This window comes from Papaver somniferum, chromosome 2, assembly GCF_003573695.1.
Source record: "Papaver somniferum cultivar HN1 chromosome 2, ASM357369v1, whole genome shotgun sequence".
Classification (NCBI taxonomy): Eukaryota; Viridiplantae; Streptophyta; class Magnoliopsida; order Ranunculales; family Papaveraceae; genus Papaver; species Papaver somniferum.
In genome coordinates this window covers 137,245,082-137,317,170 of record NC_039359.1, presented here as the reverse complement: position 1 = coordinate 137,317,170, position 72,089 = coordinate 137,245,082, and the positions used below count along the sequence as shown (strand labels likewise).

The 72,089-nt window shown below is 35.8% G+C and overlaps 2 protein-coding genes across 2 annotated transcripts; one reads left to right on the top strand and one right to left on the bottom strand.

Moving 5' to 3' along the window:
* The first annotated feature begins 30,485 nt into the window (after positions 1–30,485).
* On the top strand, positions 30,486–36,920 carry LOC113349232. Its single transcript, XM_026593163.1, has 14 exons — positions 30,486–30,812; positions 32,188–32,243; positions 32,370–32,544; positions 32,989–33,090; positions 33,509–33,580; positions 33,931–34,047; positions 34,203–34,280; positions 34,728–34,790; positions 34,870–34,966; positions 35,285–35,363; positions 35,465–35,667; positions 35,873–36,018; positions 36,121–36,243; positions 36,469–36,920. The coding sequence occupies exons 1-14, from the start codon at positions 30,726–30,728 to the stop codon at positions 36,631–36,633; spliced, it is 1,563 nt and encodes a 520-aa protein (XP_026448948.1). The 5' UTR covers positions 30,486–30,725; the 3' UTR covers positions 36,634–36,920.
* Positions 36,921–39,540: 2,620 nt separating this feature from the next.
* Positions 39,541–42,902, bottom strand: LOC113349231 (auxin-responsive protein IAA2-like). The gene is made up of 6 exons (XM_026593162.1): positions 42,188–42,902; positions 41,513–42,074; positions 41,141–41,424; positions 40,633–40,780; positions 40,047–40,111; positions 39,541–39,951 (listed from the first exon to the last, which is right to left on the bottom strand). The coding sequence occupies exons 2-6, from the start codon at positions 42,064–42,066 to the stop codon at positions 39,899–39,901; spliced, it is 1,104 nt and encodes a 367-aa protein (XP_026448947.1). The 5' UTR covers positions 42,067–42,074; positions 42,188–42,902; the 3' UTR covers positions 39,541–39,898.
* Positions 42,903–72,089: the final 29,187 nt, after the last annotated feature.

Genomic DNA, 72,089 nt, shown 5'->3' with positions numbered 1-72,089 from the left:
AAGGGGGAGATTGTTAGAGCACTGCTCGGTCGAACTCGCATGCATTGCTATCTCAATCATTTTTGTCAATGTTAGTGATCAAAACTATAAGTCATGGTTTCTGGCCTATTTATAGATGTCTCGGACTAAGACATAGATTGTGTAGTTGAGCTTAGACTTCACGGCGTTCATAATATGAAAGTGAAAAACTACTAAGGGGAGCTTGTGGAACTTCATCGACAAAAGGTATGTGGAGACTTAAACTTATCTATCACTAGGAAAGTCTATTTCTACTCTATCTCCTATATTGAGACATAAGTCGTATTACGATATAGTTTTCTATATACACATTTGAGATTTCGAGCTGAATTTATCTCGCTTACATATTTATCAAAATATGTGTTGCCAAGCTTTCGATTCGACCAAGTTCATATTATATCATGTGAAAATTGTCGAGTAACATCTTACATGGTTTGTGTGATACAATCATTTGGTGTCGTCTTGGAATGTTTCGTTATGATTGTTTCAATAATTTAAAAATTGCTTTGATGCTAATAGTGTGTGAAAACGGTTATTGTCATCCTCTAAGAAAGTTTCAATGATTTAAATAAGAGTTTAGAACACTTAACCGTTATTGGATATGTCATGTTGTACACTCTTGCACATATGTAATCCATGTCCGGGAACAATAGTATGCATACCCGTTTGCGTACTGGTTGGTTTGAGAAATCCGGGAACCTAAGTATGCGTACCCGTTTGCGTATTGGCGTACAAGTTCATGCCCGAGAATTTCTGCTGGGATTTGAAGTTCGCGTACCTGTTTGCGTACTGGCGTAACTCAATCATGGTCCGAGTACGCGTACTTGAAGGTTAAGGTTCTAAAATCGGTTGTGAACATGAAAATAAACAATTATATATTAAGGAATGCAATCTTTGCAAACCGTGGAAATAATGTTCATGATTGATTCGAGTGAATCAAACCGATTTTGCTTCAATTATGTTCTTGTATAAATCTATGAGAATATAGCAATTGAACAACTCTTTAAGTAGTTTCATTTGAGTCATTTGACCTAGTTATTGTTAAGATGAATAAGGTTGATATGAGAGTAATCATATGGCTAACCTCGGTTAACTATTTGTGAACCAACATGGTGTACACGTTTAGGTACGATTACATAAACCTAAATGAGGGTACATTTCATTTCTGTGTAACAAGCTAAGTTCGATCTAACGGTTGAAAGATATTAGCTTGGTTGAATCAGGTTTTCATATAACGGTGAATATTGAATGCTTTGTTACCAAGGTAACTTGGATTGCAAACCCTGAATTAAAAACTATATAAAGGAGAAATCTAGCAACTGGGAAAACTAATCCCCACACCTCCTATGTGTTACTAGTTGCATAACTAGAGTCGATTCTCCTTTAACCTTAGGTTTCTATCGAGACCCTGTAGGTTAACGACTTTAAAGACTTCATTGGGATTGTGAAGCCAGACCCAACTATTTTCTTTGTAGTTGCGTGTTCTGATCTTGCACGATTATATCGTATTGAGTTCAATTGAAATAATTGACTCGAGATTAATTTCTGTGATAGGAAAGATAAAAGTAATCACAAACATCTTCGTCTCATCGTTTGTGATTCCACAATATCTTGTTTCGCTAGTCGATTAAGATTATTGTGAGGTGATTGATAATACTAGGATGTTCTTCGGGAATATAAGTCTGGTTTATCAATTGGTTCCTGTTCACCTTGATTTATCAAAAGACGGAACAAAAACTCTTGGGTATTTCTGTGGGAGACAGAATTATTCAATCTATAGACTTTTCTGTGTGAGACCGATTTGTTTATCAAGTCTTCGACTTTGGGTCGTAGCAACTCTTGGTTGTGGATAAGATCAACTAAGGGAATCAAGTGCGTAGTATCCTGGTGGGATCAGAGATGTAAGGAACGCAACTGTACCTTGAATCAGTGTGATATTGATCAGGGTTCAACTACAGTCCAGTCTTAAGTTAATTGGTAGTAGGCTAGAGTCTATAGCTGCTTAATACAGTGTGGTGTTCAATCTGGACTAGGTCCCGGGGTTTTTCTGCATTTGCGGTTTCCTCGTTAACAAAACTTCTGGTGTCTGTGTTATTTCTTTTCCGCATTATATTTTGTTATATAATTGAAATATCACAGGTTGTCCGTTTAGATCAATCAATTAGAATATCCAACCTTTGGTTGTTAATTTAAATTGATTAACACTTGAACATTGGTCTTTGGTACCGTTCAAGTTGTTTCACATAATAATCAAGCTCGTGGATTTCTATCTATTTGATTTGATGATTACATTGTGAAACAGAGATATTGAACTCTTTGACATACTTTACTCTAGATTGAGTCTGACTGTCTAGTTGATTCTCTAGAAAGTGTATTGGAGTGAGTCCTCTCAGATTGCCAAACGAATTGTTGGGTGTGGTTTTTAGGCCCCTGCATTTTCAAGTACCGAAAGAGAAAGATTTTTAGTTCACAACAAACATGGAAATTGTTGCAAAGTTGTGCTTAACAGTAGCAACATCTGGTAAATCCTTTCTGCGCCCGGCAGGAAGAACTCTATCAGGGCTACGATGCGGTCGGGCCACATCTAAGAAGTATGTGACCCCTCTTTATTTATTTACACGTAATAGAAAAGTTGGTTTTAACTAAAAGTTTCCTACTTTTTCTCTTAGAAAAACATAAAACTTCTTTTCCCTAAAAACTAGCCCCCTCTAAAACTTCCTGAAAAGCAAATTTCTAGATAGTTTCCAAGACGTGGCAAAAAAATAAGATGGGCCACATACTTGTATGATGTGGTCCGACCACATCGTAGCTACCCTGGGAGGAATTACAGGTCAAAGCTACGGAATAAGTCTTCTCTCAGGGTTCAATCAATACCTTTTTTCTCATGGGAAATCATCTTTTGGTATGTTCCCCTCCACTAATGTTTGTTTCAATCAAATCCTCAGGAAATCTGAACCGTGAGATTTGAAAAGCAACCAGAGAAACAACCAGAAAGAGAACAACAACATCTCCATCATCTTGGGTGTTTTAAAAGTGGATACCCCCAATTATAACTTAAAATCAGATCCCAGTAAACTCATCAATCCTAACAACAATAAACTATCCAAAGAAAATTGCGAAAAGGAAGATCCGAAGGAAAATACAATAGGCGACTCAGTGAGTTGGCTGAATCCGGTTCAATAATGTTTTGTGATCATCAATCACTGGACGACAACCTTATGAACGCATAACTATGGTTTTGGGCTCTTCGATGTCTATGGAGAAGCTCTTAACGGCAGAACATCGTTGCATAAGTTCTACTGCATCAACCCGATTTCATACGGCTTCTAGTCATGGTTCCTAACAGATGGAAATCGAAGAAATATTGGAAATTAAGTCGAAAGAGTCCAAGGGTACAAAGGTAAAAACAAGTGCCGCAATGATGAGTGTGACAGAATCTGTTTATTGTCAGTTGGATAAAGCGGAAAGGGGAACTAATGACATTCTACACAAAAGCTATCAAGTTAGGGACTCTTGTCTCTTATATTTAATAAATAAATGTACTAAAGTTCTTGGTTTAGGTCTAGTTTTGGGAAGTTTAACTGCTCTAATTTTTTTGTGTCTGTTTTATTTGCTACATCCGTAAACATGCCTTCAACTATGTATACTAATTGTTATGATAATCTAGTTTTAGGTGATGATATCAAACATGGTCAGATAGTGATTCATTTTGCAGGTGTAAGATCCATTCGACTCCAAAAATGATTCTACATCATCTTGCTTCCGTACTATCAATAACTTGTACATATGCCATCATCAGCTTCAGTACCAAATGAACCTTTCTTTCTTGGCGACTTTCTCCGACGGGTGCTTAGTTTACCAATTAGGGATGATGACTGTGAGGAAATTGAGATTGGTTATCTTTGGAGGGTATTTCTTTTACCAACTAGGGATGACAAACTCTCAGAACTGTTGCGCTCAGAAAAATTCGGCTTCTCTTGTGGGAAGTCTTTAAAGAAGTGATAAAATCCCTCGCCTTCTACCACTCTCGAAGTAGAAACCTACACTGCATCTTCAACAGGCAGCTGACACCATAATCAAGAAGAAGCCGGGTGAGTCACATAACCAGGCGATCATATATCACCAACAGGCTAGAGAAGCTCACAATCATGTTGTCCAACATGTTTTTATGTAAGTTATGTAAGCTAAATGTGGAATATCTAACAAAGGCTTCTAATCACGAAGCAAATATCACCATGTTGCAGTCTTTACCTCTTAGGAGATAAGACCCACTCTGATATCCCAAAATATGTAAGTTATTTTTTTTAATGAATAAATTCCAACCTTCAAAAAAAAATCTCTTTGTAGACCAAAACTAGAGTTAATTCGTTGGACACATCCAGATTTTCACTGGATTAAGACCAACACATATGGATTTGTCCACGATCATTCGGGATGGAGGATTTATCTATAGAGATTCAACAATGACCATTATAGTAACAATGGATCAACCTCTAGAAATCACAACAACACTGGTAATAAGAACTTGGGCCATACTCATGGCACTCAGAATTGTATCGACACATCAAATAATAAAATATGCATAGAGTCAGATTCACAGACCCTAGTCAAGTTTTATCAATAACCGGTCAAAACCACCATGGTACTTGGGAGAAATGATTGATAAAATTAAAACAAGATTATGTGCAATCCCTCAATGCAACTACAGGAAGGCCAACTATACAGTGGAAACACTTGCAAATCATGCGGCAGACAAAAGCCAACAAAGAGTATTTCAAACCAGCATCTGGAAATATATTATTCCGATTTTTTGAACCAGTCTGTATCAAGCGAATTTAGGGGAAGACGTTCGTCCGTGTAATTCAATTCCACTTATAATATATTATGCTTCAAAATAAAAAAGTAAAGTTACTATAGAAAACGCCATATTTGCAACGTGCATAATCTGATACTATGACAAAGGAGATATAAGGAATATAATACAAATGACTTTTTATTCTGATCTGTCATATCAGAGAAGTGACTTGATACAAGAATGAGAGAACCGATTAAATAGGAGAAGTAATGAAACTGATAGGACGATTCAACCATTTGGTAAATTATCATCCTCATTGAGATGTGTTTTATTGATAAAAGAGTAGCTTGTTCAACTTCTTAATGCAAAGCACTATGGTGTGTTATTTTTTTTTCTTTGGTTATTTAATATCCAAGTCAAGACCCAGAGAAAAACCATTTACTATGGCAATTTGTAATCTATTGGATTATGGTGACAATAAATTTCGTCCGAATAACACATTACGGAAACTAAGTTTCCATTAAATTGATTTACAGATCCGATACGTCGGATTTTCCGTGTATAATACGCTGGTCAAAGGAAAGTGAACCAAGGTCTCTTAGAGATGTTGTAAGGCTTGCAAGCCTTCCTAATCTCTCAAACATGTCTCAAATGACTACGGTGTGACTACTCGTTTTCTCGTAGTCTACGTAATGTGTACAGCTCTGAGGATCTTATACTAAGCAGTATTGATACCTCCGTTGAACTGATAATGCTAAGTAATAAATGATAACTAAGATCGCAATAATAACGAAGAACACAAATATAATGTAAAAGCTTCTAAGTTATCATGAGACACAAGAGATTACGTGGTTCGACATTTGTCTACGTCCACGGGGTAATGAGTGATTGTTTTGTATTAAGTTTGAGGTGGTTACAAAGATCTTAAATGCTTCCCAAAGTAATAGAGAGAACTCAAGTGGAAGTAAATACTTAAGTTCTAAACATTAAAGAGGTATAAGCTTAAGACTAGATCTTCTCTAATAGATATTGAATGCCCTTAGTTTGTTGGTGAGGCTTGGTATTTATAGCCCCTCTTGCTCCAGGTATATCTTTGCTTCCTCTGGGTCCATCGTCTGCTGATATACCTTTCGTACCAATGGTACCTTCGTCCACCGCGTACCTTCTCCAGTGGTATTTCGCCACCTCATCTGGCCCACATTCCTTCGGGAACTACCCAACCTTAGTACAGGTTGTACCTTCGTTCACCGCCAGCTTCCGCCAATCGGGTTCTGCCACGCTTTCTCTTTCCACGTGCCTTGATTCATGCGTGTATATAAGAGATTTGAGAATTTAATGCTGATTAGATGCGGTATCTACCTCTGTCCTCTCTCCAGCTGCCTTTTTTTTTAGACTAGGATTTTACCATTCTTATCTTGACCGTTTAGGCCTTCTTTCTTGGGATGAGATAAAGTAGATCTACGGAGGTATCCTTTGCTACTTAGTCTTCTCAGTTCAGAGAAGGCTACACAGTTGAATATATGTGCGGCCATTAAGATCGTGACATGTGCTCCACAGAATATTGGTGTTCACAGTTTGCCCCTTTTCTTTCATATTCTACGTTTGGTAGAAGTGGAAGAAAACTTCCGTTACGCCGCCATTTTTGCACCTACCGATTGGATGGTCCCCACATGTCCTTTCATGCAATAACTTCCCCTTGAATTTCGGGACATCCAAATTTTTGGATTCTCCAGCCGCCTATAAGGAGTGAACAAAGAGAAGGAGTTTTTATTAATTCCCTTTCTCCTTCTTCTTCGAGCTGTCATCCTCCATCTATTTCATTGAGATTCTTCCGCTACCAACTGCTCTTTCTCTCCTTCGATCTTTCGAGTGCTTTGGCTTCACAGTTGATTGTGCAAGTAAGTGATGCTCGTCTCTTTAGTGTTAATTCTCTTCGTATTGTACCCTGTGTCTTCTTCTTTGAGTAGGGTATTACTGATGTTGCGATTATTATCTGCATGTGAGAGTTTTTGATCTCTTTTAATTTCTTGCGCTGTAATGGAATTCACTCCATTTTGATTTTTGAAGATAATTCTTCCATGATCGTTCCTTGCCTGCAATTTTGCTTTTCGTGATGTATGATATTCATTGCTTGCCCTATGGTGTGTTCAAACCGTTCCTTTGGTTGGTTTACTGAAACCCATGCCCAAAGCATGTCGGTTTTTGCCCCTTTATGCTTTTGGAATGAAATGTGATTTTCCTCCGCCATTGTTGATGGAGATGTTCTTCCTGATGGTGTTAGGTATCATGAGGCTTCCAAAGAAACCTACGTGTAAGGGTCTGAAGATATCTTCGTCGATTGATCCCCCTCCGAGAATGAATCATCCTGATGCTACGCGATCTCCTCCTCCTGAGGACTCTGAGATGCCTGCTGGTACTGAGGGGGTTGCGGACCCTGATGTTGAAGAAATTGTTGTTGAAGACCTTCCGCCTCCTCCTCCTCTCTATGAGCTTCAGAGGCTCCAACTGCGTGACAAGGACAGCTTTGCTCATCTGTATATTGCTGAGATTACCAAGTCTTTTCGCCTCCATAAATTCGAGATTTCCTTCGTCAATGGCCCTGATGTTCTCATTGAGTCTCTCATCCGGGATTTTCCTTATGATGAGAATAACCTCCTCATTAGAGTTGGCCAATTGGCCGCAGGTATGCTCCTCCCTTTGTTTAGTAGAAAGGATCCCTTCTACTATGATGTTTTGTCTTCGAGGGATGACCCAGAAAACAAGACTCAGGTTAGAGGAGTTATGCAATATACTGGTAATTACTGGCGTGCCCTTCGCGAAAGCTGGTACCGTAGCAAGGGAAAAACAACCCTGGAGTCTTATGACCCCTTTGCTGAGGGGAGATCTAAGCGGGAGGATTATACCCTTGCCAACTTCAATGCTACGTATGCTGATGCTATTCAGAAGAGTAATCTTCTTCCTTGGAGTGTTGGTCCTCGTCGTATCCATGTTACTGCTAGGAAGATTAGGGAAGGTAATAGCCTTCGCTTGCTGGAGTAGATTGATAAGACTTGTTTGACTACCATCCCTTATTCTGCTAGGCTGCCTTTGACAAAGTCTGATCGCATTCGTCTTGATCATGATGATCGTTGGGCTCGTACTCCTCTTCGTGTAGTTGGTCCTTGGGCTTATGGTTTTACCACCGCGGATCCCTCAGTTCCTCGTGACGAACAAAATTGCACTAAGTTGTCACATAGGGACTCTATTCGATCGTCCAACAAGGTTTAGAAATTCTAAGGAATTTTAGTGAAATCAGCTCCATTTGTCCCTTGTCATTGGCATGTTGGAGCTTCTAATTTAGTTCTATATGTTTTGTAGTATAATTATCAAGTTAAAAGATAGTCTTTGTGCCTTGTATATTTCGTGCGAGAAATATCCATAGGACCATAGCTCCAGTGAATTGGCTTCTTTTAGTTTGATATGATAGCAAGAAGAAATGATTTTATCAGTTGTTAATGATCTTTAATTTTTTTTCTGATGTCTAGTAACTTAAAAATTGGTCGGGATTATTCTTTCAACACTGATGAACTCTTACATGTGGGGACAATGCGTTCGGAGGCATAAATTCTCTATTTCTTTCTATCCATAAGGACCATAAAAATGCATGAATATATGCATATATGTTTTTGAAGAAATGTCCAAGCAAGTTATTTGTTGAACAATTGAGGCCATAACAAGAAACAAATAGAAATATTACACTTCTCTGCTTCACTTACCCCTTGCAAATTTTACTTCCAAAAAGCTCTTATTCCTTTATATCATTCGGGGATTCAGAATTTCAGGGTTCTCAGTGACCTTCTGATTTCTTTTTGGCTGATTAATTTGAGTTCACTTCAAAATTTGGTACATAAAGATGGTATGACAGTCTTCCGCTATAACTAGGATGACGTTAAAAATTGTTTTTCTTTATTCCTGTTGGCAACAGTTAAGGAAAGAAACACACATGTTTGTAAAATCGCATTCCAAAAGCGATGAGGATATCACAGTAAGTTTTAGCATTCAGAAACTAGTTCATAAATTTTTTTTTCCTGCAAAATATATTTGCAGTTCTATGGAACTCTTTGAATATTTTACCAGTTCTAAAGTAAAAGATAATTGCCTTCGATTTTTGAATATGTGTTTCCCATTTTATAATTGGTTTAAATCCCTGTGGTTTTCTTAGGACAACAAAAACTAGTTTTGGAAGAAATAAATTGTTCCTTTGTTGGCTGTAACAGATGAACCTTGCAAGTATCTCTCATGCTCAATATATGTTCAATGCAGAGACTGAAACTGGATTTGCAATTATTATCCGAAGTTCTTGCAACAGATATGAAACGCATTCAGGAGCTGCAAACTGATTAACTGCTCCAAAGAAATAGCCACTTATTCTCGCATACAATTTTGTTCTATTTGCAGTGATTGTTTATAGAAATCCGAGGACCTGCACAAGTAGTTGTTGGAATAAACTTATTGGGGTGTGGCATCAATTGCGTAAATACCTACTCTAATATATTATCCAATGAAATAAGTGAACTCCAAAAATATCTTAGAGAAAATCATGATACCATTGATGGCTTTACTCATGTAATAGACAATTTCAAAATTATAGAGCAAACTCTACATAATAAGAAAATATTTTAACGTTGTCAAAATATCTGTGGGTTAGATAGAGCATTGATAAGATAAACGGATAGAGAGATCACGCGCAAAACATAAGAAATAACTTACCAGTTACTTGCCCCACCCCAAGCTATATACATGATGGGGTGATTCCAGTTTCTTGTTACCAAGAAGTTGTGTAAGCAAGAAGATGCTCACGAATAGTCTCAGAAAACGATAGTTGTCATCTTTTGTACTTGGGGCAGATTCAAAAGAGTTAGAGTTCTTGATCACACTGGTATTTTTCTGTTCAGTTCCCTTGAAGTGATCAACCAGTTTAGTTTCTTGACAAGTAGAAGATTTCACTGATAGACGCATTTATGTGTCTAATTTGTCCTCAATGTTTCGTATTGTTAGTACTCGATTTCGTACTTATTATGGTGTTTTTTGTGTTTGTAGGCATGTTTGCGAAATAAACATTTTTGGAAAATTCGGCTCGAAAAGTTTCCCGGGGCACCCTTGGAGGACACGTGTTATTCGGACTCTCATCGTTGGTTAAGGGGCACCCCAATTACTAAGGGGCACAATAGCTGCTATTTACACCCCACTGGTGGGCAGCTGCTAAAGGGACACCGTATCCAGATAGGGGGACTCCCCTTTCTTCTTCGTTTGAATCTAAATATTGGCGGGAATATTTGAGCTTCACGGACCAGAATTAGGGATTGTAAATTGGAGATGTTAGAAGGAGACTAAAGCGCTGAAACTCTTGGGATCGACTTTTTTTGACCTAACAGAGATGGTATGGGCTTTAGAATCGCTGAAATTTGGCTAGATATTGTTTCCCAACAAAACAGGAGAGGCTAGTTTTCTCGGGTTTTCTGGGAACGTTTGGGCAGAGATTTACTTGGAGATTTTCATGGGAAAGGCTTTGTTTGGGCTTGTGATGATGAAACAGGTCTGGTAAATCCTTTGGTTTCGAGAAAATAGCAAAGTTTACGTGGATTTAACAAAACAGAGAGGAATATTCTCCCGTGAGATATTCTCGAGATTATTGCTATTCTTGGTTGATTTGGACGTGGCTGAGTGTGTTTGATAGCATCAGCGATGAGTAAGAAGCATGCTGGGAGTGTTCTGGCAGAAAACCAACGCGTGAAAAGGAGAGAAAGGAAAGATATTATTGCTAAGATTATTTTTCTTCACTGCCGAGTAATGGAGGATTATGTGAAGTTATTACGTGAGATTTTGTTGTTTCTGGGTTATAAATAGGTGATGGGATATCATTAAAGAGGTCGGAGAGTTTGGGGAGAGTTTTAGAGCACCACAGAGCTTAAACACCAAAATTACAGAGCTGCCATTTTCTGCTACTGCATTTCTTAAGAACACGAAGAACGGACTGCCAAAGACAGTTGTTTTCCAACAGTGACAACGACGCTTAACGTGGGTCTTAGAAAAACAATATCAGTGACACATATTGTGGGTCGTAGTTCTCTGGTTTGTAACACTTATAACTGTTACGAACCCGGTTTTATTGTATTTCTCTTATTCTCATCATTTGTGAACCATTTTTGAGCATCAATGAAATTGTTTGAGAGGTTTTCCAACATGATGAGCGGCTAATTCTCTCACAACCAAGACAATGAGAAAGCTATGTACGCATGAATAATTGGTAATTATTTATTCTCTCTAATTTATAATTTATAATTCACTCAATCACTTGTTTTGCAGAGTTTTTAATTGTTTGCAAAAATTTTCTTCATTAGTTGTAATTCAATTATATAGGTTATGCTTTGTTTAGATAATCTATGCTTAGGGATACAATTAATTTTTGAGAATTTTCCAGATTATTTGTAAATTAAGAAATAAGATTCTTAAAAGATAATTAGAGTTTTGGATTTTTTACCATAATTTATTCATGTGTAATAGTGAAATCAGTGTCTTGGTTGTTTTCTAATATCTTGAAGTCAATTTTGTAATAAGTTTTCTTTGTTTTTAAAATTTTTATTAAGTCTAAAATTCATTGTCTTCACAAGTCTTAAAACAACCCTTTTATCACTATCTACAACAACTTTGAAAACACATCAAATTTTGGCGCCGCCGATGCGGATTTGTGCTTAGGTAGAATTTTTAGGTTTTTTTTTTATTTCATTTGTTCTTTTTACGTTTCTTTGGGTGTGTCTTTGTATTACAGGTTTGAAGTTGGATACTAAAGACTTGGAATCAAAGCTTAAAGCCAAAAGAGAAGGAAAAAGACAAAGCAAAAAAAAAAAAGCGAAAGAAAAAAATTAAAAAAAGAGAGAATTTATTTTATTTTTTTTAGAGACCTTCCATTTTTTGTAATTATTTTTTTTTTATTTCTTTTCTTTTGCACTTTATTTGGACTTTGGACTTGGACAATTTTTTTTTAAACCCTAAGGAAGGGTACATTAAATATAAAACTGTTTGCAGGGAAGGACGACGATTACAATATCGTCTCGGCCCCTCGGGTTCGTACACGACATTGGAGTTGTGGCCCGAGTCGACTTCAGCGGTTCATCCCCCGTCTGGAACGGGAGGTAAGTTTGTCGAAACACTCGCGAATCCCCTGTCAGCGAGTTACTGTATTCCTTCGTTTGCATATATGCTGAGGACTTGAAAACGGCTGCTTTAATTTCCTAGTAAAGGGCAAGGACTGGCCATACAAGATAAGGGTTCGGATTTCATCACCGTTCTCTTCTTGCCCGCCTTAGGAAAACAAAACCAAACGCGAACCTAAACCTAAAATTTGGAATAGAACGAGACCTATAGGGTAACGAGCTTAATAGGAAAGTCGTTCGAAAAATATTGGTTACTCTTTTGAGCATACTTCGAAGTTCATGATGGTTTCTGTGAGTTGAATGCGTGACTGCGCCGCCTTGGAATGCGGTGAGGCCTTGGGTATCAAAGCTCTACGCAGCTTCCCTCGCCTCTATTCAACTTACTTTGACTCGGATTGATTCCAGAGGGGTTTGCTCAAATTGTAACGAATTCCCATTCGAAGGATTAGAAGCTGGTCTAGAAACAATCTAAGTGGAGCCATCATGCTTTTTGTTTGCTAGAAATCAGTAGGTTTGCTGTGGTGGAGTCAGCCTTGTTTGTGTTTGCATAGAACTTCCCTTCCTTTTAGGACTTTTTTCTTTTTCTTTGTTTTTTTAGTGTATGCCCGAAAGGGCTTGGAAAAGAAATACTTTTGGCCGTTTGATTAGTGACGAGCCTAGAAGTTCTTCTTGTGAAAGCGGGGAGCTCGAAGACTCTTCTTTTGAGAGCCCTGTTTTTGGAAACTTTAGTTTTGAGAATCTGTCTCTTCGTGAGGAAAGTACCCCTAGTACTTCGTTGTGCCAGCGATGGCAACTTTGAAAGATTACATGTTCCCTACTAGGTCTACCCGAGCCTCTTGCATTAAATTGCCAGCCACTACGGCTAATTTCGAGATAAAACCTAGTATTCTTCAGATGATCCCTATATTCTTAGGGAAAGATGATGAGAACCCTTATTTTCATATTAGGGACTTTGAGGAAATTTGTGGGACAATTAGAATAAAAGACCTTACTGATGAAGTCTTGAAACTTAAGATGTTTCCCTTTTCCTTGAGAGATAAAGCCAAGACCTGGCTGAACAACCTACCATCTGAATCCATTGAAACATGGCAGGAACTTGTTGCTGCTTTCTATATGAAATTCTACCCTAAGCATAAAACTGCAGCTGTTAGACAGAAAATTAGTGCTAGTGTGCAACAAGAGGGAGAGTCTCTTTATAGGTTTTTAGAGATTCAATGATCTTCTATCCCAGTGTCCTCACCATGGATTTGATAAGATGAAACTTGTAGAGATTATTTATAATGGTTTAGACTATTCGACCAAAGCCATGGTCGAGTCTATGTGCGCTGGTGAGTTCACTAGTAAAAATGTTGATGATGCTTTTACCTTCTTAGGAGCTATCGCTGAAAAATCCCAACAGTGGGAGTCTTGTGTTGAACCCCCTAAAAGACTCTTGGTCAATAAAGTAGCACCATTATGGTAGATACAAGAACCATCTCTCAATGCTAAGTTGCTGTTCTGTCTAGAAGGTTAAAAGCTTTGGAAATGGGTCCTGTCTAAAATAGATCCCTTGATGAACCTAATAGAGCCTCTCAAGTCTCTAGTTGTGGAATAAGATCCCGATAACTCATTTTGGGAAGAGGTTAGTGAAGAGCAAGCCATGCTGTCTATAACAATGCTAGGTTTGAGAACCGTCAGAAGTTTGACCCATACTCAGAGACCTACAATCCTGGTTGGAGAAACCATCCTAATTTTTCTTGGTCTAAGGCCAGAATCAAGGTCAGTCTAGTAATTCGCCTCTCCCTCCCCCAGGTTTTGGTTATGCTAAGACTCTTCAGGACAAGCCCAGTTCCAAACCCTTCTGAGAATAGAATGACTAGCTTAGAGGAATCTCTTAGTATATTAAAAAAGAGCCAGGATATGCTATCACAAAGCCAACAAATGCTAATAAGATCCAGTTAATTTTCAAGAGGAAACCAATCAGAATTTTAAGAATAATTCCCAGTCTCTTGCTAAATTAGAACTTCAAGTCGGCCAAATAGCTAAGTACCTTACTGAGAGAGAGGATGAAGGTTCCCTAGTCATACTGATCCTAATCCAAAAGGAGAGAAATCGTACAATCATGTGAATTATGTTACTACCCTTAGGAGTGGAAAGAAAGTTGACAACAAGGTCGCCATGCCTGAAAGTGAACATGTTGTAGTTCACACCTTTTGAGCCAGAAAATGAGGAGACTGATAGAGTCTCTAAAGAGACCAATGAGGGTCCTAATGAGTCCGATTTTTCCCAGAGCCCCGTTTCCCCAGCTGCTAGTTCCAACTAAGAGCGAGTCGAACTTTAATGATATATTGGAGGTTTTTAAGCAGGTTACTATCAACCTACCATTGTTGGATGCGATTAAGCAGATTCCCGCTTATGCTAAGTTTCTTAAGGACTTGTGTACACGAAAGCGTAAGCTTAGTGTCCAAAAGAAAGCCTTCCTAGCTAGTCACGTGAGTTCCATTATTCAGAATACCACTACTCCTAAGTATAAACCCAGGGTCCCCTACCATTTCTTGCACAATAGGTAAATACCGTGTTGAGAAAGCTTTGCTTGACTTAGGAGCCAGTGTGAATTTACTTCCATACCATGTGTACCTCAAGCTAGGACTTGGTGATATGAAACCTACCCAGATGACACTTCAGTTAGCTGATAGGTCCGTTAAAATTCCTCGTGGTGTGATCGAGGATGTTCTTATTGAGGTCGACAAGTTTATTTATCCAGTGGATTTTGTTATCCTAGATACCCAACCTGTCCCTGACCCAGAGAACCAGATACCAGTGATTTTAGGTCGCCCATTTTTAGCAACATCCAATGCGATCATTAATTGTCGAACTGGTATTATGAATTGTCTTTTGGTAATATGACTATTGAGCTGAACGTCTTTCATATTAGTAAGCTACCCTCTGAACTAGATGACTCGAGCATAGAAGAGGTAAACATGATAGGAACATTAGTCGAGGAGTCATTACCAAACACTTTGTTAGAAGATCCGTTAGAGAAATGCCTAGCTCACTTTGGGATTGATTTCGATGATGATAATGTGATTAATGAGGTGAATGCTTTGTTAGATTCAACCCCTTTGTTAGACATTAGTAACGGATGGAAACCTAAGTTCGAACCACTACCAGTTTCTAAGTCTACCCTCGTTCCTTCGTTAGAAGAGCCTCCTAAGTTGGACCTAAAACCATTGCCAGATACCCTGAAGTATGTGTTTTTAGGCCCGTCTGAAACTTTACCTGTGATTGTTGCTTCCGACTTGGATAGTGATCAGGAAAGTAGGCTAGTGACCGTCCTTCAAAACAACAAGGAAGCTTTAGGGTGGACCATAGCAGACATTAAGGGTATAAGTCCTACTGTTTGTATGCATCAGATCTATTTAGAGGAAGATACCAAACCTTCTAGGGAGATGCAACGAAGACTAAACCCTAATATGAAAGAAGTAGTTCGAACCGAGGTTCTTAAGCTGTTAGATGCAGGCATTATCTACCCCATTTCAGACAGTAAGTGGGTCAGCCCCGTTCAGGTTGTTCCCAAGAAATCCGGTATTACTGTAGTCCAGAATGATAACAATGAGTTAATCCCGACCCGAGTGACCACGGGTTGGCGTGTTTGTATTGACTATAGGAAATTGAACAAGGTCACTAGGAAGGACCACTTTCCCCTTCCCTTTATCGACCAAATGCTAGAGAGATTAGCTGGACATAGTCATTACTGTTTTCTAGATGGCTACTCAGGCTACAATCAGATCGTTATTGCCCCAGAAGACCAAGAAAAAACTACTTTTACTGTCCCTTTGGTACCTTTGCGTATAGACGCATGCCTTTCGGGCTATGTAACGCCCCTGCGACTTTTCAGCGTTGCATGATGAGCATATTTTCCGATATGGTAGAAAAGTTTTTAGAGGTCTTTATGGATGATTTTTCAGTGTTTGGTTCGTCTTTCGATGAGTGCTTGCATCATTTGTCATTAGTGTTGACTAGGTGTAAGGAAAAGAATCTAGTGCTTAATTGGGAGAAATGTCATTTCATGGTTCGATCAGGAATTGTCTTAGGGCATATCGTATCTTCTAAGGGTATAGAGGTAGATAAAGCCAAAGTTGACCTTATCAAGACTTTACAGGTCCCAAAAACCGTAAGAGATATTAGGTCATTCTTAGGGCATGCAGGTTTTTATCGTCGATTCATTAAGGATTTTAGCTTGATTTCTAGACCTCTTTGCAACTTGCTTGCAAAAGATGTTAAGTTTGTCTTTGATGATGCTTGTTTAGAGGCTTTTGAGAAGCTTAAGACTTTACTCACTACCGCCCCCATAGTCCAGGCACCCAACTGGAACTTACCCTTTGAGATCATGTGTGATGCTTCAGATTATGCTATTGGTGTTGTGCTAGGTCAGCGAGAAAACAAATTACTTCATGTGATTTACTATGCTAGCAAAACTCTGAATGATGCCCAGTTGAACTATACCACTACCGAGAAGGAACTGTTAGCCATTGTGTTTGCCTTAGACAAGTTTAGACCCTATCTCTTAGGTTCTAAGATCGTCATATATACTGATCATGCTGCTTTGAAATATCTTTTGTCTAAGAAGGATACGAAACCTAGATTGATTAGGTGGATACTTTTGTTGCAAGAGTTTTCTCCAGACATTAGAGACAAAAAGGGTGCCGAAAATGTAGTAGCAGACCACTTGTCTAGGCTAGTTGTTGATTCCCCTGATGATTCCCTTCCTATAAGGGATAGTTTTCCTGATGAACAACTTTTCTTTGTTACCCAAGCACCTTGGTATGCGAATATAGTGAATTATCTTGTTACTGGTCGAATGCCCCAACATTGGGGTAAACAAGATCGTTCTAGGTTTTTAGCCGAGGTTAAGCACTTCTTTTGGGATGATCCTTATTTGTTTAAGTATTGTCCAGACCAGATTATTAGGAGATGTATACCTGAGAGTGACCAGTCCAGTATTATTTCCTTTTGTCATGATCATGCTTGTGGGTCACTTTAGTGCTAAGAAGACTGCTGCTAAGATATTGCAGTGTGGATTCTATTGGCCTTCGTTGTTTAAAGACTCCCATAGTTACTGTGTTACTTGTGAGCGTTGCCAGAAATTAGGAACCATTTCCCGTAGGAACATGATGCCCTTGAACCCTATTTTAGTTGTTGAGGTCTTTGATGTGTGGGGTATTGACTTTATGGGTCCGTTTCCTAATTCTTTTGGTAACCTATACATCCTTGTCGCCGTAGACTATGTCTCTAAGTGGATTGAGGCGGTTGCGTGTAAAACCAATGACCATAGGGTTGTGATTGAGTTCTTGAAAATAATATACTTACACGTTTTGGTACACCGCGAGCTATAATTAGTGATGGAGGGTCGCACTTTTGTAATGGACCTTTTAGGCTTCTGATGAAGAAATATGGTATTACACATAAGGTAGCTACCCCGTATCATCCGCAGACTAGTGGTCAGGTAGAGGTTTCCAATAGGGAAATAAAACGTATATTAGAGAAAACAGTTAATCCTAATCGGAAAGACTGGTCGTCTAGGCTTACTGATGCCTTATGGGCTTACCGTACTGCGTTTAAGACCCCCATTGGAATGTCGCCTTATCGGCTTGTGTATGGAAGGCATGTCATTTACCTGTTGAGTTAGAACATAGAGCTTATTGGGCTGTTAAGCAACTAAATTTTTCACTTGACAAGGCAGGAGCCTATAGGAAACTCCAGCTCAATGAGTTGGACGAGATTCGTATAGATGCTTACGATAGTGCGAAGGAGTATAAGAACAAAATGAAACTTGTGCATGATAGAAATATTTTACGGAAGTCATTTTCTCCAGGTCAAAAAGTTCTTCTGTATGATACCCGTTTACATCTTTTCCCTGGGAAGTTACGTTCTCGGTGGACGGGTCCTTTTTATTGTTCGCACTGTCTTTCCTCATGGAGCTGTTGAAATTGAGACACCGGATGGTAGTAGTTCTTCGAAGGTTAACGGTCAGAGATTGAAACCCTTTTTAGAGCCCTTTCCTACAGGTGATGTTGAGGAGGTCCCTATGGAGGACCATGTTTACCCTTGATTGACCATCGAGGAAGTTGTATGTTGTATATTAGTTTTTGATTTTCTTCACCCAGATACTATCTTTCCAACTTCTCCTCGTGTTATTTTACTTTTGGTATCGCTCTTTCATTAGAAACATTGAGGACAATGTTAGATTTAAGTTTGGGGGTGGGGAAGAACTTTTTAGTTGCACTTTTTAAACTTCTAGCGTCACATGGTATCCGGTTAGCTAAGTTTACATACTGTTTCTCACCGAAAAGATAGAAATTGGAATGCTAGGGATAACAACCTTTTGAGACATTAGAGAAAAAGACATTGAGATCCTTGAAATTCAGGAGATAACTTGTTCCTTTTAGAGGGTAACCGTGATGGACCTAACCATACATGATGGAAAGCCAAGTAGGTCAGGAAATGCCAGAAAGACAAAGCAACCTCACAATGTAGTCTTAGTTACTGGATTGCGACTCTCTCTCAGTAGAAACTTATCATCATCAAAAAGCGGAGCGACATCAAAATCTATGAAGAAAGTTGAAGACGTTTTAGGTTTAGAAGCAACAATAGAAAAGAATAATTCAAAAATCAAAGTTGAAGTTATATGAGAAAATGATATAAGTTGTTAGAATCCATGATACCAAGACATCACAAGTTGCGAAGATCCAAGTTTTGAAAGTCTTTCTCTCATGGCCATGTAAATTGTTGTCTTGTAATTTTTGTTTCCAAAAAAAAAAAATGAAAAAAAAAAAATCATCGTTACGTTTTGTTCAATAAGGCCAAAGGGAAGTAGAAATTTATAAGTCAAGGAAGAAATCAAAGAGAAGAGTTAATTGTCAAGGTTCTATGAGGTTCGATAGTTTATCATCAACAGTTGAAGACCGAAGAAGACGTTGTTTCTACTGAGCAATATGAGAGAGTCGAAGAAAGATACATTTGGTTGCTTTGTTAGTCCGCTTTCAATCTGGCACAAGATCTTTCTAGCACTGGTTTAACTCATCACACGTAATTAGTCCAGTTGTGTAGCATATGTCCCTCTCATCTTTATCTCTCTCCTAATCTTATCCAGCTGTAAAGCAGCGGACGCATCTTACAATGTTTATCTAGATGTGTAGTGGATATCTCTTTATCTAACAGTGTTGTGGATGTGTCTCCCCTTTTCTTCAGTCATCTTTAGAGCTGACACCTTTAATTTCTCTGGCATTCTAGTTACTTGGAGATAGGATGAGAATATGTATGTCCTCATAGCTCTTTTGATACTTGTGACCAAGTAGAAGTCATGCTTTTGTGGGTACACCTCTGATAAACCCTCCCGATATTAACTCGGTTTTATTTTTTATTTTATTTTGCTCGAGGACTAGCAAATAATAAGTTTGGGGGTATTTGATAGACGCATTTATATGTCTAATTTTTCCTCAATGTTCGGTATTGTTAGTACTCTATTTCGTACTTATTATGGTGTTTTGTGTGTTTGTAGGCATGTTTGGGAAATAAACATTTTTGGAAAATTCGGCTCGAAAAGTTGCCCGGGGCACCCTTGGAGGACACGTGTTATTCGGACTCTCATCGTTGGTTAAGGGGCACCCCAATTACTAAGGGGAACACAAGCTGCTATTTACACCCCACTGGTGGGCAGCTGCTAAAGGGACACCATATCCAGATAGGGGGACTCCCCTTTCTTCTTCGTTTGAATCTAAAAATTGGCGGGAATATTTGAGCTTCACGGACCAGAATTAGGGATTGTAAATTGGAGATGTTAGAAGGAGACTAAAGCGCTGAAACTCTTGGGATCGACTTGTTTTGACCTAACAGAGATGGTATGGGCTTTAGAATCGCTGAAATTTGGCTAGATATTGTTTCCCAACAAAACAGGAGAGGCTAGTTTTCTCGGGTTTTCTGGGAAAGTTTGGCAGATATTTACTTGGAGATTTTCATGGGAAAGGCTTTGTTTGGGCCTGTGATGATGAAACAGGTCTGGTAAATCCTTTGGTTTCGAGAAACTACCAAATTTTACGTGGATTTAACAAAACATAGAGGAATATTCTCCCGTGAGATATTCTCGAGATTATTGCTATTCTTGGTTGATTTGGACGTGGCCGAGTGTGTTTGACAGCATCAGCGATTGGTAAGAAGCATGCTGGGAGTGTTTTGGCAGAAAACCAACGCGTGAAAAGGAGAGAAAGGAAAGATATTATTGCCGAAATTATTTGTCTTCACTGCCGAGTAATGGAGGATTATGTGAAGTTATTACGTGAGATTTTGTTGTTTCTGGGTTATAAATAGGTGATGGGATATCAGTAAAGAGTTCGGAGAGTTTGGAGATAATTTAGAGCACCACAGAGCTTAAACACCAAAGTTGCAGAGCTGCCATTTTCTACTACTGCATTTCTTAAGAACACGAAGAACGGAATGCCAAAGACAGTCGTTTTCCAACAGTGACAACGACGCTTAACGTGGGTCTTAGAGAAACAGTATCAGTGACACATAATGTGGGTCGTAGTTCTCTGGTTTGTAACACTTATAACTGTTACAAACCCGGTTTTATTGTATTTCTCATATTCTCATCATTTGTAAACCATTTTTGAGCATCAATGAAATTCTTTGAGAGGTTTTCCAACATGATGAGCGGCTAATTCTCTCACAACCAAGACAATGAGGAAGCTATTTACGCATGAATAATTGGTAATTATTTATTCTCTCTACTTTATATTTTATAATTCACTCAATCACTGCTTTTCCATAGTTTTTAATTCTTTGCAAAAAATTTCTTCATTAGTTATGATTCAATTAGATAGGTTATGCTTTGTTTAGATAATCTATGCTTAGGGATACAATTAATTTTTGACAATTTTTCAGATTATTTGTGAATTAAGAAATAAGAGACTCAAAAGATAATTAGAGTTTTGGATTGTTTACCATAATTTATTCATGTGTAATAGTGAAATAAGTGTCTTGGTTGTTTTCTAATATCTTGAAGTCAATTTTGTAATAAGTTTTCTTTGTTTTTAAAATTTTTATTAAGTCTAAAATTCATTGCCTTCACAAGTCTTAAAACAACCCTTTTATCACTATCTACAACAACTTTGAAAACACATTAGTCACCATCTATGTAGTTTTTCATTTAGGGAGTATGCAAGATTTTTTGACACGACACTTGAAATGAAACTTGTTAGAGTCGAAACAATGCAAGGAATTATCTTTGTTCAAGATCACAGCAAGACGATGCAATAATTTAAGAGTGTACTTAATGGCTAAGAATAAATCTTCGTCTACATATCTTCATTTGTTGCATTCCTTAATTAAACCGATAAAAGAAAAATTAAAACTACATAACCTAACATTCTTGATTGATGTATTCTTGACTTTAGTTCTTGCCAAGGGAGCAATTATTTTTCCTTTGGATTCTTCACTCTCGATCTTGAGATTGGAGGTCTCAATAGCATTGCAACTTTCCAGACAAGCTGAAGTTGTTTTTCTAGGCAAGAATTTCTGAAGAATCTTTAAGGAACTCTGGTGTACGTTACAGGTGAACGAGATAATACTTCCACAACTATTACCCATTAGGATATGCTTTAAGAATCGATAATAAACACAAACTTATTAGATCTAACAGTGTTTTTCCGCTCTGATACCAGTTGAAAACACAGGGGTACCAAGTACACCACCAACTTTTTCGTTCGACAACCTGTATGGAAAAAGCCGAATACAATTACAAGTAGACCAACTGAATGATATTTGACAATATATGTATAGAGTTTATATCTCTGATCTCTTCTCAATCAGTATGTATATAGACAAGAGTCCGTGAACCTGATTGTTAAGAAGAGTACTTGGACGATCTCAAAAATCAATATCCAATATCAATCTAGTCGTATCCAAATAATCCAATCGGAATTTTTCCAAGTAATTAATCTTGTTATCTATCTTTCAAGATACGAATTCTACAAGAAATAACTCTCGTAATCAATCACAATTATATGGAAGTATCTACTAAGATTGAATACGTATAACTTGCGTAAATCCAATTATAAATATAAAAAATATAATGCGGAAAGGGAAACAAAAGACACCAGAAGTTTTGTTAACGACGAAACTGCAACTGCAAAAAAATCTCGGGACCTCTCTAGTTTTGAACAACAAACTGTATTAAGCCGCTACAGACACTAGCCTACTACCAGAATTCGGACCGGAATATATTGAGACCTAATCCACCCTTAAAGCGATTCAGTTATAGTCGCGCTCCTTATGTCTCTTGAACCTCGCAAGGCTCTACGCATTAATTGATTCCCTTATATGACGTCCTTTACAGCCTAAGATTTGCTTCAACCTAAGTGAAGACTTTTGATACCAATCTTCCTTTAAAAAATAAGCTTATTTGATTTCCTTTTAGATCAGAGATCAAGGTGAGGAAATCTGTTTGCAATAGACAAAGCCAGCAAATCTCACAAATCTGGAACTTACAACTCCCGAAGAGCATCCTACATTCTTAACAATCTTCAAAAGATCAATTAAGATCAGTTTTCAGAAATATATCTTGAGGAATCACAAAGTATGAGACGAAGAGAACTTTGTGATTACTATTTATCTTTCCTGAAAGAGATTACGAAAACCTCAATAACAGAAAAACAAGATCAGGATACACGAACTATCAAGGTAAAGATAGTCGGACATGGCATTACGAATCCCCAAATAGAAGTATTTTAGTCATAGACCTAATTGTGCTTCTCAGAGAAAACCTAGGTCAATAGGGGACGACTCTAGAATCAACTAGGACACAAAGTATAAGGGATTTACTTTCCCAGTTGAAAGAGCATATCTATATATAGATTTTCAAGGACCAGTGGTTGCTTAGGATTCAAGTTAAGATAACTTGAGAATCAAGCAAACACTTTAGGTCTTGAAAATATAATAGAATAATATACACTAGGAACCGGTTCTGGAACAATGTATAATGATTGTTCGGTTTCGCGAATATGCCAAAGAACTAAAGCAATTTGATGTTCATTTAAACACCTAAAAATCTAATCATGATTCACACATATAAGTGTTTGAGTGATCAGTGAAGTTTTAGAAGTGTTTGAAAGAGTTCTAGTAATGTTAAACATATTTAAAAAAATAAGTCTTTAAACATATTAAAATATTAAACTGGGATAGTTGGTACAATGGTTCATGAACCGTTAGGTTTGTTCACAAGTCAGGGTGCAACGGTTCGTGAACTGGATTCGCTAACCCTTCAAGACTACCAAACTCACTTGACCATGGTTCGTGAACCGTGTTCGTCAATTGCTATCCTATAATACCAACTTTTAAATTTCATTTCACAACAGTTGGTGATCAGTCCCCAACTGAACTTGCAGTTTGCGAACTGGTTCGTTAACCCTCCTATATTTCTGAAATTTGCGAATTGGTTTGCCAACCTATCCTGAGTGGAAATATAAGAAAGTTCAATATTTATCTCTTATGATGTTTGAAACATTCTCGCATGATGAAATCACTTGCATGGGCAAATTTCAATTAATCCACTTATTTGGATCGTAACCACAAACAATAAAAGACTGACTTGTTCTAGTAACCACCTCACTGTGTACCTCCCAAACCCGGCAATGGTCATAGATAAGTTGAGTATAAAGGATGTTCCATTTATTCAATATAAACTCCTTTGGTTAAAGATCATACCAAGACAAAAATAGTACTCCTATCTTAGTTATAAATCTCTAGTCAAGCAATTCTACGAGGAAAAGCAACTAACCAGTTTTTCTGATATTTCCACAAGTCTAATAAAATACATTGCTTGTTAGATCTCAGAGAATCAAATGTGTACGTACATCACAAAGATCAGAATACCAAAAAGAAAAATTCGTCTAGTCTTCAATCATCAACCTTCAAAGTATCACCTGCAGATTAATCAACGAAAATACTTGAACATTAAGTTATAAGAGTTTAACACATTTTCAAATCACTATGTCGACATTACTTGAACATTCCAAGTTCAATCCGTATACATCTCGATGTTTGTACATGCCCGGAGATCACCAAACATATCGAAAATGCAAATACAGATTAAACTCGAAACATGATTGGTCTGGGATATAGTCCTGCACATGGGATCGGTCATTGCCACAAAGGATCAGTTATACAAATGGGTCGAACGTGAACTCTCTTTCGACTGCGAAACATGATTTCGCAAGTCTACTTCCTTATTAGATTATGTTTATGATATTCCTTCACATATAATCCCAAGGGTTGACTTCATTCCGGACGTTCAAACACACTAAATAATAACAAGTCACAAATTAGTGTAACTGTTATATGCCTATTATCCCCGTCTATCATATGACCAGTGGCTGAGTCCCTTGCTAGTTAACTGGACAATTGGTTTACTTTTGATTGTTATCTTTATTTTAGTTAGTGAGGTCTTATTAGCAATCTCCATGATTAGGTTAAGCTGAATCCAGTGGTTTAGATTGATTATTGTAATTCTATAGAAGGTTGGAGCTGTTGCTTAGAAGTTAAAACTACAAGTAGAGTAAATAATACATCTTGTTTTTCATGTATCCCAATTGAAGAAGAATATTTGACAACATTTGGTACACACTCCATCCTTACCCTTAGTGGACACCTTTGGTACTTTTTATTGTTGCTCTTGTTGCTGTGTTGGCTGTCAGAGAAACATTGCGCGCTGGTGTTGCTATTTCTCAAGTTCTTATTCATTGGACAAACTCTCATCCTGAAGATGCTACTTGGGAGGATGCTTCTCACATTAGATCTCAATTTCCTGACTTCATCCTTGAGGACAAGGATGTTTAGAAGAGGAGAGTATTGTCATATGCCTATCATCCTTGTCTGTCATACGACTATGTGGACGATTCCCTTGTTAGTTAACTGGTCAATTGGTTTACTTTTTAATGTTATTTTTATTTTAGTTATTGAGGTCTTATTAGAAATCTCCAGGATTAGGTTAAGCTGAATCCATCGGCTTAGATTGATTATTAGAGTTGAGTGAGAGGTAGTGAGTTGTATTTATTGCAAATCATTATTTGAAACTTTGTAAGAAAATAAATAACAATCATCAGGCTCTTTCCATTGGAAGAGAAGGTTACTGCTATGTGTTATTCACTTTCAGCTTGATTGACTCATAATAGTAACGCCGATTCACAAAGCCATAGATAAACCATAATTAGTAACTATATATACCAAAGTTGTAAAACAACTAGTATATATTTCCTTGATATTTTGATCATAGTATAAAAACCAAGTCACTGATACTAGAGACAAGTAAACAAATTATACTTCGTATATTATGTTTTCAGTAAATGCTGACTTGAAAGAACTATGATAGAAATGGAACAAGTCAAGTTTGTGGTTACTAACCTCGAACTGAAGGATGACATGTTCGTTGATGCCGATACGTTTTCAGGTTCTTCATGAATAACAAGAGTGAGCCCAAACATTTTATGTTCCAAGTCTAACCTAAAGAAGTTGATTCTAACAATCATCTAATCAAGTAAATTCGAGGTTTGGAACTAAAATATAACAACCAAACTTGATGTACAAACACATGGTTGGTTCAACCAAACAATATTCTATAGAGGTTCTTAGCCGAAAAACAACAAATTCCGGGTGCCAAAGATTATCATCTTACTTGCATAAACAATGAAGCAAATAAGAATGATCATTAATATCATGGAAAAACGCTTTGGAAATGCTGAGAGAAGAATACCACAACAATGTAGACGCACAACGCCCTACATGAATAAACTACAAAGTAAAAGCAACACTGTAAAAACTTAAATAAGCTATAAACAGAGAACACTTGACCTGAGGATATTACTCGGATACGAAAAAATCCAACCAAATTTAAGTAATTACAAAACCTCGTCTAAATAACAATTTTGTCATCAAAAATTGCCTTATGATATACGCCTTTTTGGTAATATCGGGCTGAAAAGTAATTAAAACTTCGGAAATGGAGTATCTAAGTATCTAAATATACGTTATTGAAGATATCACTACTAAAAAGCTCAAGCTGTAAATGTGGGCCTTTTTTTTTTGTTTTGCCGGAGCCACACTTTCCTTGTGCCTTGGCTTTGCTGTCTCATATACAGGTAAAAGGTTTTTCTACATTTTAAAGAATTTGCTAAAACTTATTTTTGCACCATGATGCTAGCTTTCAAAATAACCACTATGCTTTGTCTCTACAATATGATAGATAGCATTGGCTCAGCAATCAAATGCTACGTATGTGTGGTATTTGACAACAATGTGTTGGAAAATTGGATACCAGAAGATGAAAATACAAAGAACGAAAAGAATGTTGCATCACTAAGTTTCAAAGTCTTACGATTCTTTTCAGCAATTATTTCGACCCTTCCCAAATAATTGGCGAGTACAATCGATCAACAAAATATTGCTTTCAGAATACAGTGAATCCCAACTATTTAACTCTGTGGACTGCTTTCACGGATGGGATTTTACATCCAACATGTCAACATCTCTACCTTGGTTTAGGTAAAATAGCCCCCACAATAGCTAGTCATCTTTGATAGCGATATCGATATCACATAGGAACACAAAGAATGAACGACTACAGAAGTACCGGTGATGTTATCCTCCACCAACTAGCACGTGCTCATGTGACTCTTTAAGACTAACAACATATTTGTTTTTTCCTCTATGTAGAGGCTAACCTCTGTTAGTCTCTATATAGTGGTGGGTCCCATTTATATTGGAGATACCATTGTTTTTGGTACAGAAGTTCCTATCTCAATGAAAAATGCCCACTACCTCTATATAGATAGAGGCAAATCTCTATCTATACAGAGAAAGTCAAATAGCACCAATTAGGTGCTATATTTGAACCTCTACCTCTATTAAACTTTTAAATGACTAATATACCTTCAAACAAACTTATAATGTCCAAAAATAATTCCTTAATTCAAAATCTAAATTTGCCGCTGTTTCAGAAAAAGTGATATTTTCGCCCGTTTCAGAAAAAAGATACTTTCGCGCGGTTTCAGAAAAGGTGATATTTTACTCCGTTTCAGAAAAAGTGACACTTTAGCCCCGTTTCAGAAAAAGTGATACTTTTGCCCTGTTTCACAAAAGTGATATTTTTGCTTCGTTTCCGAAAAAGTGATATTTTTGCCACGTTTCAGAAAAAGTGATACTTTCACCCCGATTCAGAAAAAGTGATACTTTTTCTCTGTTTCAGAGAAAGTGATATTTTTGCCCCGTTTCAGAAAAAGTGATATTTTTACTCCGTTTCAGAAAAAGTGATATTTTTGCCCCGTTTAAGAAAAAGTGTTATTTTTTGCCCCGTTTCAGAAAAAGTGATACTTTCGCCCGTTTTAGAACAAGTGATATTTTTCCCCGTTTCAGAAAAAAGTGATATTTTTGCCCCGTTTCAGAAAAAGTGTTTTTTCCCCGTTTCAGAAAAAGTGATACTTTTGTCCGTTTTAGAAAAAATGATATTTTTCCTCTGTTTCAAAAAAAGTGATATTTTTGCCCCGTTTCAGAAAAAGTGATATTTTGTCCCGTTTCAGAAAAAATGATACCTTCACCCCGTTTCAGAAAAAATGATACTTTCGCCCCGTTTCAGAAAAGTGAACATCTTTGGTTTTCTAATACATTTTTTTTTTGGAATTTTTGAACATCTTTGGTTGTAATGGATCTTCATGAATTTTTTGAATTTTATAAGGGTAAAATGAGAAATATATAAAATTGGCTACACAATATAGAGTTGTTAGATCACAAAATTGGTTAAAAAGATCAAAATCAACAATTCCTGGGTGAAAATGACAGTTAGATTTTGATACTGTTTAAATGGACAAAAATGTAAAAATAGCCATGATGTAAACAGTTTCATCCTTGCTATTTTTTAAGTTTAAGTCAGGATGAATCCAGTTTCATCCTTGCTATTTTTTTGGTGTCCATTTCACCCATAATAATTTTTACTCGTCCATTTGAACCATGTTTTAAAAATAGGGATATTTTGACTTTGGGTCCCATAAAATGGTATACCTTTGCATTTGGAGCCTAACTTTGTCCAGCTTTGAGTTTGGGTCCCGATCAAAGGTTGACTATTCTTGACCATCCAACAATCAGTTAAATATGGGTTATTTTAACGAAAATATTACTTTTTATTTATTTACTAACTCTACCAAGTTATCCAAGACAGTGAAATGACTAACGAAAACGTTTTATTTTTGTTAAAATATCTCATATTTAACTGATTGTTGGATGGTCAAGAATAGTCAATCTTTGACCGGGACCCAAACTCAAAGCTGGACAAAGTTAGGCTCCAAATGCAAAGGTATACCATTTTATGGGACCCAAAGTCAAAATGTCCCTTAAAAATATTTGGACAAGTGACCCATTTTCCGTTGTTAGATAGTGGTCAAACAAACATGATTTTAAGAGACATTATATAGTGATATTTATACACAAAATTGGTTAAAAAGTCCAAAATCAACAATTCCTGGGTGAAATGGACAGTTAGACTTTGATACTGTTTAAATGGACAAAAATGTAAAAATAGGCAGGATGTAACCAGTTTCATCGTGCCCATTTTCAAATACTTTTTCTTATTTTTAGTTTACACAGGATGAAACCAGTTTAATCCTTACTATTTTTTTTTTACCATTTCACCCAAACTATTTTTTACTCGTCCATTTGAACCGTGATTTAAAAATATTTGGACAAATGACCCATTTTCCGATATTTATTTATAGATATAGAGGTAAACCTCTATGTAGAACTCTCTACCTATATAGAGGAAAAAACAAACATGTTGTAAGTGACCAAAAAAGAGGGTATGTGCCCACTGTCTGTCACCAGACTTCACCACCATCGCATTTCGTTATTCTTGCATCAAAATTACTTCGGTTTGTGCACTTGGAGCATCATACTTGGGACCAAAGAAATTAGAAAACTGACGACTCCTTTCTAAACCTTTGGGATTTCCCTTTTTACAAATTACAAATTTTGGTTGTCAAAATGATTTTCACGGCGAATTTATATAGAGAAGAAATCTCGGTATTTCACCGGGAGGGTTGATCATTTTCTGGAAGCAAGTATCAAATTATATACTCCCTCCATCTCTAATTAGATGACCTATACCATAAATAAATGGAGTGATAGATTAGTATTATTATAAGAAATATGTAAAATTTGATAGCCATATTTATATTCATTAGATAGGTGTTTTAAAATGCTTTCCGATGATATAAAGTTTACGAAAATCCGTTATATAGTTTGAGAGATAAATCATTTCTAAATTTACTAATAAATTTTAACTAGGTCATCTAATTAGGAACAGAGGTAGTAGTTCACTTCAGTAGTCGTTTCAATTTGTTAGTATTTGGATTAAAACATTGTATTCTTTTACTTCTTTCAACTTAGTACAAAATTTGCTCTTTATAAAGGCTTGTCTAGTTACCCATGTATAAGCTAGGATTATTCACAACTTAGCTTCCTGCTCTCAAGTATCAAATTAAATTCAGATGAAATATTTATATTGCACATTCACGTGACTTTCACAACTAACTTAAAACAACGTCGATATCTCTTTCGATCGGGTAATCATTTTTGTTTAAATTATCATAAAATTCTTGTAAAGCTCACATGAACAGTAAGATATTTCCAGGCCTTCAATTTGCTCATTTCTATCATTATAGAAGAGACGGAGTAGAAGAATAACAGCCTCAATTAAGATATGTACAATTATTAAATAGAAATAGCTGTAAAATAAATAATTGATCCTAAAACATACAAACAAAAAAAATATTAGGGTCATAAACAGATTCGGGTATGAATTTTAGAATCAATTTCAAGATTCCCACTAAATCCCACGGTATTAAGACAGAGGATAGATTTCATTTTCAATTCCGCAAACTTCAAATTGTCTCGCACTACAACTTCATAGCTGCTATAGCAAGCTGGGGCATCGACAGCAACATGTTTGGAACCCACGTTGTAAACGCAACTTTCTTACATTTTGAATATGCACTGTGCACCGCAGCAATTTATCTACGAGGATGGATCAAATAACGAATATCATTCCGCTGCAAACACACATTATTTGAGGTTATTATAATTCGAAGATCGATAATATATCCCCATTAAAAAAGTTAAATCCACGTTTTCCTTGGTAACGTAGAAATCTAAGACTCTGAAGGTCGAATCGGAATTGGATTTGCAAGCGAGCTGCCAACCCTGGCTAGGCAGTATGCGCAAGACCGAATTCTAAATCCTGAACCCTCATAAATATAATATTGGTGGTAAATTTATGATGGCCTGCGACAAACTTCCACGATGCGGCACAAAAACATCAAAAGAGAGGATTCTGAGAAATAACCAGTAATAAACGGTCATTCTTATTCGAGCTGTTTATTTTTTTCTTTTTAATATAAGCAAAGCAGCTGGACGGGACAGTGTAGCCAATGGACATTCTTCTTTTTCTATCATCGTCATCAAAATCCTTTTGAATATAAAAAAACTACGCGGTACTCTCTCTCTTTCATCTCTCTGGGTTTTCCCTTTTCCGCAATAATGGAGATTTGAAAACCAAAATCACAGCAATTTATATCAAAATTAGGGTTTCATCATCTTCTCTAATTATCAAGAAAACGAGGGAGAGTGAGAGATAGGGACGAAAGATGTTAATAGTTGAAGATTTTGATTCATTACTCTTCTCTATTGCTAAAGCTTGTACTAGTCCTTTTGCTGTTTTCATCCAGATCCAGGTTTGTTTCTTCTCTCACAGTATTACTAAGTTTTCCTTTTGACAAATTGTACCTATCTGAGAGCTTTATTTTATCAGATTTGTGTTTTCTTACTGTGTGATTTTATTATGATTTGTTAATAATTATCGACTGCCCGCTAGAATTGGTAGGCAGTTTATCAGAATTCAAAAAGGTAAAAACCATTGTGTTTTTTTTCTTTTTCTGATTTGAATTTGAATTTGTGGTGTGGGAAAGTGAGGACTGTAGCTGAATTGTGCATAAGGAAGTGATAGGTTAGTTATTGTGGAAATTGGAATGACAACAAACACTAAGTGTCCTGTTAATTAACTTTCGAAGAAAACAGTTAAAGATTCTGACACTGGTGTATGTCAATGGTCTATAAGTGTAAATTGATTGCTAGATTCTGGAGTGTGTTGATTAAATCTGCTTTTCAAGTTGCGAATTGTGTGTTTCTTTACAAAGTAATAACTCTTGTTAGTAACCCACTTCATACGGTACATAAGAATTATGGTGTTATTTGATGGCATGGATCTCATGGTTTGGCCAGTCTGATATATCTGAAGATGTTGGATTAGTTATGTATTATTACGTATAAACATATGCTACTAAAAGGGCGAAATAATTTTTACGCGTAGCATAGAGCTTTGTGATTGCTCCGCTTGGAGATATTCTAGAAGCTCTTTTTGATGAGGTCAAATTTTCAGTTTGTGATGGATTGATTGTCCTGACCGTAAGGATGAGGGGGTCAAATTTTCAATTTGTGATGGATTGATTGTCCTGACCATAAGGATGGTGGTGGTTAATTGGTCATACTCTGGAACTGCTGAATGCTAGAAGGAGAATTTTTGGAGGGTCGGAAGAGTGTACTACCTTATCAACCCCAGTGAAAATTTGGCCACTTCGGACGCTGTTTTATTAGTTTGTTAGGAAAACTCAAACCGGAAAGATCGGTGGCTTGGTTAAGCTTATTAGAAGCAAGTTTATGGGTCTTTGTTCTGATCTGTGGGGGAAAGTTTGAGTACTGTTACTCTAAAAAAATTTAATAGAATAATGTACCTTGTATTTTCCATCCATTTTCCCTGTTTCATTCTGTGTAGTGTCATTCTTCTAAGATGAATATAATTTCATGCACAAGTACTCAATCTCTTCCCTTGCTCAATCCATGATGTAAAACTTCGTTGTACACAGTACACACAATAGATCATTACAAAATCTACGTCAAGCATAAGAACGATTGTTGGTTCAACATACATGTTTTTTGTTATTGCTTGCTCAATCTAAGTTTTACTTTCCTTTGAAAAGGGAAAAAACCTTAAATTTAATGTGATCGTTGGAGTAGCATTTGACTTGACCAGCAATTTTGCTTGTCTTATAGGGATGTTTCATATGTTTGTTTCTTGCTCTTGGATGGGCGCTTGCTTCCTACGTGAGGTATTCTTAAATTTTCTTTTTAAGTATAACTGATTAAGTTTTATTGTGTATCTCTATGATTGTTCTTTTTGTGGTTATGTAAAGAGAACATAATGAGATGTTTATCATATTTGTTTTTTCTCACAGGAATAGGGAGGTCAGGCGGCTGAAAGATAATATGAAAGCGGGAAATTTCTTTGGATTTCTTTGTCAAGATATCAGTGAACTTGAGCACTCAATGCAAATCAAGTTGCCTAGAGTATCGGTTGTTATGCCTTTGAAGGGATTTGGAGAACACAATTTGCAGAACTGGAGAAGTCAGGTTAGAATGCAATTTAATGTGACAAACTCTAGCTTGAGATCCTATATAAATTTGTCCTTGCAAAAAACAGATCTTCTGTCGTATCAAATGTAGATGACCAAGTAGTAGTATGCTTTATTTCACATTATTTTGACTTGCAATTTTATTCAGATTTTAAGGAGGACTTTTGCATGGAATACCAACTGAAATGTAGAACCTTCAGTAAGATTAATGCTTTCCAGGACTAACTAAGCGAATGATTAGCTCTCTTTAGATCATTATCTTTACAATTTATTTCAAGCTTAAAAATTACAAACTTCGTTGCAACTCTGGGATTTCAGTCACTGGTCAAAAAATTGTCTAAATCTATTTCTTTCAATATACATGCTATTCACCCATTAGGTAATCATTATTGGTTATAATTTCTGTTTCTTGAAGTTTCTGGCTATCTATAACTCGATGCAGATCACATCTCTCTATGGTGGTCCTTTAGAATTCCTTTTTGTGGTGGAAAGCACAGAAGACCCTGCTTATCGTGCTGTGTCTCGCCTGATCTCTGAGTTTAAGGTATTTCTCGTCAGATGACCTAGTTTTACGATTAAAATTTAAGTTGTGAGGCTTACATTGCCAAACTGGTATTTTTGTTTGATGTATACCTAATTTCATGGCTAGTATTAAGCTTTTTCACATAGATATAAGTTCAAGCAACTGTAGCGTGGCATATTTAGTGAGAAATTTGGTTCTCATGAATTATTCTAGCAATGGACCACATACGCAGTTCAGAATATGGTTTTTCCTCCAACCCTCTACCAGAATATGGTTCATATGGATTTTCAAATATGAGCCATGTGTACCATGTCTAGCTGGGTCTCTATGAAAACCTGTCAATAATCATTTGCAAAAGGGTGTCTTGGTTGCTGTTTGGGTCTATTGGATTTAATCCTCTAATATTCTTATTCTAACTCAGATTACTTGTTTTTGTCAGGATAACGTTGATGCAAAGATTATTGTAGCTGGTTTGTCGACCACGTGCAGTCAGAAGATTCACAATCAGTTAGTATGTAAAGTGTTCAACCTTTTTTCTCCTGTGTCCTTTACAAATGTGAAATCCCACCTACCGTTACTTAATCAGTCCAATGCTGTCTGATTTCCAAAAGGCCACTTTTGACTGAACCTGATCTTGACTGATGTCCATAATATCACTTTTGACTGTACCTCTTCTGTACATGAGGTTGCCAAGATTAATTAAAAAATTCAAAAATGTAAAGAGGCTTCTGCAGGGTGCAGTATTAGAACCTGGCTTACGTACCAACTGTATCTTTGTTGTTAAATTTTGTTTTGATTGGTGATAGTCTATAATACATAGGTATAGAGTGTGAAGTTTTGACATGTGATACGCTTATACAGGCTGGTGTGGAGAAAATGCACAGGGATAGCAAGTATGTGCTGTTTCTGGATGATGATGTTAGGTTGCATCCTGGGACCGTTGGAGCCCTTACTGCTGAGATGATAAAAACCCCAGAGGTATGTTTCTATTTTGATTGCTATATATACATTAATGCCTACCACATAGTATTGTCTTTTAATTTTCAAGTGTTTCTACTTTCTATGTATATGGTGCTCACGTGTGATTGTACAAGTTTATATGTCACTGATCCATGTTTGTAATTCATATGCAGATATTCATTCAAACTGGATATCCTCTTGATCTTCCTTCTGGAAGTCTTGGAAGTTACTGCATTTATGAATATCATATGGTATGATACCAATTTAGGACTCCAATTTTCTCTTATAGATTTAGCTGTTAGTTTTATCAATTTTTTTGGCCTTATCGTTGCCAGTTTAGTATGTTTCTTTGTCTTATCAAACAATATTGTTTTTCTGTCTGCCACTTTCCATTTGCCACCACAGAAACCAATCATATGTTATATATGCTGACATAGCCATTATCCTTCAATGGACGGTGTGACGAAACAGGACTTGCACCCATGGTGCTGTTAATGGATATATATATATAATATGGATCTTCGTGCTTAATGTTAAACTTGACATATTTTGTAGTATAGGATAAGACCATTCATTGTATGTCTGACAATTGGAATTGGCACTCTGTCATCTACTACTTGTTGTTTTCTTTATTTATAGCCCTTTTAGTTCTATTTGTGAATCCTATATGTGATTCTGATGATGACTTATGATGACAGCCTTGCTCGATGGGGTTTGCCACTGGAGGAAGAACATTCTTTTTATGGGGAGGGTGCATGATGGTAAATTTTCTGTGATGTCTTTTGTGTGGTTCAACTAGATTGAATTACAAATGGATTCTAATTCTTAATTTCCTCTCAGATGCATGCAGATGATTTTAGAAATGATCTGTATGGCGTGGTCTCTGGACTACGTGATGGTGGTTATTCTGATGACATGACGCTTGCAGCCATAGCGGGTAATATACTTATGTACTGCCTCCTTTAGTTGTTCTGACTCTCCAATTCCTGCTTGGGAATAAGGTTAAACCAAAATCACTAGGCAGGGGGTCGGGTTAAACATAGAAGCTACCTGCCTATTACAGTAGTAGATTGAAAAACAAGTTACTAATGAATGTGATCTCTGAATATTAAAAATCAGTGACATGAGACATCTTCTTAGCATAATCATCTGAGTAGTGTCTTCTTATGGATTTTGGACCATTTATATGATTGAATAATTGATTGATCAATATTGTATTGACATAAAATCTGTTATATTTTCTATCCATGTACAGGTGCAAACAAAAGGCTGATTACATCACCCCCAGTTGCTGTCTTTCCTCACCCCCTTGCATCTGATCTTACTTTCTCAAGGTTTGTAGTGTTTACAATAACCTATTTGAGACAATTGATTAGTTAATTGGGTAATTGAGTGATCAAGTCCCACAAACTCAGCTTTTCTTTTCTTTGTATAGGTACTGGAATTACCTCCGGAAGCAAACATTTGTTCTTGAATCTTACATGACAAGGGTTAATTGGTTTATGAACCGTGCATTGTTTACGGTACATTGCTACTTATCTTGGGGATTTGTGGCACCATTTTTCATGGCTACGGTTCACATCGCAGCAGCATTAAGATCAAGTGCATACCCATATGAGGAAACCGTGAGTTCCACTGGTAAGGACCTTTTCTTTTTCTTTTCCACCCCTTCTTCTTTATATGGATCACAAATCTCACAAACAGATTTTGATTAAGAAGATTAATATAAGCGAGATCTTGCTTATATCAAACATGCACACTGTTTCTCTCTCATCTATTTAGGTTACTTGCTTCGCCACTCCTATTTAATTGTGGGCCTCTGGCTATGCTGTTTTTTTTCCAGGCTTGAAACTCGTGGGGTGTTTAGCTGTGAGTGTTTTAATAGAACTTCTTTCAATGTGGAACTTGACTAAAGTGGAACTTCAACTCTGCAACATGTTATCTCCAGAGGAACCCCCAGTGTCTCTAGACTCTTATAACTGGATCTTGGTATGTGTTTCTAAATCAATAACATGTAGTCACATATACTTGAGTTGCTTTAGATTTTGTGTTTCTTACTAACATATACTCCAAACTGCATGAAACGAACAGATCTTCATTGCCCTGCTGGTAGACAACTTCTTGTACCCGCTATCCGCATTTAAATCACATTTTTCTCAGTGTATCAACTGGTCTGGTGTCCGATACTATTTGAAGGATGGGAAGATTGACAAGGTAAAACAAATACCAAACTTTGAAGGTCGTTTTTAGTTGAATATTCATAGTTAGAAAAGCTCTTTCGCCCAAATTTTCTATAATGTAGTCATATATCCAGATCAACCATAGTATCAAACCGAAAGCAAAAGATGAAACATGTCTGCACTTGAAAAATCTTATTCTGAGACATTTCTTGGTTCAAACGAGTCATTTTTGGTGTGTAACTGTATGTTTGTTGTGCAGATTGAAAGAAGCAACCAATCTGGTCCGTTAGCAACAAAAACATATTCTGATTTAGGAGGAAAGCATTTATTTGGAAAGAAAGGAGTTCCACCCAAATTGTCATTCCTCAGCTCGTTGGCAAGAAATATTGCGCAATGGCATCAACCAAAGAAATTTGATAGTTAGATATTTATTCATCAGTAATTTTTATTTATTATTTTTCGCCGTTGCAGGTAAAACACAACGGTAATTTTTCCTTCTGTGTATCATTATTTTATTGGCCAGGTATGGTGTTTTCTTCTGGTTTGTTATGGGTGCTAATTATTCTCATTCAATCGATTTGATTCTTTAGTTTTTCAGTCGGGGTATTGTAGGGTTGATTTATGTAGTGATATTTGTTTGTAACATTATCATTGTGTATATTTATATTGAAACAAATCTCAATTATGCAATCTCATTTCTTTTCCCGGTGACTGTCTTTGGCAATTCCTTTTTTTTTATCTGTTCATTCTACTTTTTGTTTATCTGATAGAACTGAAAACAAAAAATTTCTCCTGCAACTTGACTACATTGATAATGACCTAACTTTGCTGTGTCCCGGGCCTTTCATTTTGGGGTTCTGCATGGGACCTTTCGTAAAGGCATAAGTGATTCTTGCGGGAAATCTCTATGTAGAAGATTATACAACTATTTGACATCTAAACGTGTTTCAAACATTGTTACCCGGCAAGATTATCATCCACTTGAAAATTTGAAATTATAGACCCAATTTACAAGTGGATAAACCATTCTCCCAAGTGGCTAAACCATGAAAAGTCAATATCAACAAGATTAGTAGAAGAAGAAGACAAAGCGAACGAAAAATAATAATCAGACGAACGTATTCCTATTATCCATGGTATTCAGAGTTACTCAGGCAACCAAGCTACATCGGTAGCGGTCATTAACCACTGGATATGTAGTACTGTGGAAAAATTGGGGTACAAGAAATTGACTATTGGGATAGAAAAGGTATCAAAGGAGACAAAAGAAAGTATGAAAGAACCAAAAATCCCACACATATACGCTACAGAAGAAAAAAAAACTGAAGACAGAAAAGAATTCCATCCGTGTTCCATCAAACCACTGTTGCTTTTGGTCCCTTGAGATTCCTCTTGGGTTTTGTATTGTTAGGCACAATCCAATTCACCCACCACAACATGACCATGACCCTTCGAACTTCCCTTCTTTATCTCTTTTTTTTTCTCTTCTGTGGTGCATTCCTCTGGACCACATTTTCCATATGCATGATTGTTTTCACTGCTCATTAAGGAAAATGACTTCTAGTCGGCAGCAACACGGTGTATAGAACAATTTGGGCACACGAGAAAACATGACAAAATCATCTTCTACTGGCATGCTAAATTTGGTTAGGCAGGAATAGTCTCCGTCCGGTTCTGTATCACTACTTGTTCCAGTCTTCAAAATGTGGTAAAAACGAATCTAATTTTGTGCAAACTCCTTTAGAAGAATGCTAAATGACATTTTCATTCAATTGGTTAAGTCGTCATCAACTAGTTTTACTGGTCCGCATGCTAAGAATCTCGGCCCCTTGCTGCATAACTACCATAGTGTTCACAAAATCGGACTCGCTGAATATAAAAGCCACCACCCAAGTCCATGCATGAGCCGAAGACAAGTGCATGAGTGCATTCCTTAATACTATAAAAAAGATGGAATCCTTTGGAAACGTGCTTGCTGCCGTCCTTTGTTATTCTACTATGCAATCATATCTCTGCCACTATGCCAAATTCCAAACTCTGTAGTTGTGCTGCTAATGGGGGCAAGAAGATATACATATAATGAGTATAAATATCCTTGATGCAATGATGCTCCTTTAGGCGCATCAATATAAATTTTCAAGCTTCTTTAACTTTTTCAACATCATTTCAGCAGTAGAAAGATATATAGAGTATATCCTCTCTTCCTCCCTTTAACTTTATCTTTTTTCTCTCTTCCCCACTAGAGCTTACGAACCCTGAACTTAGAGCCAAAACAATAAGTACTACTACTGCTGCCCTCTTTCCTTGTGGTTTCAACTGATTCAGAAAAGTTGTAGAACTTTACACCCCATCATATATTTTGAAAATCCTAGTACATTATTTTGCCTGCTGGATGAAGTGTACTCATCCTTGCATTTGTATTAGAAATTATTGTTGATCTTCTTTCATCAACAGTAAACCAATTAGGACCATTCATCGGGCTGATTTATTCTGCAACAGGAATCCGAAACAGCGAATATATTCGGCTTGTAGCGTGGTGCCTGTGTTTGCGGTTCATGTTCCGGCTGCAGAAGAATATATCGTGAAATGGAAAGATAGTGTTAACTTAACAGTGTCAACGGATCTTTTCCCATGCAACAAAAGGAGGAGGTTAATTCTTGCTTCTGGAAATGCAGTTTTCCTTCACCTCTTCAACAACACCAGTAAAAAAAAATCCGGCCAAGACTACTCCGCTACTTAGTTGAACCGGTTACATTTGCTTGTACTTGAAACTAGACAATATACCAGAATAAAAAAATTCCGGCTACTTCGTCATGTAGTTGAACCGGTTGCACTTGCTTGTACTTGAAACTAGACAATATATCGTAAAACAAAACAAAATCTCAAATGTTCATGTGAACTTTGGTCAGGCAGATAGCTGGAAATAGCAGCATCTCTTGATTTCTACCCACTACACCTCTTTCAATGCACCCTTACATTTCACTGCTCCAGAAGTACGGACAGTGTACCCAAAATGACACAAGATTCAGTGTGACATTAGAATCTTGCAGACCCATTATATGTCGCCATAGTAAATGCTAAAAACTACTAGAAACAGTGTGCAAGATACACATTCATACTTCTTCAGAGTGCAGCATCCTAACTATTCCTCCATGGCCAATGATTCATAAATGAGGGATGGATGAAGGACAGTAAAAACCCATACTAACATCACCAAATTAAATGCAAAGAGGGTTCAACATAAAACAATTTTGATCCAAAACCAGACCTGTTAGAGCAGATTTGTGCCATAAAATCAGACCTGCATTGGTCCATTACTTGCCATTACTACTGAAGAACAATCACTAAAACTTTTTCATATCATTTAAGTAAAATAGTACTGCTGTTGCTGTATTTGTCTTTGCAACAACATAAATAGTGCACCCATACATATAACATATATATATATATACCCATTTGATTTCTCTCTACAAAATACCCAAAATGGAACACAAACTCTCAAGACAACCCTCCATGAAAAAGTGGGTACAAAAGCTTTGTAAGCTTACAAATCTTTTTTTCGACAGAATGAACACAAAAGAACTGAACCAAAAAACCCACATTCAAATCCAAAAAAATTAGTTGATAATCGTTGTCGGCCAGTAATTCTTCAAAAGATCATACAGCTAAAATGTCACTTGACGCCCTTCTCATTTCACTTTAGTTTCAACCGGTGGCTTGCCTTGCTTGCTGTTGTTTCCGACTGAGAAGAACAGAACCAAAGAGACACTCAGTTAATCTGTCAACTTAATTAAAACATAAACCGAAAGAAATGAACTTTCGAAATCATTAACTCACAATGCAAAGTGGAAAGCTCGGATGTCTTCAGCACGCGGAGTCTCTTCACAGTAGTAGCAAACATACTGCATAATGGGACATCAAAAAAGATAAGCAACATATGCAAAAAAGATTTTCCCTAGCTAATGCCTTTATCGAGTTCTTAACCCGGTTTCGAATATTTGATTAGATTTCAGTTAGTGCTATTATAATTAATTGAATAGTTTATGGAATAGAATTCTGAGGCTGTTAGACATTGTTCTGTTTAATGGGGTAATGGGAAGCTAGTAAAGAAGGATTCATATGCTTTATAGATTAGATGACAAATTCTTTTGAATTAGATGACAAATTCTTTTGAATTATTAAATAGCTTGTCTCCTAATTCGGCTATGACATGATTAAGGAAACAAAGCACATGAATAAACAAATTCGAAACAATGAATTAAAAAAACAAGATTCATCGTACGAAAATGTCTATCAATGATCACAGGCATACTTAGACAATTAACAACTATATCCATGTCGATTTTCAAGATTCAATTGTATGCTTTCGAATAGAAAATGAATTAAATTAAAACCAAATGCTTATCTCTGGGAAGATGCTTACCCCCATGGGACATCTCCAACTAACATCCTGTCTCCTTCGTTATCCTCGTAAACCAGAGTATATTCTCCACTGCCGTCTAATAAACCCGTAATCGCCTTTGCTTTGTTGACGTGGGGACAATTCAGATCAGCAGAGGAATCTATTTGAGCTAAATAAGAAAACAAAACACAAACAGATTAGATTGTTTACAATATCACTATTCTTGAAAACAAACAGAAAAACCGATAAAACAAAGATTGCCGATACACGTTTCCAGCAATAAACAACATTGACATAGCAATTTCAAGCCCACAACTCTCAAAATTGCCTTAACCACGCAACAAATTATGTCACCTCATATTGGATTCTCCAAGTGTAAGCAACCTACTGTTCATATGCTCTAAACATGTCATGGTTTTGGACTTTCATCAACATTTGCAAGTAAATAAATGATATTGCAACAGTTTAAGGTAAAACTGGATAAGACTATTAACAAATCAAATGAATAGAAGTTGACAAAAGTATAAACCTGCTAGAAGGTCTCTGAAGAGTTGATCCACAGCTGAAGAAAGCTTTTCATAACTATCATAAGCATTCAAGTCAACTTTCCTTCCAATAGGAACACCATCCATGTTAATCTTTACAAACAAACCCTTCTTAACAACACTTCCAGCTGGTTTCACTTTGATTTCCTTTGATGGAACAACTTCATTTGGTGAACCACTAGTAACAGGAGCTGCTGGTTTTGAACTTGTAAGATTCCTTCTAAATGACCTAACTGGAGGCCATCCCACAACAGGAGCTGGTGCAGTTCTGCATTACAAACATGAAACCCATCAAAATTTGTAAAATCAAGAAAAGGGGGCAGAGAAATTTCACTATTGTATCATAATAAGTGTACCTTTTCTGAGAGGGGGTGTTGGTAATAGTTGCATTTGCAGGACCAGAAGAAGCAGCAGGAGTAGATAAAACTTTGTTATTATTATCATTGTTCTGTGATGAATCTTTTGGAACAGTAGAATGGGTTTGTTGTGGAAATCTAAGGAATGAAGAGTTCTGTGGCTGTTGCTGTTGTTGATGATGATGATGCTGTGAAGAAGAAGTAGAACACTTGTTTTTACCCCAAGTTTCATTGTCTCTAGTTTCTGTATCTTCATCAATAGTATCTTGAAAGCCTCTTTTAGTACTGTTAACAAGGGTTTTAGAAGAAGAAGACCCACCAAGATAAAGAGGAGTTTTAACCATGTTCTTATTGTTGGAGTTGTTGCCATTAATGAACCAATCTTCTTCTCCTGGTGGTCCAAGTTTCAGTTCAAGTTTTCTTTCTTCTGAACCTCCAAAATTTCTTCCACCACCACCACCACCGCCTCCTTTCACTCCCCATCCTGGTATCAAATCCAACAGTTGTGGACTAATCTCTCCACCACCACTTCTTGTATCTCCTCCACTCTCCATTACAACACCTATAAACAACAACAAAATCTCAAAGTTAGAAAAACAAAAAGAACAACCCCCATTTGTTTCAATCAAACAACACAATCAACAAAATGAATCAAAACCCAGATCTTACACATACCCTCAGAAGCCAAAGATAAGATTTTTTCTTCAAACCCACTTCTTAAAATCAAACCCAGTTCTTAAAACCTTGAAAAACAGCTGTTTTGATCACAATCTCAAAGACCGGGACAGAGAAAAAGCACAATCTCAAAGACCCAGACAGAAGAAACAGCTCAAAACTAGTACTAAATCTTCTCAAAGCTCAAACAGATGAAACTCCTACACAGAGGAAGACTAAATAATGAAAGAAAAGGAAAGAGAGAATTTGTTGTTGTTGTTGTTGTTATCAGTAAAACAGCAATAAGTGGATGTTTGTTGTTTGTTTAATATACTACTAGCTTGTACTACTTCTTCTCTTTTTCAGGAGGAGAAAAAGGTTTAAGTCGAATTCTTAAAGAAAAGAAATCAACAAAGAAAAAAGATTGTTTTTTTTTTTCTTTTTTATAGACAAGAAAAGAGATTCCTTTACTCAAAAATAAACCAGAAATAGAATAACAACTCTTGTTCACGCAACCATTTTCTGTTCTGCTTATATTTATATATTAATGGCCTGGGGTTTCAGCACAGTGCTAGAACTAGTGGCAGTAATCTATCTAAAGTAGACTTGTTTAATAAAATTTTGATTAGCTTTAATGCCCACTTTTGTGTTTACTTAGCACAAACCAAACCTTCCTTGCTTCTTAATCATGAATCTTCTCTGCAATCTCTGTGCATTGTACAGACTACAGAGAGATGGAGAAAGAAAAGTAAATAAAGAAGGGGTTTTTACTTTTGTAACTTTGTGTGGGTTTTCTTGTTGTAGAGTAAAGAGACACATAAATGACATTGATAGGTAAAACTTATGACAACATCTTTACAGAGAGAGCATCTTGCATTATCCTGGTTATTCATAGATACCCCCTTTACTTTCATCAACTTTCTAACTTTTCATTCCTGAAAACGGCTAGACCCTAAACTGCATGGCATTTGAAACATGCCATGGTATGTCATGTTGATATGGAGGGTGAAAAGGGTAATTTCACTAGTCATGTAAATTTCATGTTGCAAAATTATTTACGATATTCACGGTCTAGATAATTACGTCTTTAACATAATTTTTTTGGAAAGATTCTGAGTTACGATATTCACGGTCTAGATAATTACGTCTTTAACATAATTTTTTTGAAAAGATTCTGAGTTTTTTCTAGGTAGGTGGAGAAATTTCCGCAGAAAACTGTTGTATCTTTGCGTTATGATATTTGTTAATGTACGCATAAACCGGGTCATGGTGTATGACACTGTTGTTAAGATATATAACTTCTGAATTAAGATTGAGAGTGATTAGTCATGAGCATTATTGAAACAATGTACAAAGAATGTGAAGAGAAATGTATGTATGATGCTTATTTTGGGTTTGGTGAACATTGTTTTGAGAGCAACATGATGGCTTGACGCAAAACAAAACCATTGTATCCGGCAGACATTTTGGCTAGTTTGCCCTTTGCTTAGAACCTTGTCCATAAGATTGCCTAAAATTAAAGATCCAAATAACAAGTTCATTAATCTCTTAATTGATACTAAGAAACAACTACTTAATCCATAAACAAAGCAATAAGAAATGTTTGGACCATTTCACCACCCAAACGCTATTAATTCAAGTACTATTACTAAGATTGTTCTTCTTCATTTTAACTTATCAGGTAATAGGAAAAATATTCTTCTTATCATGAAAATCAAAAGCAGGGGTCAATTGTAGGCAAGTGTTGAGTTTTATTATCATAAAATGAAAACTTGCACAAAAATAGTCATTTCCTTTGTTTGTGTTTTCTCTTGTCACCTTTCATATGTACAACTTGTACACCTAATAATAATGTTTCAATAAAACCAAAAAATTGTCAATCTCCTAATTAACAAGAAACATTCAATAAACTGAAAACAAAAAAAAGAACATTTCAAAAGGACTACTGTATAAAGGAGCAAGAAGACTGTACAAAGTCAATGCAAGTCAAACGCCGTTATGAGCTTACTATGTAGTGGATTCCACTTTCCCAGCCTCATGACAGTTTTACAAAACAACTTCTAGAAACGTTAATTTTCTATCATATCAAGTTTGGATACCAGAAGAAGCTGAAGTGCCAGAAGTATAGATATTATGCTTCACAAAAAGTCGATTTTTTTACTTTTAGAATTGGTTTTGAAATTTTACACCTAAACTAACTTTTTACTTTTTGACTTCTATAAATCAAAAAAACTATTTCAAGAATACATCCAAATGCGTCATAAAGCAAAATAAATAAATAATTTTATTTTTGACTTTCTGTTTTTAAAAAATAGAACATTTCTGCTTCTCGTATCCAAACACATTTGAGGCGGATAAAAGTGGGTGGGCATAAAACCATGGGATGGTCATGATATGGGCCAGTTCACAAATGCTTGCAAAATGAGAGGGGTGGCTTAGAAAAAAACTTGAAAATTTTGTTAGGTCTGCAGAAGAGAGGTATATAGGTTAAGCAAGGTCTTTAAGAGCATCCACAGTGGTCGAGTATAACCAAAAATTTGGGATGAGATCGTAACACAGTGGGACGGAGTAAAGATCAAATCCCAACCAAAGATCAAATTCCAGACCAAATATGGTCGCGACCAAATCCCAAATTCTAATATAGTCGGGCGTAAATTTAAAGTACGCTTGTTGCTGGGCGTAAATTTAAAGTACGCTTGTTAACGGGCGGAGATTTAAATTACGCCCGATGAAATTTTAATTAAATAAATAAAAAAAAGAATGAGGCGGACTTTTAAAGTCCGCCTGATGAAAGTTATAAAGAATGGGGCGGACTTTTAAAGTCCGCCTGATGAAATTTTAATGGGGCGGACTTTTAAAGTCCGCCTGATGAAATTTTACAAAAAAAAATTGGGGCGGACTTTTAAAGTCCGCCTGACGAAATTTTAATCATGTACCGTTGCGTCACAACACGGACTAAACCCAAATTTTGGTCTTTTTTTTTATCTTTGATCTTTGGTTTTGATCGCACCACCGCAGTTGCTCTAAGTAAGTTGCGTGGGCATGTAGAGAGAGAGAGAAGAGAGCAGAAGAAGATTTGCATGACCGTGATGATCATCATATCTTGCGCAGGCCTTCCTGCAAACCAAAACAACTTACAGGCAAATCCCATGATTTTGCGTTGTCTCCTACCTCTCTCCATCTCTCTTAATGTCATCCAACACGTTGTTTACAGTTACTTAAATGCCCTTCATTTCTTCCTCTATTCTGATGCCAATCAAGGGTATTTTTCGGAATTAACGGTAAAACTAGGCGACTGTGGTTAGGTTAAAGAGTTAATTGAGTTGAATAAACAATGGAATGGTTGCACACTAGTACTCTGACTGACTGACCTTCTGAACCCTGATTATTATTTTTTTACTTATTAATTACTCTAGTCTAATATAGACCTGTGTGATGTGTTGGGCTGTAGTGTTTGGTCGGTTGGTCTAAGGATAGTCGGATATTAGGGAGCGTAAACTTTATTCATTAATTTATATTTAAATAATCTCATCTCATTGAATATATAAAATGGGGATTTGTTGCTTTATATACACACTTGGTCAGAGATATGCTCCAAAAATCAGAAGCTCTTTTCAGGCATGTCCACTGCATTGTTGCCAATGCCAGCCCCTTTGAATCAAATTCTACTCTCTTTCAACAGAAAATTTGGTCAGCTTCTGTTACACGTCTAGCGTGCGTAACAATTGATTCCAGGTGACAACATGCCTTGTTGGTTGTTATTTGTTGAGCAAGAAAGACTAAACTTCTGTTCCAAGAAGAAAAGAAAATCATTTCTTGAGCAAGACTTGCCGGATTAGGGTATGGGGTGTACCTATTTTGTTCCCAACCATAGTAGTGGGCTAAGAGCAACTGCAACCACGCGATCATAACCAAAGATCAAAAACCAAAAGAAAAAAAAAAATTGGTTTAATCCGTGGTGTCACGCTAGGGTGGAAGAGCAAATTTCGTCGAGCTCATATTATATGTTCGCCCAAGTGAGGCTCACTTTATATGTTCGCCTAGTGATGATTTTTTCTTTTTTTGATGGAAAGAGATAATATATTAACTAGCAAAAATAGTACATGAGATTTACAATATCATTTTTATCGAAAACATTAGAATCTATGCTAGTTGATTGAACTTTTTTAGCTGCATATTATCCGACATATGTTGAAGCTTTTTAATCCTTGTCTCCTTCGCAATATAGTCGGCTGCTGAGTTATTCTTCCTCTTAATATATTTCACTTTCGCTTGAGAAAGATCGCTCAATATTTTCCTAATTTCTTGCAAGGTATTTTACGTTGGCCATGTACCGTCTATGCTTATCTTATTTAAGTTGTCCGCTAAAGCTTTACAGTCCGCCTGGTGATGATTCACCACATGTATCAAAAGTGCGTGTGGCTTAACAGATTGGTTTATTTTAAAGGGGCGGACTTCATATGTTCGCTCCATCATCAGGCGCACATTTAATCTCCGTCCCACTTCAGACGGTTATTATACCAGCGCCCCACTCCAGACGAACTTTTAATTTCCGCTCGACCAAATATAGTTTTAGTCCGGATTTCAGACCATATTTGATATGATATTTGGTTTTGGTCCAGTATTTAATCTTTACTCCGTCCCACTGTGGTTCGTTTGCAAACCAAAATTTTGGTTATGGTCGTCCATTATGGACGCTCTAAGGATTGTCTAAAGTTATCTGCTTACCCTTTCCCTAAATAATAACTAAAACAATTCCATTTTTGGTTTTAGATCTAAACTTTATTTTTTTTCTTCTCCTTCATCCTCGATCTAATGATCAATTCCTTACTTAACTATGAATCTACTTAACTATGAACATCTTGGGAAAGAGGTTTATTAGCGAGTCGCTCTTAACTCAGTTTTAGCCTTTAATATGATTGTTTTTTAGTTATATACAGGGGTCATACATCTAACCTCCCTTTCTTATATTTTTGTGTTATATACCCTTGCATCTCATTATTTTTCAGGCGGAATCCAATATAGCTGTGGAATACTGAGTACTGAGCATGAAGATTCGTGATTTTCTTAAATTTATTATTAATAATAATGCAATCTTGAAACACTGTGGTAGTAGTTATTCTTACGTAAGAAGAGCTTTACCTTTTATGACCTCGAGTAGCTGATAATTGCAGTTCATATCCTTGCACGTTTTGCATTATTGATTTGGTTCCCCTTAATTAGAATACATAAGAAACTATATGACTCTCATCTGAAATTTGCCATGCGAGAGGCCCAACAGTAGACCTCCAGGATCATATGGTGGAAAATCAAGTGTTGCTGAAAAGTCGCAGTGATCCAGAAGCATGTATTTTAGTCCAGATTGAGTTCGTGTTAGAGGCAGGGTCTCCGACTTTCAATGCAGTTTCTGCTACGTTGAAGATCTCTAATGTAGAAGTCTCTTTATTCCACCTCCAACAATTAGAAAGATCTATCCGAAGCCTGTTACCCATGGATATAGCAACGTTCACAGCTTCAACTGACACCAGCAAGTGCTCCATCTAGAATTCTTAAACCTAAACGAGTTGATGTTGATACCATTTCAGTTTTATCTGTGTAATCAATATAAATTGTTTACTCTTCTAACTTTTCTTTCTGATGCCATGTTACAAATGCAGCTACACTCCAAGCACGTTAGAGAGAAATTCAGACAAGAACCCTCAAAAGCAAGTTAGAGAGAATCAGAAGGTAAGTGCATGTTTTCCGCACTCCATTGTTAATACTGGGTGTATTTTTTCCATTTTATTCTTAAAACTGCTATTGCTAGCAGTCTGATGTAAAATTTCCTTTTTCAGATGAACGGCTCAGGCTTCACATGCCTGATTCGCAGATATATATGCTCAGGCTTCCGCTTCATAATATCACTGAGATAGTCATTCAAGTGCTGCCCCTGCAAAAAAAAATGGTAATGAAGACCCCCCGCAAAATCACAAACTGATCTGTAAGACCTAAGTCGAACAACTTTCCTCCCATCACATCAACATAAAGTGATTTTTCACGGTCGAGGAGGTACAATAAACCGTAAACAGGTGCAAAATACTGGGAGGTTTATTCTTAAACTAATTCACGTTCATGGTAAATACTTCGGTATTAGTTGAATTGATCTACATCACTTTTGTTTATGTAGGAGTTGTAGGAAGCAGCTACCTACAATAGCTGTGAGAGCGAACAGATTTATTGGTTTGTTGGTCTTTGCATCTCAATATATCCAGGTAACAACATGTAACATAAATATGGATTCATTTTCTGCCATTAACAAAGCTCCATTATCCTAAAAAAAAGGAAACATAGCGCTTTTTAAGCTCATTGTTTCATGTTCATCAGTTGGGAAATAAAACTCAATTATTTCTTCCAAATCCTGTTTAAATATTTTATGGATAGTTTCTTAGAACACAACTGTTTTAATATTCAGAGTTCTTATCGTTTGCGTAGTGGTAGGTAACATCTTAGTCGTGATTTTTAGACTTAGATTTTTTAAATCCTATGTAGTACAAGCGCAACGAGTATGTCAGAAATCAATTTCTTTAAAAAAAAAATTGTTTTTGGATTCTTTCAGTAACCAAGGGTTTTTATTTTTGCCCTAATGTAATGAATATGTAGGGGCCAGTGATAAATGCCAGAAAGAGAGAAGAAAGATAATTGATGGGGTTGATTTCCAACATGTTCCCCTTAATGAATACAAGCAGAACATGCAGTCAATAGTCTCCTTCATTAAGGTCCTACTTCGCTTCCTCTGTATCTACAATTATTTTGCTGTCCAACAGTCACTCATGAGATGGTACGCATGTGGTGTTGCAGTATGCTTCTTGATACCTCTATCTCTTCTCTGACTATAATTTTGGTGTTGCAGTATGCTTCTTGATACCTCTATCTCTTCTTGATAGAATATGTATATATTTGATGGTTCTTTCTCACATGGTAGGAATAATAAAACTCTGGCAGACGGGGAAAAATATACTTTGGCTGGATTACACATTCAGACAACATTAATTGCTACAATATAATGAGTTAACATTTTTTTACCCATTTTCCATGTTGTGCAACAGTATGATGCAGTGGGAGACTTATTTTTGGGGTTATAATCAAAATCTATTGATTTTTCTAGATAAAAAAGCTTAAAATGGGAAATGTTTCGTGACAAGGGGGTAATGGGACCGTGGATGCCGAGGAAGCGTGATATTGGGGATTCTATGACTTTGAATAATATCCATCAGGTGCTTCACTTTCTTATATTTTGTTTTGTTAATGCACAAAATTTGGGAATGTGTGATTATTTAGGCGGGAGGTGAGAACTGTGAGTATTTGTCATCGCTTTTGTTCTGAGAAGTTTCTAACCATCTATTTACAGCTAATATTACTTTCTTATATGCAAGAAACCACTGGAATTTCAAAACTTTCGATGTATTACTATTAATCCATGTATAGCTTACATGGTGTGTCTGAAAGTATCACATATCTTCCACATCAACTTGATATGTCAATGAGAATTAATACTGTTTTATTACACAAATCTTGAAGCTTTCCTGGTATAGCATCAAATTTCATTTACTGAAAAACAAGAGCTATTCACACATCTTGCAGTTGACTTTGCTTCTTTAAAATCTATCTTTGGGTACCAAAAATAGTGAAGTTTTTATAATATCTTGGCACTTCAAATCGGGTCTTTAATACCTTGCTGTCTTGCACGATTAGCAAATCACCTTAATGATTGTATATTATTCTCCCCTTCACAGCCATGGGACTTTTAATACCTTGCATTCTTGCCACGACTAGCACATCACCTTAATGACTGTATATTATTTTCCCCTCCACAGTCAAGAAGTATTTGTCACTGTTGCTCCTCTTTTGAATTTCAAATGCACATAATAAATGCACATAGTGTTTACGTAATTTATAGGAAAGCATGTTAATATATTACAGTATCCGTGGAGATTTTTTGTGTGCATTCCCTACTCAATAGATAGTAATGCTCAGTTTGGGCTTTTCTATTGGTATTTAGGATTTGCTTCTTATGTTTCTTAAATAAATTTCCAACGTTCTAGGCATGTATCTTAATCAGTTGAGTACTAAATAGTTGGGGTTAACGAAGGACTTCTTTAGAATGTATTCCCTTCTATAAGGTCTTAAGTTGGAATAATGATCCGCAATTTCGTGAGTTCATCATGATGTTCATACCCCTTACTATAGGTTGCACTATTTAGAGGAGTTAAACAATTTGGATGCTTCTGAAAAATCATTTGGTGGATTGGAATAATACTCACTTTATAGAATCTATAATTTTATTTGAAACTATAAATTATTATAAAAGCTTATTTTTGGCTTTTAAAATTTTATCCATCTTTGTAGGATTTATCATAGGTGCATTCTAAGGATGAAAAACGGGTGTTGCGTTAGCATGTTGAAGTCTGTTGTCCAGTCTGAAGAGTTCCTTACAAACTCTAATAGTTGTGTAAAAAAGTGGATGTTGCATTTCTCAGCTTAGGTTGGTTTTGACTCTTTTCACAGTTGGTTACTAACATTTTTGGGTCTGATTTGTTCTTTTTTGATTTATTGAATGGATGTTTGAGAAGTTTTTTGGGTCCTAATTTTCTTGCCTTTTGGTATGTCAGCTTGATATAGCTATAATGCCCCGCATCTCCCGTTTGACTACATAAATCATCTGAAGAACCCAAGGGAAATATGTGAAGAGGCCGAGAATGCATATGACGCAGGGTTATAGACTTAAGATCATGATATAGAGACAAACGATATAGACTTTAAGATCATGCATGATGTTAGGGTTATATATGCATACGAAGCAGGGTGTCCGGTACACTCTCTTCTGGCTATCCCTTCATGAGCAAACAATTGGAATTGTATTTGCTGTCTTAGCTCAAATGACAGAGCATATGGTGTTTACCATGTAGTTATGGGTTCGACTCCCACAGACAGCATAGCTGTATGAGTAAGCCAAAACGGTACATGCATTCTGATACCCGTACAGAGATATAACGCGACATAGGCATACATATAAAAAACTTTTCATCTATATATTATAGATATGGTGCGACATAGGCATACCTGTAGAAAACTTTTCATTTCTGTATTTTCTCTATCAAACAAAAACCAATATTGTTTTCTCAGCACTTCGTTCAAAAGAGAATATGTTGGAAGTTGATTGCGCATTACACTTAAGTTATTTGAAGATTTTTGCGAGAAGATGATTGCATTTGCATAGGAGCTCTGAGTTCGTCTGTAAATAAGATCAATTAGCTGGAACAATAATTGTGATGAAAATAAATTATAGTGGAACCTGCAAGTAAATTAGTTATTATTAGTTTGAAGGTACTTTTAAATCTATTTGAGCTCTTTTAAATTATAGATGAAAATAAATATATTTGTGCTCATAAGTTTTCTCAAATCAGTCTGTTAGATATGGGATGCAATTCCAAATCGTACCGAGAATTCAAAAAGAATTTCCTTTTATAAGAATGAAAAATGGATTTTGGTATATGAGCGAGCCTTGAGATTACGAATCTCCGCTTTTTATTCCCGTAACTTATAGTTGTTTAGTTACTACTACAGAAATTGTTTTTTGACTTTGGAAAGCAAAAAAGATAGAAATTAGTTTGGGTGCAGAATTTCAGAATGACTTTTAAACATTTTGTGAAGCAAAAACATTTTGCTTCTGACTACTGCTTCTGCTACCTAAAGAGGCTATTAAGGCCCAAGACCTACGCACGTATGCGTTTGTGTGATATGATAAGAAAAAATGAGTTTGTGTTATATGATAAGAAAAAATGAGGTTAAAATTGCATAAATTAATGTTCTCACGCGATATGCATCAGAGATACTACATAGATGTAGGCATTAGACGTACTACATAGATATAGAATTGAGGTAACTGTGAAATCGCCTAGACATTCATAATAACATATACATGAATTTTAAATTTTAAATTTTTAGTTTTCTTTTTATACTCTGCCTCACATGAAACCTCAAGTTAGATATGTCGTATGAATGTTGAAAAAATGGATTATGGTGCTGCATGATTTATCGACGCTATACAATATTTATTTAAATTTACTAATGGAATATCGTATCAAATTTTTGGATGTGTACCGTTATACGATGTCTCATTTATATTTTGTGAGAATGAAAAATTTCAAATGAAAGATAAAGAAATGTAGCTTTTAAAAATATTCTTCATTTGAGTGACAATCTTTGTTGCGTTGTTTTACTGATTGCATTTAATTGAGAGCGAGAAATGCAACAACTACAAGATTATTGAAGTCATATAAACTGTGTTTGTGTTTGATCAAGTAAAATTACACATAGTGTGACTATAATATATAGGGAGAAAACTAAAAGAAGATAGACCAAATAAGGGATGATACATTTGATTATATGCGGCTAAAATCTGGAAAAGTTATCAGACACTTCTATAAATATATCCTCTACTTATAAATCGCCATTTAAATAATTAATTTAATAAATATATCAATTTAATAAATCACCATTTGAGAAGAAGCAAATAAGACCTTACTAGGAAACTGAAAATGCAGCGACATATGTTATTATTTTGTAGATCTTAATAAATTTATGATAATAGATTGATCAAATGGTCTGTAAAATAATAACAACCTACTCCCAATATACATTTTAGGGTTTTCTGGTAATTGATGTAAATATTGTGTTCTTGCCACTTAGGACACTTGGTCCCCACTGTTGAGACAAAAAATTGTGAAAATTTGCAGCCACCCTACAGAAGTATATAGTTCATCACATAAACCGCTTCAATAAATTTTGGCTACAACGAATGCGCCGATTGTAGTTTCATATTATATCTACTATATGAATTATCTTCCTCCGTTGTTTGTTTCATTTTGTTTAATATCCAATCCATTTGGAAATATCAACAATCATTCTCGGTCTGAAATTGACTATCTTATTACCATCAATCATTGATAGATGATAGATCGAGATCAATCATTTTCTCATGTGAATGATATTCTTCACATGCTTAATAGGGAATGTACAAAGACCAGAAGCATGTGTTGTCACATAGAAAATTGATGAGATTGCAATTGATGCTCATTGTAGGTAGATGTTGTGATCGTTTCTGTGTTAATATACTTCCCTCAAACAATTTTTGAGCGTCGATTAGAAACTTGATATGGTTGAATGTTATCTAGAGTATTGATTTGATTTAATTTGGATTTTTGTGTGGATCATAGAAAGCTATCAAGGCTGTTAACTGCACAAGTTTTTACTGTGATTTCTCAAAAACAAAAATCTTCTCTAAGGGATTTTTACAACGACGAGATTTCCACCTTGATCAAGCTCACCAGACATTTCAGTATTGTACTTCTAGAAGTTTACCCTCGGAGTTATCTTATTATTGTCTTTATTTATTATTATCAGCAACCAAGAAATGTCATGAAAATCCTTGCAAGGTTATCTTCATATTAGCATGTCTAAGACTAGATTTATTCTTAATATTCTGTTTCTACCATAATCTAAGATATCAAAAGGATTTAGAAAGTTGTAAAATTTTTCTGAGAAGACATTTTTGTTTTACTTCAAAAAATTAATCCGTTGTAGATGTTTGAGATTTTTGGTTTCCATCATTTAACAGTCCAACATTGCGGTTATTCTTCCTAAATTGGTGTCTAATCCTAGATTTGCAGCCGAATAAACAGTTGCAAGAGCATCATACAACTAAGAAAACTTTAAAATCATGCATTTGTGAGTTTTTCAATATGGCGTTCTTTGCAATCTAAACATCAAATTATGGGTAGTGGTTGACTATATAAGGCACCGTGAACTACAGCTTCAAATTTTGGAAAATCGTGTCTTCAATTTTTACAATTTTATTTCATAGATATTGAAAACTCTCATTTTCGCATTACCATGTTTGTCCAATCAAGTCAAACTAACTTGGCTAAGCACCGGTCAAGGCATGCAAAACGATTCCATTGACAACCAAAAACATATTGCAAATTGATTGTTGTTGAACATCTTGATTGCCAGTTTACTTGACTGTAGTCAAGATTTTTACTTAGCCCTATGTACCGAGTATTTACCTAGAAGTGAAGAAACTAGACTTTAAAATCAAGTAAACATCTGAAATATGTTAAATTAAGAACCCTAATATTGGATAACCATGAACATGTAATCGGATACCTAAACCATAAGTTGAGAATATAACAAGTAATAACATGTTGAATATTCTCTTCCAAATTAAATAGGCTTATTGTGGACTAAACTAATGTTCAAAATATAAATGTGAACTTAGCATTTTTCATAATTTAATTAATAAAACTTATATTGAATAACCATGGATAAAATAAAATATACAATGATGAAAGATTGAGCCAGGGACATAGACAGGATAATGCCTGGAGACATAAGAAAAGGCAATCATTGCTCGAAAATAAATTCCGTAAAGGATCAGAGCTATGACAGTGGTACTGAAAAGGAACAAGAACGCATTATTAGACAATAAATGAAAGGGAAATCGATTCTTGAGGGATTCTTATGGGTCCTTAATCAAGAGCCAAAATATTCTGATAGTGAAGAAAAACTGGAGAACTTCTTGGAGTATCTACATCAACAAAAGGTTATCAATTTGAGTCACTAGAATCTCAAAAAGAAATGTCCAAACATGAATTTGAAACGAAAAAGTGAATGGAAGATTATGAAAAAAAAAAAAAAACAACAAGAGTATGATATACAATAATTAATTAAACGAAGATGAAAAAAGTTTAGAATGGTATTAGATTTTTTAAGTTTTTGATATTGCATAATTTTGATCAGGTTAAGAGCAACGAGAAGTATCATCGCAACATTGAATCTTATTATAACATGACAGCAAGATACGACTTATTTGAAGAATGAAGATCACATTGAATATGGGGTAGATAACTGCGATTTAACAATCAAAGAAATTTAACGAGAACATGATTACATTTTTAGGAGGTCGGGTCATAGCATCGGTGTTTAAACAATGAGCATGCATCAGTCTTTTTCTATAAGGTGGGTTTGAACAAAAGTTTACAAATACATGATCCAGTGTGGAAAATTTTGAACTCGAAAAAGAATACAATTGTACTAGTATAATGAAATGCCCAAAGAGAGAAGCTCGGAGTTCATGAAATGGGTCAAAAACATATTTATTCACTTTTTGGAGTAGTTTTTAATGGATCTAAATTCATTTACTATTTTATATCCAATTTACATTCTTGACTAGATGTATAATAACTTAAGTTTATATTCTTCACTGTATCATATTCATGGTGCACCAGATTTTTGGCCGTGTCAAAGACCTTAGCAACTGCTTGAACAACTTTAATAGATTTTGCATTATTCATCTAATTATTTACCTTATTATTGTTGTGATAATTTAAATTCTTATCCATATCAGACTGTTTTCTCTTCGGAATAGATCCTAGAATGTTATATTAAAATTTATACTTTTTGTTTTGAAATTCTTTAAAAAAAAAAACTTTTATTTTTATTAAAGCAAATACTAAAATTGTTCATTTGTTCGTTTCAAGTAAATAATTCAAAATTTTGTTCAAACCATTCAATTTTTGTTCAAACCACGGTTCAGCTTAATTTTGACTTAAAAACGCTCAACTTCATCCACTTAAAGTCACATGATACTTTGAATTCCATCTTTGACAGGTGATTTAACATTTAATCAATGATCACCATTTAGTTATCCTGGAATCAATGAACCGAAAATATGAAGGAAATTTTTTTAGGAATCATCAACGGTGATACCTAGATGAAATAAACCAGACAATGTCAATGGAAACATCTGGATAACAATCATATTATTGATATTTTGAAATATTTTTACGGGACTTAGCAAGCTAAAAATCATGAGCCCATTACCGAAGATTACGTGACGCTTGACACTTATCAGAGGTTGAGCCGGGGCCATAAGGCCCCGGTGATACCTAGTGAAATGATAAAATAATTTGACACTGAATTTAGTTTAACTAAATTTAATAGTTTAAGAAAATAGTTTTGGACTTCTAATGAACTGGGTTTCAACACGCTTGGCAAGATCCGACTTCCCGATACGCCACTCGAGAAACAGAGTTTTCAAATTTTTCGGATCAACACGAATTTACCAAGCAAATGTTCATCGATTATTTCTCTCCAATATGCTTTATAAGTAGACGAACACAATTTTCATTTTGGGGGTCACCGAATCCGCCAAATTGTTGCACAGTTATAGTTATCATTGCCCATATTTATTTAAACCAACCAAATAGGCCTGTCAATATCTGTCTGATATCCGAAATCCGTTTCCGATTATTCGAGATCCTATAGGATTTTATCCATTTTATCGGATATCGGATATAATATATTATCGGATATTTCTTTCTTACCATATCGGAATCGGATTAGCCTATATCCGTTTGTTTAGATATCCGATATGCTAAGGAGTAAGGACGTACTTGTAATTTTTTCCTACCCTAGTTATTTCACTCCACTAGACACTCGAAGTCATTTCTTTTTTTCATTTTTTCTTCTCTTCTTAGTTTCTCAGTCGCCTCTCGACTCTCGTCGCTCTCGAGTCTCCACTCTGTCTCTGTCTCTCTAGATCAATCAATCACTCAGTTGTTTATCAATCACTCACCCGCTCAATCAGGTACTGATTCTCTTCTATTTTCTATGTTCGATTTTTGTGTTCGATTCATCGATTCACATGAAAATAGGGTTTCTGTATTGCAATCAAAAATTAAGGTTTGATATGACTTACATGTATGGATGAAATTAGAGAAAGATTTGAGATGGGTTTAACTTAAATATTGATATAGTTTTAGGGTTTGATTGGATTGATCTATTTTTGAGATGGTTTTGTATTCAATGATTTTTCGACCAACGGGTTTTGTATTTGGTAATTCAACTGCCTCTATGACTATAACTACCTATTCTCGTTAATTTATGCTTAGACTACATAGGGTTCTTCTGTTCTGAAGCTATTCTTTTTTACAATTTCTTTGCTAGGGTTTGAATTTTGAATGTTGTGTTACTTCATGATACAGTAAATTTGGGTTTGATATGAAAATTGGTTGAAATGGAATACACAGGCTACACAGCAAGCACTTGCGAAAATGTTAAAAAAACCAGCCAAGGGCAAGACAGTGGCAACCTCAAAGTCAACCCCTTTGCCTCAATCTCAATCAAATGCTGTCGTTTCTAGGGGTGGTTCACAATCACAAAGTGTTCAAGCTTCAGCAATTGACTCAACACCTGGTACTAGTGACACTAGGATATTACCAGAACTAGAAGAGAACCTAGCTGATGATAACATGCCAGGATCTCATACAGATGATGAAGATGGAGAATCTGGTGAGGATCCACTAATAACTGCTCTGAAGAAAAATCTTAGAGCAATAAGGTCACCAGTGTGGGATGAATTTGAAAGGGATTGTAAAGTAAGACACAACAAGAAAACACACGTGAGGGAAGCTGTTGTACTAGGTACATGCCATCATTGCAAGAAGGTAGTTGATGCTGATAGTGTCAGTGGTACTACAAGATTGCGTAATCATCTAAAGATTTGCCAAAAGAGACCACAGAACAAGGATGGACAACAACAGATTTCTACTTTACTAAAAACAGCAGGTAACAAAGCTTTAAAATTAGCTAATTGGAAGTATGATCCTGTAGTTTCTAGGGAATACATGGTTAAAATGATTGCTAAGCATGATTACCCTCTCAACATGGCTCAACATTTTTACTTTAGAATGTTTTGCAAGTCTTTGAAACCTTCTATTAAGATCATGAGTAGAAACACAACCAGAAGTGATGTGATAAAGTTTTTTCATGAACAGAAACTAGAATTGCAAGTAGAATTGGATAATCTGACCTCTAGATGTTGTCTTACAACTGATATGTGGACTTCTAAGCATACTAAAGATGGGTATTGTTGTGTAACATGCCACACATAGATGATGAATGGAATTTGGTTAAGAAAACATTAACTTATATTTTAGTGCCAGCACCACACACAGGAGATGTTCTCACAGAATGTATCAAAACTTGCACTATTGAATGGAACATAGATAGGAAATTCCTTTCTTTAACTGCTGATAATGCTGCTGCTAATGGTGTGATGATGAGAAATTTGATTAAGTGGCTAAATAATAAGGATTGTCTAGTTCTTGATGGGGAATTGTTTCACATGAGGTGTGCCAACCACATTCTTCATTTGGTTGTCCTAGATGGTATGAAAGTTGCTGCTAAGTTTGTGCAATCAATTAGAGATTGTGTTAAGTATGTTAAAGCTTCACAATCTAGGAAAGAGAGGTTTGAAACGGCACTGTCACAATGTAGGTTGTCTGGAAAGGCAGTTAGTCTTGACGTGGACACTCGATGGAACTCATTTTTTCTTATGCTTAAAAATGCAATTGAGTTGAAAAAAGGGTTTCAAAGATTTGTTGTCTTTGATCCTGAATTCGATTGTATACCAAGTGAAGACGAGTGGCAACAAGGGGTAGTTATTTGCAAGTGTTTAGAGGTGTTTAATGATGTTTCAACCAGGTTTGCAGGGATGAAGTATCCAACTGCAAATCTGTACTAAAATGGGGTCTATGAAGTTAACAAGTGCATCAAACAATGGGAAGACAGTGAGTATGCGTATATCAGACAAATGGGGTTGAAGATGAGGGAGAAGTTCGATGTGTATTGGCTTGAAAGTAATTTGGTTATGGGCATCGGAGTTGTGTTAGATCCTAGATACAAAGCAAGATGGGTAGAGTTTCGTTATAAGAAGTTGTATGGAACTGGCTATGCAGTGGAGTATAACAAATTCAAAAAAAAATTGGCAGCTCTTTTTTATGAGTATGATTCACAAAACTCAAATGCAGATGAACACTATTTTGGCGCCCGCAGCTCTGTCTCTATCTCAAGTATGATGGATTCAGACAATCCAGATGAAGTACGTGATCCTGAATATGCTGAGTTTATGATGGAGAACATTGAATTTGAGGTGCAGAAATCTGAGTTGGACAAGTATTTAGAAGAACCAATGCTTAGCAAAGGCTCACCAAAAGATGAGTATTTGTTTGAAATCTTAAGTTGGTGGAAGCTAAATGAACCTAAGTACCCAACTCTTGCAAAGATGGCAAGAGATGTCTCGGCTATCCCAGTCACCAGTGTGGCATCCGAATCAATGTTCAGTGCAGGTGGTAGAGTGCTTACAACACACAGAGCTTCATTAGATCAAGAGCTTGTTGAAGCATTGTTGTGCTTAAGCGGTTGGTTGCCAGATTTCATTTGTGAAGGTAACATTTTTTTTTTCTTTTTTTTTTGCTTAAACTCAGTGCATAGATCCATCTGTAATCTGTTATTCTCTTAGTTCCTATTGAAATATGTTATGACTACATAAGAGAAAAGCATCCCGGATGCTGGTTTTGACCAGTATATTTTGATTTAGAGAGCAATGAGCAGTACAAAACAAACTATCTACTTAGATGTTTTTCTGAAATACTATTAATCTCTATTTATTGTTAGCACTTCAATTTGGATCTAATCTATGTGTGTTTGTCTGAATGCAGATATGGAAAATTTGGAAATCAACGACGAATGAAAATGATTTGGGGGATCCAATGGATTAAAATGTCCAAAACGTGGATATGTAGACCTGTCAAGGGTACTCATAGGAACTGATATTTCCCTTATCGTATCCGTATATGGCAGGAATTACCTGATATCCGATAATATATGATAAATATTTAGAATTCACTTCTGTATTCCGTTCCGATAACAATTCCAAATATCCTGTAATATCCAATAGTATATCACTATGAGAAAATATCTAAATTCTTTAATAATGTTTCCTTTACATTTCATAAATTACAAAAAGACAAATAAATTCTAAGCAAATTCAACCAAATTCAACCAAATAAAACCAAATAACTAGACTAGATGCCAAAATTTTACTTCATCAATTATCAAGTTAACAAGTAAATATATTATCTTTTGTATATGCATGTTTCTAACGGATATCGGATATTATCCTTTAGGATAATGTCTTGTCTGTATCCAAGTCGTTAAAGTATAAATTTACGGATATCCAATATCCTTTATCCGAAATTTCGGATAATATCCTAAGCTTTAGAACGGATTCAAACCGATATTGAATATTCAATTTTACATTGATAGGCTTACAATAGTCAAAAATACCCTTTCATTATACTCCCTTCGTCCTAGTTTAGATGCCAAAATAGGATTTGCACAAAGATTAAGAAACACAAAGAGAATAGTTTTTTTCCACAACTATCCTAGGTTAGTATTTAAGGTTCCTAGTTTTCAGATGTATAGGTTTTTGTTGTTTATTTGGAAATATTCAAAGTAAAGGAAGTATATAGAGAAAAGAATTTAAGAGTGTGTCTAGAAAATTGAAATACACAATTCTCCATGTTATGGTCTGATTCCAAGTTAGGGGCAAATCAGGATAAAATGTGGAAAAATATGAAGTTTGGCAAGTATTTTAGGACAAACAGAAAATCTCTTATTTTGGCATCTAAATTAGGACGGGGAGAGTAATTTATCTCTTGATTGGTTAAAAGTTGAGATTCCGTGAAATTAAGGTTTATAAATTAGGTTTCTGAAACTATTTACGACTGAGAGTTCTATTTACCTAATTGTAAGTCAACTATTACAGTTGGGAAAATAGGATATTCCTAGCCGCAGGTATTTATGATGACAATGGAAAAAAAAAGGTTGAGTTTACGTCTATAAACATTTCATAACCATCAATCCTGACACTTATATGCTAGCAGTAAATATAAAAATACGGTTAGGAAACCAAAATTCCCAGTCGTAAATTGGTTTATGGTTAGGTCATATCCAATATCCCAAGCGTAAGTTATTGTTTACGGTCAGGAGTTCTTTATCTCTAAGCCGTAGACGGTTGATTACAGATGGGATTTTATAATTTTCCAGATATAGGCTAGTGTTACGGCTAGCATTTTCAGATCTCACAGTGGTAAAATATTTTTTTTTTAAAAATTAATGTATTTTAAGCAATTAAAAGCAATAAAATTGTAATGAGAATTAAGCTAGAGGTGTTCCTTACTATTTTGGGCATAAGTATCTTCATATTTTTCCAAGCTTTAAAAAAAAATCATTTTTTTTTTCTTCCTCTAAATCAAAGAAGAAAAAAATAAAAATATTGATGTTCAAAATAAAAATCAAATCATTAAACCAATAAAATCATCAACACTAATAGAGGGTATATTATCCATTACCAAAATTAGTCGGATAAGGAGTTCCCAAAATTGCTATTTCATGACTTCTTTTTGTTTTCTTTTCCATCCCCTACTGTGCCAATTTGCAGCCTCAATAATAGGATTTTAAGGTCAGGCACTGTGGTATGCTACTTCTCTTAGCTGTAGCTTACTTATAGTGAAAGCCAAGTACTATGGGACATCGCTTGGCTTTAATGTGCCCCTTAACTTCGCTAAAGAGTGGATCACATCTTATCCTTCCTTAAGCTAAGCGATTAGACACAAATGACAAAACTGAGTTTCTGTTTGAAAAACTGCTTTACGGAAATTCAGTATCCGTTTTTAGGTCAATACAGAAAATAAGTTTCCGTGATATTTTCAACGGTTCCAGTTTTCACTATTTTACTCCTATTATTTTTTTGTTACCCTTTTTATTAATAATGTTCATTTTTTTTCTTATTATGTCTCCATTTTCTTCTCCTAAATATATTTTAACCTATGCCCAATATTTATCTAAATGCAACGAATTTTAAAAAAAAAAAAAAAAAATCGGAAACTTCGTTTTGCACTATTTGCGTGGAAACTCAATTCCTGTCTATATAGGCTAAGCAATGCCCTGTTGGATATTTTCGAAAGGATGCATTTTTGAACAGACGCGTGACTGCCAACACCTACCATTGATGCCTTTTGAAGGTGTCGTTTGGTGACGAAAACACCTCCAAGAGACATGAAATCCCTAAAAATAGCGGTGATTATTTCTCTGGAAAACACATCAAAATATCATAGTTTCCTTCTTATCTAATAACATCGTATTTTTTGTCGGGACAAGGAAGTACAATCCTTAATTCTATCCCTTTATAATCTTCTTGTTTCTCAAACTATTCAAAACCCAAAATCCAATAGATAGAGGTCTACCAAGCCCAAATGTAGAAAAACCCAAATAGAACTCTTCCCAAAATATGTCACCGGAAGTCCCAAAAATTGACCGGAAGTTAATCGGGAAACAGACAGAAAAAAGGCACTGGAAAAAGTCAATGGCCACCGGTCAAACGAGTCAACTTGGCCAAAGTCAGGACCGAGTCAGATGGGTTAACTCAGGCCATGAATCAGATGTGTGAGTCAGGGTTTAAACGAGAACCGAGTCAACTAGTTGACTCGGATGAATGGGCTATTTGCAAGAGCCTGAAACATTTGCACATGCTATGACTAGTGTTGCGCCATGTTGGCGCTTCACCAGTGCAATTCCATCCATTGTGGTTGTTCCCTTCTTTACAGTCATTCAATCATTCATCTATTGCTACACACCCACCTTAACCAACATCATTTCAAATTCTCCCTTCTTCAGCAACATCAGTAGAACATCCATTCCTTGCATCCCGCACTTCATTTCAGCTCCAGTTTTTTGAGCTTCAGGCATATTTTACTCTCTGATATCATATACCCTTCATCCCATCATATCACAAACCCATAACAATAGCATCCACTGCAGCTCAGCTCACAGAAAATCAAAGCCATTCTTCTTTTCCCCTGCAAGCATCTGAAACATCACTTCAAACAACTCATTCTCAATCAGTCACCATAACCTGTAATTTCCAGAAACAACCTCTATCAACAAATAACTTGCTTGGACCTTTCTTCATGAAAAAGCGGGGGTTTAACAACCTCACCCAATATCTGTATGGACTAACTCCAATATACTTTCAAGAGAATCAACTAGACAGTCAGACTCAATCTTAAGAAAAGTATATCAAAGAGTTATATCTCAATCTCTCAATTCAATCCGCAATCAAACAAATAATAATTTGCGAGCTCTATTGAATATAAAAGAGATAATTTGAACGGTACCAAAGACCAATGTTCAAGGATCAATCAATTTCAATCAACAACCAAAGGTTGGATTTACCAATTGATCGATTCAACGCATAACCAGTGATATTTCAATTATAGAACAAAATATAATGCGGAAAAGAAATAACACAGACACCAGAAGTTTTGTTAACGAGGAAACCGCAAATGCAGAAAAACCCCGGGACCTAGTCCAGACTTGAACACCACACTGTATTAAGCCGCTACAGACACTAGCCTACTACAAAGCTAACTTCGGTCTGGAATGTAGTTGAAACCTAATCAATCTCACACTGATTAAAGGTACAATCGTGATCCTTACGTCTTTGATCCCAGTAGGATACTACGCACTTGATTCCCTTAGCTGATCTCACCCACAACTAAGAGTTTCTACGACCCAAAGTCGAAGATTTGATAAACAAATTTGTATCACACATAAAAGTCTATTGAATAGATAAATCTGTCTCCCACATATATACCTACGAGTTTTTGTTCCGTCTTTTGATAAATCAAGGTGAACAAGAACCAATTGATAACCCAGACTTGTATTCCCGAAGAACAGCCTAGAATTATCAGTCACCTCACAATAATCTTAATCGATTAACGAAACAAGATATTGTGGAATCACAAACGATGAGACGAAGGTGTTTGTGACTACTTTTCTATCTTGCCTATCGGAGATATAAATCTCAAGCCAATCTTACGATTGCACTTTTTTTTTGCTTAATCATAAAAAATTTATTACCAAAACACACTAAATTTTTTTACAAAGTAAAATGACTAGACAAGCCTAGTACAGTATAAGCAAAAAACAAAACAGAAAGAGAGCTATGAACTACAAGCCCAGTACACTCTCAGCCCAATACAAATTAACAGAATCTGAAATAATTTTTATTTTCCCATTCTAAAGCTCCCAAGAATGAAGGTTTCTCCACATATTCAATCACTTCACCTCTATCCAACCTTGCACCCTTCTTTGCCACTTTATCTGCTGAAAAATTAATTTCCCTGAAGAAATGCCTGAAAGTTATGTTATTCATCCTTGTAATGATTCTTTACCATCTCTTCTCTACCATCCAAGGTATCTTACCTGAGCTAAAAGCCTGCAACACTGCCTTTGAATCCAGGCTGAAAGACACATTAAGAAATTGTCTTCTTATAGCGCATTCCCCAGCACCTATTAAGGCCATTACCTTAGCAATGAAATTTGTAGCCACACCAATACCACCTGCTACTGCTCCTAGATATCCACCATTGCAACTCCTTCCAACAAATCCATATCCTGATTTACCAGGGTTTCCATTAGATGCACCATCACAGCATATGAGGATTTGATTTACTGCTGGAAATCTAAAAATACATTCCTTGACTTCTGTAGTTTTCACTTTCACACCCTTGATACCAAAAGCATTCATGATGTTCATATCATACATAGTCCCCCTGATCTTCCCTTTCATTCTCACACTACATTATTTAGTGAACTGTATTATCCTCATCTTGAAGCTGCTTAAATCTAGAACCTCCTCTTCATAACATATTATATTTCTGGTAAACCATAGTTATACCATTGTAGTAAATGCACAGATATACCAAACTTCTTTCACATCAGTACTCTCCTTCTAAACGTATTTCAAAATATCCATGAAGTTACAAAGATTCAAGAACTTAAAAATTCCTCCTAGCCAGTGCCATATTCTTTCACTAAAATCAAAGTACCACAATATATGCTCCATTGTATCTTGTCCATTGCCACAAAAATAACATTTTGAAACAGTTGAGAAACCTTTTTTCTGTAGTTCTCCTCTGTTGCACAAGCACCTCTGAGAATTTTCCACAAATTTGTTGAAATTTTATGATGAATTGCAGAATTTCATACCTGTCTTGACCAAGTGACTTTAGGATATTTCTTCCTGATTAGGTGCACTGCACTCTTGACTGAAAATTTTCCATTCATATCTGGATTCCATATAAGCTTGTCTTCACCCTCACCAATTATTGGTAATTCCTCTTTTGAAAAGAAAAACCATATCTCTACAGGTATACTCAATTCCCCATTTACAATTAAGTCACTAACTTTCATGTCCTCATGTTGTGAAATGAAGTTATTATCAGGGTGTATCCCCTTCCGTGCACCTTCTTTGATCCATTTGTCCATCCATACTGAAATTTCTTTCCCATTTCCAACTAACCATCTACTGCCTTCTTGCACTTCATTCATAACCCATTTAAGTCCAGGCCAAATTGAATATTTCATGTGATATTTTATCCACATACCATTTTTATCCTTGAATTTAACATTCATAAATTGTGTCCACTCCTCATCTTCAGTCTTCATTTTCCATAATAGCTTCATAAGAAGTGCTTTGTTGATAACTTCAAACCTTCTAATTCCCAAACCACCTTCAGTTATTGGAGCACAAATCTCCTCATATTTTACTGTTATGAGCTTCTTCACTGCAGGATCCCCGGACCATAAGAAATTCCTTACTATTTTTTCACATTCTTTGATTACATTTGCAGGCCATTTATACATTGACATATTGTAAACAGGTATACTACATAGCACAGATTTCACCAATGTCAACCTTTCAGAAAATGACAACATTTTTCCCATCCGTCCTGCTAACATCTTATTCATTAATTCAACCATACCCCATACTTGATTATTTTTAACTCTTCCAGGATTCAAAACTACACCCAAATATTTTCCAGGGAATTCTGACAATTTCATTTGCAAAAACTCAGCTATACTTCTTCTTCTAGTTTCACTTACTCCACCCACAAAGCATTTACTCTTTACCTTATTTATTACTTGGCCAGATGCTCTCTGATAATCTGTTAACAATTTTATTAGATTGTCAAGTGACTTCCTTTGTCCATTACAGAATACAAAAATATCATCTGCAAACAACATATGAGAAGGCTGACACCCATTTCTGTTTAACATTGGTAAAATCTTCCCATCATGAATTTGTTTAGATATACTTTTGCTTAACACCTCCTCAACAATTACAAATAAAATAGGTGACAATGGATCAGCTTGTCTAAGCCCTCTTCCCACTGAAAAGAAACCACAAGGTCCTCCATTCACTAATACTGAGATTTTAGTTGATTCAAAAAGTATTCTAAGACAATTAATACCTACTTTAGAGAAACCAAAATGCCTTAAAGTTTTGAAAAGAAATTCCCAGCTTAATGAGTCATAAGTTTGAGTTATATCCAACTTCAAACCAATGTTTCCTCCCCTTCTCTTTACATCCAGTTCATTGACCATCTCAGATGCAATGACTATTTTTTCCTGAATATTTCTGCTTTTAATAAATGCTCCCTGCTGGTAAGATACTAACTTTCCAATCAATCTACCAATTCTCGAAGTTATAATTCTTGTTAATATCTTAAAGCTGAAATTAGCAAGTCCTATAGGTCTAAAATGTTCTGCCTTCTTTGCACCTTGAACTTTAGGAAGAAGATATATAAAATTTGAATTCATACCTTTTGGAATAAACTTGCACCTCCAACAATATTGAATTGCATTTATTAAATCCTGACCAATAATATTCCATGCAAACCTGTAGAAACTACCAGGAAAACCATCAGGTCCTGGAAAGCTATCTGCATCCATTACATACACAGCTTCTTTGATTTCAGTATCATAGGGTATTGCATCAAGAAAAATGTTGTCTTCATCAGTTATCACCTTTGGGATCACAACAAATAAATCTTCATCATAATTAATTGGTTGATATTCAAACTTTGTTTGAAAATGTTTCACTAGAGTATCAACTATTTGATTCTGATCAACCAATATATTTCCATTAGTATCTTCCATTTCCAAAATATTATTATGTGCTTTTCTGATCTTCATTGAAGTATGAAAGAAAGATGAATTAGCTCCCCCATCCTTGACCCATCTTATTCTTGCTTTAGTTCTTAGAAGTTCATTGTACTGTTGAGCAACTAATTCTTGTTTACCTCTAGCTGTTATTAAGTTATTAAGAAGTTCAATATTTTCAGGATCATCATCAGATTGCATTGCTGCTTTCTCTACTTCTTTTTCAGCTTGAACCAACTTTACATTCAAGTCACCAAAAACCTCCCAGTTTCATTTTTTTACCAGCTCTTTGAACCTTTTTAATTTTACCATGAATATGAATGCAGAATTACCATGTATACCTTCCTCCCAAGAGCTTTGAATCAACTTTAAAAATTCTGGATGAGAAGTCCATACTTTTTGGTATCTAAAAGGAATATTCTTTGGTTTAGGGACCTCCACTCTATTTCCCATTATATGACCATGATCAGAAGTTCCTCTGGCACCCACCTTGTACTGCCAACTATCAAATTTCTCCAGCCATTTGACATTAAAGAAAGCCTTATCTAAATCACATAAAATTCTCTTCTTACTATCTCTGTTATTGCACCATGAGTATTTAATTCCAGTTCTTGGAGATTGAATTAGCTCACAAAGATTCACACAATCTCTAAAGTCTTGCATAGCAATTCTTAAAGGCCTTCTACCACCCACTTTTTCTTCCTCATTAAAATCCCCAACAACAAGCCATGGGCAGTCCATATCATGTATATTCACCAGTTCTTCCCATAAACTTCTTCTCTCAATTGTTAAACACTTAGCATGAATTCCAGTAACAAGAACTTCTCCAACTTTTATTGTTATTGATTGTGTTGTTTTTTATATTACCTTAGGAGTTGAAATAGAAGAATGCCAGAATAACCAAATATTAGCTTTACCACCATCACTAGCATTATGTATTAGCATTTGATTCATACCAGCAGCCTCAAATTTTAACATATTTTCCAGAACTTTTAATTTTAGGTTCAGCTATCCAGAGTAAAGAAGGATTAAATTGTTTCACTAAATTTCTGAGTTTATCTTTGGCTTGTATTCTCTTCAAGCCTCTGATATTCCAGAACATAACTCTCATTTAGAAGATAGTTGAGAAGATCCAGGACTCCTCACACCCTTATTTTGTTTAACTAAATTTCTTGAAGGTTGTTTTCTAGTTGGAGCAATAGTAAGAATAATAGCATTTTTAACCTTACTGACTTTGGTCACTTCATCTTTCTTCTACTCTTCAGTTCCCTTATTCACACTTGTCTGTTCTTCAACCACATCAACTAAAACATTAAACTTACTTGGAGACCCAAGTGCAGTGAAATTTTGTATTGCAGCACCCCCATTACTAATTTGCGTTACTAAATTCTCTTCCTCCCTTCCACTTTGATTAATATTAGTACCTTCCATATTGGGAGGAACACTATTTTCCATATGTAATAATCTTTCCACTGATAGTTCAGGGAATTAATTATATGAATTGATATCACCAAAAAACACGTCAGAATTATTTGGACTTCTTCTTATAGGAGGTATAACAGCATCCAAAGTTTCATTGTCACTTAACAGTTCTTCATGAATGGAATTTGAAATATTATGAGTACAAGAATTACCTAAATTCATTTCTGGAGGAGGTGCACTTGAAGTTGAACAAATATCAAACCCCACTTGTTGTTGTGTCTTCTTAGTCTTTCTCCTCCAGACTTTCTTTGGCACTACAAACTGATTTTCCTCAACCTTGTCATTATGTTCAGTCTATTTTCTCAGAATCCTGCATTCAGCAACTAAATGTCCCACAACCTTACAATGATTACGGAAACTTGGTAGTTTAGGAACTTTCTCAAAACTACCATACTTTGATTTAACCAGTACATGATGTGGAATTGTATTTGATAAATCCACCTCAACCAGGACACTAGCATAATATCCAATTTCTTTTTAAGGGTTACTTCATCCACCTTTATTGCTCTTTCAACCGCATCACCCAAGGACATAAGAATTTTTTCTTTCCAATACTCAATTCCTAATCTTGGAAAATTCACCCAAACCAAAGTATAATTTGATTTTTGAGCAGCATGATTGAAATTATGTTCCCAAAACCTTAGTTTAAGAACTTGAGTATCAACCTACCAAAAACCGTTCCAAATATATAACATATCCACTTCATTTTTCAGCTTAATAATGAAATAACCTTTCCCCAGAGGAATCATTTGATAACTATCTGTTGTTTTCCATTGTTTCTTCAAAGCCTCGGCAGCATATGCAAACTTCATCTTAACCAAATCCAACCTCCCAATTAAACTATATTTCCATTCCTCAAGACCTTCATCTATATCCTCATCAGGGATATACAACGATGGAATTACTAGTGGAACTACAGACTCAACTCTTTTCTCGTTAGATCCAGAAGAAAAGAAACTAAAATGATTATTATCCATCATAGATCCAGATTACATCGATTGAAGATTAATTAACATAAAAGAAGTACTAGAATTAATTCATACCAAGAAAGTAAGAGAAATTTATCACCAATCATTGAGATTAACCGTTGAATTCACCTGAATTAATGAAGTATTCTGCTCTCAAATCGAAAAAATTGAAGAAAAAATTCTCCGAGTCGTCGTCGATTCCGTCGCCAAGTTGCAGAGCGAAAATCGGTCCGACCTAGAATGCAAATTGTATAATTAGTTGGGTATGGCTTCATAATCCCAATGAAGTCTTTAAGTCGTTAACCTTCAGGGTTTCGTGAAAAACCTAAGGTTAAAGGAGAATTGACTCTAGATTATACAACTAGTATCACACAGGAGGTGTGGGGATTAGCTTTTCCTATTTGCTAGAGTTCTCCTTTATATAGATTTCAAATCAGGGTTTGCAATCTAAATTACCTTGGTAACAAAGCATTTAATATTCACCGTTAGATGAATATATGATTAGATTCAAGCTAATATCTTTCAACCGTTAGATCGAACTTAGCTTGTTATACACAGATGAAATATAACTTCATTTAGGTTTGAGTAATTGTACCTAAATGTGTACACTTAGTTGGTTCAATAATAGTTAACCAATGGTTAGCCATATGTGCACTTTCATATCAACCTTATTCATCTTCACCATAACTATTTCAAATGACTCAAATGAACTAGTTAGAGAGTTGTTCAATTGCTTAGATCTTATAGAAGTATACATGACACAATCGAAGCAAAATTGGTTTTGATTCACTCCAATCGATTCATGAACATTATAGCCACGGTTTGCAAAGATTGCATTCCTTATTATATATATGTTTTAGTTCATGAACAAACCGATTTTAGAAAGTAACCTACCTAAGTATGCAAAAGGGTATGCATACTTAAGTAACCGGATTGAGTTTGTTTTTCACTTTCAAACTCATACTCAAACTCCAGCAGAAATTTACGGACGTGAACTTTCTGCCAGTATGCGTACGGGTACGCATACTTTGAGTTCCCGGATTTGGAATTTTACACAAATGTGAGAACACACTATGTGTATATCCAAAGATGGTTACATGTTCTAAACTCTCATTTCAACCATTGAAACTTTCTTAGAGGATGTTATATAGTTGTTATTCACAGACTATTTTTCATCAAAGCGATTTTCAAGTTATTGAAATAATCGACATGACTTTCGTCACGAGTAAAGATGAACTTGGCCAAAGCGAAAGCTTACCAACACATATTTTGAGAAATAGATAAGCGAGATAAAATCGGCTCGAAATAGCAAATGTGTATAATCGAAGTCTATATAGCAATATGACTTTTGTCTCAAAATAGGAGATAGAAAGGATATACTTTTGAGTGATAGATAAGTTTAAGTCTCCACATACCTTTTTGTTGATGAAGTTACACAAGTTCCCTTGAGTAGTTCTTCGTCTTCAATCGATGAACGCCGTGGAGTCTGAGGCTCAAGTACACTTACTATCCTAATCTCAGACATAGCTATAAGTAGACTAGAATTTAATACTTATAGTTTTGGCAACTAAACTTGAAAAACAAGCTTGAGATAGAAACGCTTGCGAGTTCGACCGAGCAATGCTCTAACAATCTCCCCCTTTGTCAATTTTAATGACAAAACTATCAATACATATGGAATACAAAATAAATAAACTTTGTATCTTTTCATCCAAATGCTTGATCTCCTTGGTTCTTCAACATTACTACAAATCTTCGTCACTTCCAAGTACTCCAATGATTCCAAAGGTATTCAATTCAACGTCATCGTTGTTGAAGATCCGTAGTTATAACAATGAGAAAACAATATCTCTCAATCATTGTTATACCGTATCCTAGAATTATTGCACAGCATCAAAGTCCAATTGTTCACAACTTCGACAACAATACTATGGTGATATGTATCACTCCCCCTTAGTCAATACTTCATCTCACATGAAAACCGTTCCCCCTTACATAATGATCCGAAAACCATATGTACTTGTAGTGTGAACTACACAGTAATTCTCCCCCTTTTTGTCAATAAAATTGGCAAAGGTACGAAAATTAGTGGGATCCTAATGAAATTTCCATAGAGATACTTCATGACCAAAATAAAAGCACATATCAACTTTTTTTAGATGCAATCATATAGCCGAAACTAAATGCATTCATCAAGGAGTTTATAAAGATACAAGATAACCCCTGTAATATTCCACAGCCGCACTACCCACAAAGATTTGGCAATTAATCACAAGTTCAATTAAGAAGTCTCCCCCATAAAATGTCATTCCCGAAAGAACAACAAGAGTGACCTTACTTTCACAAGAAAATAAGGATTTCTTTGGATATTAACAAATCACATAAGAATATGAATTTGTATCCAAAAATCTCAATTAAATTAACCACAAGAGAACCCGTGATTAATTCAAGCGGAAATGCTCACATAAGAAAACTTACGGAGCCGCACAGTATTTAGATAAAGATATGGATCAGGGAAGATC

What these genes read in the sequence shown, in the direction of transcription:
- LOC113349232 (XM_026593163.1), top strand. Translation starts at nt 30,726, where the DNA reads ATGTTAATAGTTGAAGATTTTGATTCATTACTCTTCTCTATTGCTAAA. An exon ending in CTGTTTTCATCCAGATCCAG is followed by an intron (nt 30,813 to 32,187) that starts GTTTGTTTCTTC and finishes CTTGTCTTATAG; the next exon opens with GGATGTTTCATATGTTTGTT. An exon ending in ACTCTTATAACTGGATCTTG is followed by an intron (nt 36,019 to 36,120) that starts GTATGTGTTTCT and finishes TGAAACGAACAG; the next exon opens with ATCTTCATTGCCCTGCTGGT.
- LOC113349231 (XM_026593162.1), bottom strand. Translation starts at nt 42,066, where the DNA reads ATGGAGAGTGGAGGAGATACAAGAAGTGGTGGTGGAGAGATTAGTCCA. An exon ending in CTTCAGAGACCTTCTAGCAG is followed by an intron (nt 40,781 to 41,140) that starts GTTTATACTTTT and finishes TTTCTTATTTAG; the next exon opens with CTCAAATAGATTCCTCTGCT. An exon ending in CGAGCTTTCCACTTTGCATT is followed by an intron (nt 39,952 to 40,046) that starts GTGAGTTAATGA and finishes TGTTCTTCTCAG; the next exon opens with TCGGAAACAACAGCAAGCAA.